Source organism: Lactuca virosa, chromosome 1 (assembly GCF_052849685.1).
Source record: "Lactuca virosa cultivar CGN04683 chromosome 1, Lactuca_virosa_CGN04683_v6, whole genome shotgun sequence".
In the NCBI taxonomy this organism is placed as follows: Eukaryota; Viridiplantae; Streptophyta; class Magnoliopsida; order Asterales; family Asteraceae; genus Lactuca; species Lactuca virosa.
Window position 1 is genome coordinate 27,313,643 of NC_136426.1, and position 72,089 is coordinate 27,385,731.

The following is a 72,089-nucleotide window of genomic DNA, read 5'->3' on the forward strand; positions in this document are numbered from 1 at the left end:
ACATAAGTGGATTTAGAAATAGTTAGGAGTAAAATAGATTTGATATTAAAAAATGACTTGTACCTAAAAAAAAAACTATCTAGCCACCCATAGTATGTCTTTGAAGTGGCATTTTTACCCATTTCTATTCAAGAACCCCCCCCCCCCCCCCCCCTGGAATGACGTAAGCAATGACATATGGATTTAGAAATAGTTAGGAGTAAAATAGATTTGATATTAAAAAAATGACTTGTACCTAAAAAAAATACTATCTAGCCACCCATAGTATGTCTTTGAAGTGGCATTTTTACCCATTTCTATTCAAGAACCCCCCCCCCCCCCTGGAATGACGTAAGCAATGACATAAAAAGCCATTATTATTAAAGACACATTATTGAAGACATGTGGCCTTTCAATATGGAAAAGATTTGTTATTGTTTATATAATAAAAGTGTCGGTAAGAAGTTTAGATAGAATAATTATTGAGTGTGTATTATATTATTTGATGTAACATAAGGTGTGTAAGTCCCTCAATAGTCTAGGGGGCTATAATGTAAATAGGTTTGTCATATTGCAATCAAACGATTGCAATTCAATTATGTACTCGGCTCCTTTGAGCCTATAAATAGGGCCTTTGCCCATATGAAAAAAATAAGCTAAATTTGAGTGTTTAAGACTTGAGTTGATCTCAATCTTCTTCTGTTGAAATAGTTTTCTATTTCTGAATAGCAGAGCCCTATCCAAACATATTCATATAATCATAAACAATCCATCATCAATCTATTCCGACGCAACATTCAGGTACAATTATATCCTAATTATATTAATTCCGTCATGTCTTTAAATTTGGTATCAGAGCTAAGTAACGTTCTTATTATTATTTTGAATATTCAATCTTTCGTTCATAAGAATATATGCATATGCAACATCATAAACATGATAATGAATATTCATCATTTTACATAATTACTCATATTCAAAAAATCATCGCTATTAAAAATCAATTCACCAACAATTGAAATAATTGTCGTAAGAAGGTTTTAATATAATTATAGATGTTATTATATCATTTATCATACTCGTCTTTATTTATCATGCATCATCATAAATATTATTATGAGTATAAATATTCATCGTTATGACTTATCATCATAATCATCAATAGTCACAATAAACTCTACTATCACTATCATTTTTAAAAGCTATAAATTTTAATCGTAATTTTAATCCAAAACAAAATTAAACTATTATTATTATAAAGTTATAATCATGAGTTTTTCAAGTCTAGATAAAAATAAACAAGAATTACAATTTTTTCGTAAAACATTGAAACAATCTAAAAAATTTCTTTTAGATTTAAAAATAGATTCTAATATATCAATAATTAATTGTATATCCAGTATTGAAGCAATACATATAATAAATAATAATATAAATTGGAAACAAGAACAAATAAAAAACTTTGAAGATAAGATAACAAAATTAATTTGTTAAATATGTTTCAAAAAATAGAAAAATCGTTAATAATAACTATTTCACTAGTAAAAAGAAACTAAAGATTACATTTACAAAATACACACAATTTATATGGAAACTTTACAAGAAAAAGTAGAAACACTAACTAAATTATTTGCAACATTAGAAATTCCATCTGAAACTCAAGAAAATAATATAGAAATAGAAAATAATTTAGATAATAATGACGCAGAAGTAATATATGATTTTTCTTCAGATGACGAAAATCCTTATTCAAATCCATATAGAAATTCACAAAACAATTTTGGATTAAAACGAAAACAATCATACGTTGAAAATGATTATCAAAGTCAATATATTTATGGACCACCTTCATTAGAAGAAAATTTTTTATATAGACAAGAAAATATTCATGTACAATTCTATCCTAATTATATTAATTCCGTCATGTCTTTAAATTCAAATTTAAGGACATGACGGAATTAATATAATTAGGATAGAATTGTACCTTTATGTTGCGTCGGAATGGATTGATGATGGATTGTTTATGATTATATGAATATGTTTGGATAGGGCTCTGCTATTCAGAAATAGAAAACTATTTCAACAGAAGAAGATTGAGATCAACTCAAGTCTTAAACACTCAAATTTAGCTTATTTTTTTCATATGGGCAAAGGCCCTATTTATAGGCTCAAAGGAGCCGAGTACATAATTGAATTGCAATCGTTTGATTGCAATATGACAAACCTATTTACATTATAGCCCCCTAGACTATTGAGGGACTTACACACTTTATGTTACATCAAATAATATAATACACACTCAATAATTATTCTATCTAAACTTCTTACCGACACTTTTATTATATAAAAAATAACAAATCCTTTCCATATTGAAAGGCCACATGTCTTCAATAATGTGTCTTTAATAATAATGGCTTTTTATGTCATTGCTTACGTCATTCCTCCCGCCTCCGAAAAGACATATTTTTGAATAATGTTTGCTTGTGTCATGGCTGACGTTAATCTTCCATGAATGGTGTCTCTTCTGTATTTTCTGAACAATGACTGCAACTGTGTCTTGGTGCATGCATAATATGTTTACAAAGTTGTTTTTTGATATCAGCAGGTAATTCAGCCAATTGATGAGAAAAATTTTCGAAAGGTTGTTCGAATGTTTCAATTGCTTTTACTGCTTCCGGAGTGATTTCACTGTCTGTTAAAGAATAGATGATGAAGGTTTTACTTACATAATTCACTCTGATTCTTGACTTTTGATCTTTACCGTTGCCTATGCGTGATGATGATAAATAAACACCGGCGAGTGCAAAAATTAGATGATCCTGTGTTGGTGCTTCATGGAGTAGATCATCTTTTGTTGGTTTCGAGCCGTTGCTTATTCCCATGTTTGCAAAAGTAATGCTTGGGACAATTAGTTGAGAGTCTTCATCAAAAATTGGGTAACAAAAATGCATTTTAATGGATAATCCTCTCTCTTGTTTTTTGCAAAGCGTATTTTATAATTTCTGATGACAGTTTGCACAGCAGATGGGAATTCGCTGATGCAGTGTAAATTGGTGCCTTCTAGATAGATGGTGTCGATAAATCCGTGAATAAAATAATCCCATAAAGTCATAGGATCTGATAAGTCGGCTAGGAAGACTGCCTTAGGGCCTGGGCGCCTGGCTACTGGGTAAAAGCCCATCAAAGAATGGACTTCGGTGTATGAAATGATGTTGTCCCATAATTTAGCAAATTTTTTAGCAGATGGTTTTTTCATAGCTTCTTTTTCTTTAGTTGATGGAATGGCTTCAAGGGCAATTTTTGCGTTTAACTGGTTAAGAGATTTTGGGATGGATACAGGTTTTTGTGGAGTAAAGCTGGATATAGGTTTTTGTGGGGTAAAGCTGGATATAGGTTTTTGTGGTGTAAGGAGAACTGTTTTTGAACATTCGACGTTATCTTTTATGACTGCTTTGTATGCTTCGTTGTATGCGGCTTCTGCTTCATTTTTTGTTTTGTAACTTTTGTGAATGACATTTTTTCCAAGAATATATGAGTTGGCAATTCTCCAATCATCATAGATTCCTTTGTTTTCTCCGTTGAAAATCACGTACCATTTCTTTATATTTTTATGATCTGCTTGAAGTGGTGGATATTCTTCTGGATTTTGTTTTTCTGACTTGAGTACTGTTTGCGGCTGACTATCATCGGATGATATTTCTTGAATTTCTTCTTTTGGTTGCTTCGTTGTTGAACTGTTAGCTGCTTCTTCTTTAGGTACTGAATGAGATGATAAATTTTGTATTGTTTGTTGTACTTGTTCTTTTTCACGTCTGACTACTTCAAGTTGTCTGACTAATGATGCTTCTTGTTCCTCTTTTTGTTTGAACTGGTGTTTGATTTGCTTCATGATTGCTTCCATTTCAATATATCCGTGGATTGAATATTTGCGTCTCTTGGATACCTTTTTGTTGCGTCGGAATGGATTGATGATGGATTGTTTATGATTATATGAATATGTTTGGATAGGGCTCTGCTATTCAGAAATAGAAAACTATTTCAACAGAAGAAGATTGAGATCAACTCAAGTCTTAAACAATCAAATTTAGCTTATTTTTTTCATATGGGCAAAGGCCCTATTTATAGGCTCAAAGGAGCCGAGTACATAATTGAATTGCAATCGTTTGATTGCAATATGACAAACCTATTTACATTATAGCCCCCTAGACTATTGAGGGACTTACACACTTTATGTTACATCAAATAATATAATACACACTCAATAATTATTCTATCTAAACTTCTTACCGACACTTTTATTATATAAACAATAACAAATCCTTTCCATATTGAAAGTCCACATGTCTTCAATAATGTGTCTTTAATAATAATGGCTTTTTATGTCATTGCTTACGTCATTCCTCCCGCCTCCGAAAAGACATATTTATGAATAATGTTTGCTTGTGTCATGGCTGGCGTTAATCTTCCATGAATGGTGTCTCTTCTGCATTTTCTGAACAATGACTGCAACTGTGTCTTGGTGCATGCATAATATGTTTACAAAGTTGTTTTTTGATATCAGTAGGTAATTCAGCCAATTGATGAGAAAATATTTCGAAAGGTTGTTCGAATGTTTCAATTGCTTCTACTGCTTCCGGAGTGATTTCACTGTCTGTTAAAGAATAGATGATGAAGGTTTTACTTGCATAATTCACTCTGATTCTTGACTTTTGATCTTTACCGTTGCCTATGCGTGATGATGCTAAATAAACACCGGCGAGTGCAAAAATTAGATGATCCTGTGTTGGTGCTTCATGGAGTAGATCATCTTTTGTTGGTTTCGAGCCGTTGCTTATTCCCATGTTTGCAAAAGTAATGTTTGGGACAATTAGTTGAGAGTCTTCATCAAAAATTGGGTAACTAGAATGCATTTTAATGAATAATCCTCCCCCCCCCCCCCCCCCCCCAATCTCTTCACGTTTTAGTAGGTTACATAAACCTAAACACAAAAACGAACACAGTAGAAGTTTTGAAGCTTTCTACAATATTTTGCATGTTAATTTATTAGGTGCCATTACATTTTAGGTTAATGCACGAACACAGTAGAAGTTTAGAAGCTTTCTACAATATTTTGCATGTTAATTTATTAGGTGCCATTACATTTTAGGTTAATGACTACTATCTAAGACAATATAACAAATTTAAAGTATATAATAACACCCTCCTAAAATAAATTATACAGGAAACATGCTTGCATGTCCTTATTTTACAAGTCGAATCAACTTATAAGTGATCAAGTTGCACCCTGATCATATGTTTATACCATACACCAACAAACATTGTTGGAATGCCTACATACATACACAAATGTTCAAGTGGCATTGATAATCTTGTAGAAACCACCCACTAAAGCTTTCGGGTGGCTGCTTCTAGCTCTCAAGTTAGTTATACATACAAAATCTACCATTTCACACAATGAAGGTGATAAGTCCACTACAAGGATCGAGCCCTATGCAGACGACAATTATGGACTCTGTCCAGACGACTTATTGTCTGTAAAGCTTATACCGACGACATGTGGTCTGTAAAAAGTCGTCGGTATAGGTCCGTCGGTAAAAGTCGAAAATGTCGTCGGGACAGGAGTCGTCGGTATAGCATAGCCAGTCCAGACGACATGTCGTCTACAAAGGATCGTCTGGATTGATTTTCGAGGAAATAAGAAAAAGTTTTATTCGGACCCTATACCGACGACTTGTCGTCGGTAAAAGTGTGACCCTATAGAGACGACTTATCGTCTGGAAAAGTTGATCAATACAGACGACATGTCGTCTGGAATGAGAAAACCGTTTTTACAGATATAAAGCTATACAGACGACATGTCGTCTCTATAGCCCTTTTTTCTAATATTTTCCATAGGTTTTGTTATATATACCATTTAAAACAAATCCAAAAGGGATATTTGCAGAATAATATAAACATAACATGTCGTCTTAGTATGCTTGCAGTAGCGGTAAAGATGTAAGAATATCCATAGGTAAACTATATCAGTTGTTCACCATTAAACCACACTGAAACAAAACTGCTATGAGAAGAACATATATGGGTTTATTTGTTAGCTTCGCTTTTGATGTTCCACCCTCTCAAGCTGTGATGAGAACTGGAGCAAATCAAATCCTCAGAGTTCATGCATTTTGACCCTTTGAACATCCCATCAATTGCAAACTTGACTGAACTACCCTCAAACCTGACCAAGGGGTTCATATTATCCTGATGCAAATGTCGAGGAAACCAGTCTGGGTGTGATTGTGAATTTGATGTTTGAGTTCGTGAGGAATGACAAGAGATGGTAGTCTGAGATTGAGATGACAGAAGAGAGTGAGCACTCCCAGAACTCGAAGCTATTCCTGATAACCCGGTAGAAACAGAAGTTGAAGCCCTTATGTATCCATCTGATCTAGGGTTTCTTTTGAGGTTACAAGAGCAAAGAGATTTTGAATGTGTTTGTTCATCTGTAATGCAACTGATTGACTGAAGATCATGAGCTGTCCTATCATCAGGATTCATTTTACACCTCTCATTGGTCTTGTATTTCCGCTGATCGTTGGGGATTGGAAAAGACGATGTGGCCGCTGTAGATCCCTTAAACTCATTGCCTGCGCATTTGAAATCACTAAGGCATGAGATAGATACCACTCAGAGATTGAAGGAAAAAGTGATACCATGGTTATAGTGCTGTAGAAAAAAAAAAGACAAATCTGCAGAAATGGTCCCTGTGGTTTGCAGATTTCTATAAGTAACGTCCAAAAAATAGTTTACTAGCAAAAATGGTACTTTTTTTGTGTTTAACTTTGGTTTTGGTCCCTTGGTTAATTTTAACAGCTACACTTTTAAATTTTTTAGAATGACCACTATACCTTCAAACCATAGGAACCATTTCTGCAGTTGTCTTGTTACAACACACAAATTACAAGGACCATTTCTGCATCATTTTTTTTTGTGTTTTTTGCATTTTGTTTTCATTATTTTATATGTGCATTTTTTCATTTTTCTTTTCATTACTTTGAATTTTATGTGTATAGAAACTATTTTTTTCACGTACGATTAGCCTAGATAATGTGTCTAGGTATCTATCAAGGTGTTTTGAGAAAAAAAATAAAAGAATTGGTTCTCAAGTAGTCATGCAAATATTGGTTCCCAAAATAACTTTCATCGCACCTTCATAGACACATAGATATATTGTTTAGGCTAATCGTACATACAAAATACAAAATACAAAAATTGCAAATAGCACAAAAAATTATGTTTTTAATTAAATGTGCATATAAGCATATATACGCAAAAAATGATGTTTTTATACACACAATTCAAACCGATGAAAAAATTGCAAAAATGCACATACAAACTAATGAAAAAAAATGCCAAAAAATGACGTTTTATTTAAATGTGCATATGTGCACATATACGAAAAAAAAAAATGTTTCTGTACACACAAAATTCAAAATAATAGAAAAAATTACAAAAGCACACATAAATTAATGAAAACAAAATGCAAAATACACAATATATATATATATATATATATATATATATATATATATATATATATATATATATATATATATATATATATATATATATATCGTATAGTGGTCATTCTACAAAATGTAACAACTTAGTTGTTAAAGTTAACGAGCTAGGGACCAAAACCTTTTAAACCATAAAACTCCCATTTTTGGGAGTAAACCATTTTTTGGAACTTACCAAAAGAAATCTACAAAACATTTGACAATTTTTGTAGTTTTGTCAAAAAAAAAATACAATTGAAGATATTAAAGATGCCATATATGTCATCTTCTTACGTGCTTTTAAGTCTTAAGCATGTTTGATTTTAAAGATAATTTTCTTTTCCGAGTGACCTATATGTAGCGTTCTTTTGATTACCGAAGTTGAAATTACTTATTTTTCCATTGGAAATCACTGACGGTGTTTGCTTTGTGTTAGTTTTGGTCTACAAGATTTGCCTTTCTCGGAAACCGTATTTTAGTTAAATACTCTTTTACTAACGATCTACTTCTAAACAATGTATCTTATGAATCATCTTCAAATCCGTACACCACTGACATTCTTAGGCCTATAACGCAAAATCAGGGAATGATGTATTAGTCATATATATTTTATAGGCCCATTCATACTTATTGTGTTGTACGTATACCTCTTGTCTGCCCATGGCCCATTCTGTTTGTATCCCTTGTATATATATATTCTTTTAACGAGAATCTTAACGTTCTTGGGAAATTAGGTGTATTCATATGGTATATAATTGTGGTTCTCATCTCAAATCTCTCTCTCTCTCTCTCTCTCTCTCTCTCAATTCTTTCTCGATCTCGTCTGTCTTAATCTCCTTCTCGGTCGACCATTCCTTCCTCATGGCCTTAACCCTAATACATAAATGGCTAGACATCAAATGGAACAACCTTTAGTATAACTCAAATCATCCATACCATTAACCCTTGAGCTAGACAAACTAAACTACGATGTGTGGCGTGAGTTGTTTGAAACTCACTACAAAATTTTCGATGTCACCAGCCATTTCCTTTAAGCCAGTCACAGCTGCCACATCTACCCCCACATGGAAGAAACTGGATTCTTAGGTGAAACTTTGATCCAAGGTACTATTATCAAATGATACCAAAGAAAGTAGTTTGGACCAGCCTTAAATAAACTTGTTATGTGACAACAAGGTATTAGTGTATCTCTTTATCAAATGATACCAAAGAAAGTAGTTTGGACCAACCTTAAAGAAACTTGTTATGTGACAACAAGGTATTAGTGTATCTCACATTGGTGCACATTGGTGCGACACAGTCATTTATGTTTCTATATATGTTGGAGTCACCCTCTCTCCACAAAGGGCTATTTTGGAGAGACAATCTTAGGCTCCACATATATTTACATTGTATCAGAGTCATTATACGCAACTCCATGGCTTAACACATCCTTGTCTGATCTTATTGAGCCGCTATCTCTAAGGGGGGTATTAGAGTATCCCACATTGGTGCAACAAGATCCCTTATGTCTCTCTCTCTCTCTCTCTCTCTCTATATATATATATATTATATATATATATATATATATATATATATATATATATATATATATATATATATATATATATATATTAGAGTCACCCCTCTCTCCACAAGGGCTTTTTTGGAGAGTTAAATGGGACTCCACATATTTACACAAGGATGTTGTGGGATGCTTCTTGAAAGTAAGAACCGTAATCTTGTGATAGATGATATGTTAATCACAAATCACATACTACTATCATAAATTCAAGGTGATATCAGATCCTCTTGCTAACATCGATCAACTGGTACAAGAAAAACATCTAGTCTCCTATACGATGAACGAGCTAAACAAGAAATACGAGCACGTTGCTATAATAACACACCACCAAAACTCTCTTTCAACTTACCTTCAAGTTAGATCAATGTTGCGTCTTGAAGAAGGTAGTTGGCCCTCCGACCCCCTCTACCTTGGGCTCCTCCTGTCTCCAGTGTTATCGATAGCGATAGCGAGGTAATAGCAACAACCTACCTATATGCTATGTGGCGATAGCGATGAAATAGCGACGGCTATTTCATTTTAGCGAATGCCTATTAAAAAAATAATACTACTTTTACCTTCACCTAATTAGCAATTATAACTAATAAATAAGCTAAAAACCAAGACTATTAGTTCAATTAAGTTCTAAAACATGCATATTACAAAAAAAACAAGTGTTAATTTTAGATATTTGATGCTCTCTTTGACTTAGTCAACTAAAAACCCTAAAACAATTCTATTTATACTAGATTTAAAAAAAAAAATTAAAAAAAAAAAGTTAAATAGGTCGCTATGTCGCTATTCAGTCGCTATGAACCCCATAGTGACACTGCATCGCCTCGCCTCGCTATTCGCTATAGCGATCGCTATGGTCGCTATTGACAACACTGCCTGTCTCCTAGACACCATAGAATAACCCACATCAAAAGGCCCAACAACAGCCAGTTTGTTGGCCCAATAATCTACCCCACCCTTCTACCATGGATTGGCCCACGCACCTCAGGCAGGCTCGTGACTATCGGTAGACTTTCCACTCCTTGGCTCCAAATAGCAGCCAACGATGGGGTACTTCTGACAAAATTCGGACAAAAGCACCTTCCTTTCTAGAGTTTTTCATACATGGAAGCTTCAAGACCTATGCAATGATTGTTGGTTCATGGATAGTCGTTTAATAATGGTTGGTTCATGGATACTAGAGCCTCTGCTCACCTCAAGTCGAGGAAAGGTAATCTAACATCTACTTGTAATAAGAGTGTTATACCTTCTATTCTCATTCTCATTGGTGACGCTTCTTCCATAATCGTCACCAATTAAGGAAAAAGCATAGTGCTAACACCTAGAGCTGTAAACGAACCGAACGAACACGAACAAAGGCTTGTTCATGTTCGTTCGTTTAAGTTAACCGAATAATCGAACGAACACGAACGGATAACGAACGGAGTTTTCTTGTTCATGTTCGTTCGTTTAACAAATTGCATTGTTCATGTTCGTTCGTTTATGTTCGTGAACATGCTAAACGAACGAACATAAGCGAACCAAGATAAACAAACACAATTGAACATATATGAACATAAACGAACTATAATATAGTAAGGTAATAAAAAAACAATTGAAAATATATGAATATAAAAAAATTTAAACGAACGAACATAAACGAACGCAAACGAACAACATAAACGAATGTTCACGAACGTAAATGAACGAACGAGACCATTGTTCATGTTCGTTCGTTTAACTAAACGAACGAGAATTTTTGTTCATGTTCGTTCATTTATTAAATAAACGAACTTCCCGCCGAACAGTTCACGAGCGGTTCGCCGAACGTTCAGTTCGTTTACAGCCCTACTAACACCTCATCGTACTTTACACCTTCACTAAGTCTTTGTCACTCCTAGTATAATAAAAAATATAACTTATGTTTGTCAATTCACATGTGATAATAAATGTACAATAGAATTTGATGAATTTTGTTTCTCTATGAAGGATTTCAGGACCCAACACATCATTTGCCGATCTATCTCGTCACCTCCACCAAGTCTTCTCTAGTTGCTTTCCTTTCATTGAATCAAATAACATGACACCAAAGACTCGGATATCCCAAGAACGAAGTGCTATGTTTTTTAGTTCGTGTTATTCTATTTCATGTAAAAAGTTGTCTTTGAAAACTTGTGTCATGCTTTTCAACTTGGCAAAAATGTATGTCTTTGTTTTTATAATTCTAGTAAAGTTAGCTCTCCATCTGATTTAGTTCACTCAGACTTCTAACATCACCAATTACAAGCAATAACTGATTAAAGTACTAAATCATTTTGCGTGAACATTACTCCCAAAACTTATTGGTATATCCACTACATCACAAATCCAATACATTATCAAAATTCACTCAATTTCATGCTCTTGTAAACACTCAATTCAATAAAGAAAATAAAAAATTTCAATGTGACCATGGCGGAGAATTTGATAACTATGTCTTCCACAACATTATTAAAACTAACATGTTTTATATTCGGTTCTTGTATTCCAAAACATCTCAAAAAACAGAAAGACATAAAATCAAAACGAATGATTCAATCAATCAATAATTTTGTCTGAACTCTCATTTTCCAGTCTTATCTACTACTCACATATTAGGTTGAGGCACTAAACATGGATACACATCTCCTTAATATCCTTTCAGCCAAGTTTATAAACAATGGCATCCCATTCACCAAACTCTTTCACAAAGATCCCTCTTATAATCACTTTCGCGTCTTCGGGTACTTATGTTACCCTCATCCTAATAGACCTCTATTAGATAGATTACTATAGTATAAGGATTAGAGTGTAAATATATTTATTATATATTCCTGTTGTATTTCACGTTAATGGCAATTATCACAATTACAACTTTGATTTGGTATCAGAGCCAAGATCGGCTCCTCTAGGGTTACAACCCGAGCCGCCAAAAAAAAATACCCTATGCGCTTTCTTCTTCTTTTCTTCATCTTCATCTGATCGATCAACAATCTCTGATCGATCAACAATCTGAACATCACCATGACAACCATTGCTGTCTTCTCCACAATTGAGAAAACATCACACAACTCCCACAAGTTTCCGTTTACTCTCTCATCCACCAACTATGGCTTTTGGAAAATTATGATCCAACCGTTTCTTGTTACCAACAACCACTTTGGCTATATTTATGGATCAATGATTCAATTCCTTATCCTAACCCTACCCTACCGCCGGCAGAAAAAGCAACCACCGTTGAACCCCAACCAAACCCTCCTATGCTGCCTGGTTAGCCAATGATGCCCATGTACGTATGCTCCTGCTGTCCACCATCTCCGAATCAACCTATCCCCATGCACAAGATACAACTTCAAAAGATCTTTGGCTGTCTCTACAACGAGCATATGCCCCTCAGTCGTTCAATGTATCGAATAGTCCATCAATTGCTAGTATGGTATATTCTATTGGAAACTCGTTCAATGTATCGAATAGTCCATCAATTGCTAGTATGGTATATTCTATTGGAAACTTTGGACGGGGATTGAAACCCCCTTGCATGAGTTAAGAACTTGGATCCTTCAAGAAGAAGTCAAGACAACCAAAATGGTGGATGAGATCAAAGCAACTTGGAAGACAACCGGGGTGTCATTGTTATCAGTCGACATTAGAAACCGAGGTCTGATCAACTTTTTGGTCAACAATCAATATGGAACTGCATTTTTAAAAACTGTTGATGCATCAGATTGTATAAAAAATGCTCAAAAAAATTTCGAGTTGCTTGATGAAGTTGTTGAAGAGATCGGGGAAGATATTGTCGTTCATGTAGTGACCGAAAATGCTAGTGCATACAAAGTTGTCGGAGCATTCTTAATGGATAAGAGAAAAAAACATGTATTGACCCGTGTTCAGCTCACTGCATCGATTTGGATATGATGCTTGAAAAAAATCACGGATTTGACTCAACATAAAAATGCTTTGCTTAAAGCAAAAAGGTTAGCAATTTCATCTACAACCATCAGTGGGTGTTAAGTTTATCCCGGAAGATTCTAAAGAAATATCTATTTCGACCGGCCGCCATAAAATTCGCCACGACTTTTCTGACTTACAAAGCATTTACGAATCGAAACAACAATTACAACAAATGTTTGCTTCAAACAAATGGGGGGCATCTTCTTGGGCTAGAGAAACCTAATGGTAGAGAGATAAATAAAGTAGTTATGGATGAAAGAAATTTTTAGCCTAGTGTGTTTTATTCCATGAAAACTACAATGCCACTTGTTGAAGTTTTAAGGCTTGTTGATGGGGAGCAAACACCGACAATGGGATTTATTTATGGGGCGATGGACGAGTGCAAAGAAAAAATAGCAAAGAACTTGGATAACAACCTCGCTTCTTATAAAGAGATTTGGAACATCATCGATAAAAAAATGGGAGTTCCAAATGCATCATGATTTGCATGTATGTGGCTGCCGACTACTTAAATCCACAATATCGATGGAGTCCCAATGTTTCCGAGCATCCAGAGATTAAGAGAAGATTGTATGATGTCATGGAAAGGCTCATGAAGGATACACCAATTTATTTGAAGATTGAAGATCAACTCGTTGCTTACAAAGAAAAAAGAGGATTATTCGGATACAAAGGTTCTTTATCGATATATAAGACACGTCTACTAGGTATATTATTTTCTACTTTTGTTATTATAGTTATAGTTTTTTATTTTTTATATATTAAATTATTTATTAACTTTTTTACAAACATATATAGTTACATGGTTTGGGGGGGGGGGGGGGGCGATGCTCAGAACTCAAGTCCTTTGCAATAAAGGTTTTGGGTCTTACGTGTTCCGCTTCAATCTATGAACATAATTGGAATACATTTAATCAAGTCCATAAAAGAGACGAAACCGGTTAAACACCGAAAGAATGAACAACTTGGTTTACATCATGTACAATAAAAAGTTGAAGAAAAAGTTTGTGAAGAGGGCTAATTTAAAGATGACCCCTTAGTTATTGAACATGTATTGTTGGATGATGAGTGAATATCCTCCCCAAGTGATGGTGAGGAAGATAACATAGAAGGTGGCAGGGAATTAAGGGAGGAAGATGGCGGGGAAATTGGAAGACCTCTAGGTGGCGGGACAATTTAAAGACCTAGAGGCGGCGGGACAACTGGGGAAGGAAGTGGAACTAGAAAAAGAAAAAATGTTCAAGTGAATTTGAATTTGATTAACGAGGATGGCGGGGTTAAAGTGAATTGGGATAAAGAAGATGAGGGTGGCCCATTTGAAAGTGATGCGAATGATGCTGATTATTTTATTTGAACTTGATTACTAACTTGTGCGTTTTTGATGTTTTTCGTGTGTTTCCTATGTAGTTGTGCCTTTTGAAGTTTTAGACTTTGATGTTTTAGACTTTTTTATGTGATTTTTAGACGTTTTTATGTTTTTGAATGTCTTTTGTATGACTAACGGATTTTATGGTGAAATTAGCTAAAAAGATATGCTTAGTATTTTTTTTATAAAATATATAATTTTATATATATGTTTTTTATTCCGCTTCGGGCTTACGCCTCACTCCTCTTCAAGGCTTACGCCTTGTGAAGCGGAGGGAAAACGCTTCGAGGCGCGATTCCATACTTCAAAACCTTGATCATCAATGATAAATGTGGTTTAATAACATTTATGTCAAGAAGATGAGGGTGACCCATTTGAAAGTGATGTGAATGATGCTAATTATTTTATTTGAACTTGATTACTAACTTGTGCGTTTTTTATGTTTTTCGTGTGTTTCCGATGTAGTCGTGTCTTTTGAAGTTTTAGACTTTGATGTTTTAGACTTTTTTATGTGATGTTTTAGACGTTTTTATGCTTTTGAATGTCTTTTGTATGACTAATGGATTTGATGGTGAAATTAGCTTAAAAAGATATGCTTAGTATTTTTTTTTTAATATATAATTTTATATATATGTTTTTTATTCCGCTTCGGGCTTACGCCTCACTCCTCTTCAAGGCTTACGCCTTGTGAAGCGGAGGGAAAACGCTTCGAGGAGCGATTCCATACTTCAAAACCTTGATCATCAATGATAAATGTGGTTTAATAACATTTATGCAGCTTACAGACTTTAAAAAATAAACATGTTTCTTTTTGCATATTACAGACGTTTAGTCCACATCTTCTTTTACAGATGAGGTTTGCAGAATACATATATTTTCCTCTTCAAAAACATACAACACGTTAGTTGGTCAATTAAGTCTAAAGAATTTGTTTCCCTCTTCCAAATATGTTATGTGGAATTATATTACACGTATTTTGTCAATACTAGACGCCTCATGTGCGTAATGCAAGCGTATTATGCATCACGCACATCATAACTGGGCTTCCGGTGTCGTCTCTAAACGCTATAACGCATCAGCGTGGATATATAAACATAAATTTAACATGGATGAATCCCTTAGCCGCTGCAAAGCTTGACTTGTTGCAAATTGTCGTAGACTTGAAGTCAACAATTGGACATAAATTGTGCATAAACTTTAGACTAGCTGTCAAACCAACCACAATATGTATTGAGCCTTGTTATTTCTTGTGACCGGCTAGTTCACCAACTTGGTGTGAAAAACGCATTCCTCCATGGTCATTTCTCTGAGACGTTTTACATACACCAACCGCTTGGTTTCCATGACCAAAACAAATGTGACTATGTTTTCGCACTACATAAGTCTTTATATAGCCTCGAGTAGACTTCTCGGGCTTGGTTTCAACGGTTTGCTAGTCAATCATGTTGTGACACTCGGTTTTCAGCACAATAAAACAAACACCTCTCCCTTTATATTAAAACATGGCTCACGTCTCAAACGTTTACTATTATACGTCGATGATATAATCCTTACTGCCTCCACTTCAGCTCTTCTCACACATATAATCTGGTCTCTCCGCAAATAATTTTCGATGATTAATCTAGGAGCTCTAAATACTTTTCGGCATATTTATCACTTTTTCATCAAAAGGCATGTTTCTCTCTAAACGAAAATGTCACTTAGATCTTAGACTGGGCAAACATGTCCAACTGCAATCCAGTTAAGACCCCAATTGAGATAGACATCAAGCTTACGGATGACAGTCCTATGTTACAATGGAATATTTTCAATTGTTAACATTTGATAATACAATGGAATATTTTCTCTCAAAGTTGGAAAATTACCCTGTTCAATAGGTAATTTCCCATCTCACATCTTGCGTGTTGACACACATTTTGTTCCTTAACAAAATGTTGTTATTGAAATGAAAAATAAACATTTTTTCGAGGTAACTTGCTCTTTACTGTAATCTAGTTTTGTCTCAAACTACTTCTAAGGAGAAGCAGTGTTAAACGTAGCATACCTTATCAATAGAATGCCTTCTCGGGTAGTGGACTTCAAAACTCCATGCCAATCACTACAATCTTCCTTTCCTCACATCCAAATATTGTCCTAAGTCCAACCTAAAATATTTTGTTACACCATATTTGTTCATAATCATCAACCCAATCGTAGCAAACTAGATCTGGGTTGTGTTTTTCTGGGATATTCCTCAAACTAGCATGTTTACAAGTGTTATTTTCCCTTCACCAGAAAATTCTACCATTCCATGGATGTCACATTATTTCCAGAAAAACCTTAGGGTGCGTTTAGTTGCGGAAAAATGGACCGTTTTCCGGAAAAATTTTCCAAGAAAAATGAGAATTTTGAAAACGCGTTTAGTTCTATTTTTCTAAATTTTTCACGGAAAATGAAAATTTTCCGTTTTCTAAAATTACAAAGAAGTTGAAAATTTTTAGAAAACCAATAATTATTGTTTTCCACATTTTTCTAATTCCAAAATATTTCTAAAATATGAACACACACTTACTCCCACCTCTACCTAACCCCACCTTAACACCCCCATCCCATCACACCCCTACCTACCCACAACCACCCACTCCCAAGCCCCCCCCCCCCCCACACACACACACACCCACAAACACACACCTACCCCCCCCCCCAACACACACACACACATAACCACAAACACACACACCCACACCCACCCACACACACACAAAGAGACACCCACCCACACCCACATACACACACACACACACACCCACACCCACACCCACCCCCATAACACACACACACATCCAACACCACTACCACAATCACCGAGCTACCATCACCAGCATCACCACCACCACTACTGCCTGTCGTCATCACCACCACCGCCACCACCACCACCACCACCGCCGTCGCCATCATCGACACCACCACTGCCCCCCGCAGCTGCCCCCACCCCCACCCTACCACCGCTACCGTTTTCTAAAAGTGAAAACCGATAGAAATATACACATCTAAACGCGTTTTCTAATTTTTTAAAATTGAAAATGAAAAATGAATAAGTTTTAACTAAACGCGCTTTCTAAATTTTCTAATGAAAACTGAAAAATGGAAAACAAAAACTGAAAAGGGAAAACGAAAAACGGAAAATGAAAATTGTTTTTCCGTAACTAAACGCAACCTTACTATTCCAAAACTGATATTCATGGGAGCACTGTGTGAAATATCAATTTTTGGGTTACCCAGATTTACAGTTCCCCGAGATAAGTCAACATGTGGAAGTTCCCAACCCGATGCCGATATCAAACAAAGTTAATATTGACAGTCCAAACATGAGTGTTCTTAACTCTAGTCCAACATCTTCAACCGATGGAGCAATAAACAAAGAGACTTAAAACTACTACATTGTCTACACTCGACGCCCGAGACAACAAAATGGTGTGGTTGAGCAATTGCCTACTAAAGCACACAATCATAAATCCCTTCCAAACTCACAAGTTAATTCTCCTACTGAAGCACACAATCATGACCCTAAACCCTAAACCTCTTTCGAACACACAAGGTAATACTTCTCTAATATTTCCCCTGATGTGTCGGATTATTTGAATGTTCCAATTTCATTACGGAAAGCGAAGAGGAGTTGTACTATGCATCTAGTTAGTAACTTTGTTTCATATGAAAAACTATCACCAAATACAAAGTTTTTTCTATTTAGTCTCTAAAACAATAGTTCCTAATAATTTTCAAGAAGAGGTTTATAAAAAGGAATGGAAGGTGCGGTGGTTGAAGAAATCAATGCTCTTCAGAAAATAAAAAACATGGAAATACATAACTCTTCCACCCGGAAAGAAGATTGTAAGGTGTAAATGGGTGTTCTTGGTGAAACATAATTGTGTATGTATCAACTAATATAAAGCAAGGTTGATTCCTAAAGGCTTTACACAATCATATGAAGTTGATTACGCTATAAAATTGCTCCAATGGAGAAATTAAATTTCATCCACATATTGCTCTCCTTCACTGCCAATCTTGATTGGCCTTTGCATCAACTCGATGTGAAAAACGCATTCTTAAATTGGGAACTACATGAAAACGTTTATATAGACATCCCACTAGGAATCGAATCACATGATAACAAATGAGTGGTGTGCAGACTGAGAAAATCCTTATATGGACCGGAGTAGTCGCCATTTGAATGGCTAATATAAGTATCTTAAAGTTATGATTTTATCCAGGGTCAAACTGATCATACTATATTCACTAAACACTTTGGTTGGTGTGGATGGATGGTTAACCACAGGTAATTGCACATTTGTGTGGGGTAATCTGGTTCTGGTCACTTGGCATAGTAAGAAGTAGTATGCAGTGTTGAGGCTAAAAGTAGAGCTATATGTCAAGGAATTTGGTTGTAAAGGATGCTGAAGGAACTAAAATTTTCAAGCAGCCACAAAATGGCTTTGTTTAGTGAAAATAAGGCATCCATTGAAATTGCTAGAATTCATGTTCACAATGATCGGACTAAACATGTGGAGATTGATCCTCACTTCATTAACGAAAAGCTAAAACTTAGAATTCTGGAATTGTCATATGTCCCATCAAACATTTATATGGCTCATATCCTCACCAAGACTCTTCCAAGAATAAATTCGAAAGCATGACGAGCAAGTTGGATATGATTGATATATATTAGACAAAATTGCAAAAATGGTCCCTGTGGGATGTATTTTTTTGGGGTTTTAGTCCAAACCACGACTTTTTTGGATTGGTGGTCCTTTTGAGCTAGTTTCCTTGCACTTTTGGTCCCTGTCCAAACTAAAAAGACTATTATACCCTTAATGAATTTAATTTTCATTTTTCTTTCACATTTTAAAATTATTATTATTATTAAATATAAAATTGGGCCCACATGTCCACCCTCTCTCTCTCTCTCTCTTTCCTAAAATCAATTACCCCTCCATTGTCGTTGCTGTATGGTGGCCACCAAACACCGCCAAGGACCACCGCACAACCGCTGTTTCATCAACCAAACCCACCCAAACCTCCTTCATTCTCCGTCTGTTACTACCTTTTCCCCTCTTCCTCGTCGTGTGCTACTAGACAGAAGAAAAACAAAGAAACTAAAGCTGTCACTTCTATCGCCAGCCACCCATCGCCGCTAAACGCCACCGCTGTGGAGCCACAGACCATCGCAAGCAGACCACTGTCACCACCGGGTTGCTGTTGTTTTTTATCACCACCGCCCCCCTCCCTCCTCTCCCTCTCATTCGTTACCGGCAGAAGAGAAACCAGACAGCAAGGTTGCCACCCCACTACTGCCGTTGGGGCTCTTTCCTCCACAAAAAAATGTCGTCGTCACCGTTACTTTTTCCTTCCGCCGTACCCATCTTTGTTCGCCTCCATCCTCATCGGACTCGTCGGAACAAGAAATGGAAGCAGCGAAGCTCCCAACACCGCCCACTGTCGCTGCTACTGTGGAGCTCCGACACCACAACTGTTGTTGTGAATTCAGAACTCCACAACCACCACTCTTGCCGGAACTCTGCCTTCCTTGCTTTCATTCGTTTGTAGCTGCCGAAAACCATCACCACCGTGAGGGTGGTGTTGCTATTGTGACCACCGAGAAACCCTCACCACCACCTAGAACACCCCCAGTCACCCTTAATGCAGGAGGTATTGATCAACCACCACTTTTTTTGTTGATTGCTTCCCTTGTTCTTATATCAGCCGCGATCGAAGGAAATGGGTCTCGTATCCCATAATCGTGACTTGTAAAAGAGAGAGAGGTGGGCCCCATAATTTTTATTAATAAAAGTTTAAATTAAATAGCAAAAACCATTAAAAAAATGTATCAGAAGGACATTTTCAGTTTTCTAGGGGACCAAAAATGCAAGGAAACTAGCTCAAAAGGACCATCAATCCAAAAAAGTTGTGGTTTGGACTAAAACCCAAAAAAATGCATACCTCAGGGATCATTTTTGCAATTTTGTCTATATATTATTTCCAAAGATGAGGGGAAGTGAAGATTTCTGATATCTTTTTTTTATATTATCTCATTATTTATTACGTAATATTGGCTTGAGATGTCTAGGGCCGGCCCTACTCTTTTTTGTATAAATATTATATGTGTTGTATGTATAGCTCTTGTCGGCATATAGCCCATTCTATTAGGCTGGAGGGAGTGGGTCGATATGGACGCTCGCCTCCAGCTCGCCATGGACTCGCTACACCACACCCTCACCTTCGCTACAGGAGTCGCCAAAGATGGGTCGCTACACCCTTAGCGAGATGAGAGAGAAAGCAAGAGAAAGCTGTGATTGGTGGTTGGGCTTTTGTACAAAAATCGAATAATCCTAGATCAAAATAATAAGAAAGATGATGAACCTGTGGGTGATCTTGAGCCTTCAATGGACCATAGTCGAAGGTGATCTTGAGCCTTCAATGGACCATAGTCGAAGTTTCAATTTTTTGTTAGCGTTCTTTTAACCAGGAAAATTGGGGAAGAAACTTCGATAACAAACAATTAAGAGGAAGATGAACAAGTTACACATTTTGCCCCTAAAGTTTCAGCAACTTAGTATATTTTATCCAAAAATAAAAACTTTTTTATTTAATATTAATTTTGTGTTGTATAAAAATATAGTCTATTTAATATGAAATATATGTGTATTAAAAAATATAATATATTTAATTTTGATAAAAAAAAATCAATGAGTGTTAGGGGTGTTACCACTCCCTATAAAATGTTAAGGAAAAGATGTTAATGAGGTGGCAAGCCAAAAAATGACATGGTAGCAAAAAAATATGATGTGGCAGGGTGCTAGGAGTGTTACCACTCCCTTTAGCCTTAGTATCCCTCGTATATATATATATTCCTTTAATGAGGATCTCAACATTCATGGGAAATTTGGCGTATTCACATGATGTATACAGAAATGACAAATGAACTTCCCTCTCACAACAATTAGAAAGTTACATGCGAGATATAAGTATAACCACAAATATTCAATTAAAGCAACCTGATAACAAGATTCATCTAATCTGAAATAAAGTAGCAGGATTACCTTCAAATTTGATGTTATACGAAGGAAACAATCTCCCATGTTGTTCAGAGAGGACACCTGTGTGTGGTTTCCTTCGACGCTCATTGTGGCCAGCAAGACGTTTGCAACAGCTCCTCTTGCCATCATCAAATTCGCACAGCACATGGAACCTGGGTCCAACAAAAATTTAGAACACTAAATGGTTAATGGTGGTCGTTTCAGAAAACATGCTAAAAATCAACTGAACTTTTTCAAGAATTTAGCAACTATTCAAGTTCATCTTCAATGGTTACTGAAATAACCAAAATAGGCTACAACGAAGTGTTTGTTTATACGCCAAAGATATTGAAAATCAACCTGCTGCATTGCTGACAAAATCTTTGTTCAATGCCATTCACAATGACTTTAGAAGTCTTTGAGTGAACCTCACAAACTTTATGCCTTTTGTGGTATTCTTTACAATTGCTGAGGTTTTTATTGCAACCATGAACTTTGCAAAATGATGTAGAAGAACTGAAACCCATATCTCGTGGTCGCTTTGATGGCGTAGAAACTTCTGATGTACTCAAATTGTGGGAAACCATCTGAGCCTCTCTTTGATCAGGAAGCCTACCTAACTTAAGATCAAAAAGTTCAAACTCTCTAGAGTTAGATTGAAGCTTGGAACTAGACACGTTACCCTCAGAAAATGCATTCTGAGAGGTAGCCATAGCTGGATTGAACAACGAATTCCTCATCAATGGAGGAAAACCGATGTCCCCAAACAGTTGATTCTTAATGTTAATTTCGTTTGGGAACAACATGGTGTTGTTCCCATAGATAAATGGGGGTTTAACATCCCATCCGATTGATCCAGTTTCATCTTTCTCAAATGCATCAGCAGTTGAAAGAGATTCATCATCTACGAAAGCCTTAACCACAGAATTAAAGCTCCAAGAATCCATTTTAGCACATAAATGTAAAGATTGCAGTTGACTCAGAAAGAACTAACAAGCGATGTCATGTGCAGGTCAAAAATCTTGATCTCTTGAAGTATTCAAAATCCCATCTCAAATTGAACCCCAGAAGGACAAGAAACTATGAAGGTAAAGAGCTTTGAAAGGAAATTGCAATCAAGAAACAATGATGAAGTAGATAAGCTGAAGCATATGCTTCAATAGTGGGAACACAAACGCAAATAAGACGGGAAAAGAGCACTTAGTGAAAAGGACGTACGAAGGAGATAATAAGCGAATGAGGGTTGGTGGTTTTACTGATCAGATTCTGCGATCTAAACTCCACAGAAGACTTTTGTGGTTGATTTTCAGAGAGGAGAAGGTGTAGTGGGTTCGTTCTAATGATGGTGAAGTTGATGGGTGTGACATGTTGAAGTGATGTAGTTTGCGTGTTCTCTGCTACACCATGGACTATATTTATAGTGATTCTGAGGGGGGTGGCGTTTCACACTAGTAAGCCACTTGTTATTGGGGGGACAAATACAAAAATAAAAATAAAAACCAACTTGGTGGGATGTCATCTTTTTAACTCTCTTGCATCCTTAACCATTTCTATCTATTATGTTATAGACATTTGTTGTTCATTTCGTCCTTGAACCATATTTCATGCATTAAAAGCTCATCGTTCACCCCTTTTTAGACTCTCATCCTACAATGTTTTTTAAACAAAACATTTAAAATAATTAAATAAAAGAGTTGAAGTCTACTAAATTTTGTAATTGTTTCACCAAAGTTACAAAAATAATGTGTTTGACAAAAAATAGTTGGTACATGAAAGTTAGGATATGTAAAATAGGGGTTGTAACTTTTATTTGTGCAAAAATGTTCGAAAAAAATAGTCATAAGATAGATTACATAAAAGCTAATAGCCAAAAATTTATAAAATCTAAAAGCTTCTAAATAAGGTAAACCGCATCATCTAAACGGCCTACATTAAATCATCATCAGGCCCATATGGGAGATAAATCGTTAGACTCGATAAATATTATGGATTTGATAGAATTTGAACCATGTAACTCTTGTCTGGAATTTTGTACGCCAACCACTAGGTTTTTCTTATGGATGCTAAAAGTTAAAAACTCATAAAAACTATTTAAAGTAACTTTTGGATGAATAGTTTTTTATTTAATACATTCATCAGTTGTATTTAGGAATAGGTTGCCTAGTTTGCCATTTCAAAAAAATTAATATAAAAGATTTAAGCCCATATTTACATACAAATCATTTTATTAATCGATCTTTTTCTTGAAAATTAGAAGTTAATTACTTATAAAAACGCCTCAACTTTAACATATCCAAAATATTTTAACAAGTTTTAACTTTTTTCCAAAAAAATTGAAACGCTGGAGGAAAAAAAAGCATTATTTAACACTATATATGTATACTTTTCTATTTTTAATATTACTATTTTGTCTTTAAAAGACTGAAAAATCATATTCTATTTGGTTGTGTTCAGTGTGAGGATTCTGGTAGCAGCAGCGCGTGTGTTTTGGTTATTTCGGATTGAGGTGGGTCTCCTCTCTAGAACTATGGGTCGAAAGCACCAATGTCGGCTCATTACTTGTTGTGTAGAATGTTAGTTGTCTTTGTGGTACTTGCATGAAAGTCCAAGATCTTGCCCGTGACATTTGTATGAAAGACCAGGATCTAGCCCTGGTAATTATATGGAAGACCAAGATCTGGCCCCTGGCACTTGTATGTAAGACCGGGATTTGGCCATTGGCACTGCATGGAAAGACCATGGTTTGGCCCATGGCAGAAAATGAATATAAGACTATGATTTGGCCCATAGCATTTATTTTCTTTTGTTTTGGTATGTGGTACTTTGGGGAACTCACTAAACTTTGTGCTTGCAGTTTTATGGTTATGCTTTCAGGTACTTCCGGTTCAAAAGGGAAGGGTTCTGCTTGATCGCAGCGCACCCACCCATGTTTACGTGACTATATGATTTTGGGATTGTACTCTGATAACTATTTTTATTCTGAAATACTTTTGAATGATTGGAAAGAAGATAAATGATGTTTCTAGTTGAATTAAAAATGAAATTTTTACCTTATAATTTTTGGGATGTTTCAATAGCATGGTCTTTTTGGGTTGACCTCATGACCCAAATAACAATATCGAAATGGAGATAAATAAGTTATTAACTAAGTAAGAAATAAATAAACTAATTTAAATTATTTTGGAATTAACTAAACTATTTCAATTAATTAAAGAGGTTGAATATTAATTAACCCAAGAGATTAATTGGAATATTTCAAAAGCTCATGGAGACCCTATGGTGGATGGCTTTGGCTAGTCCCTAATAGAGATAAGGCATGTTTTTGATATGGTAAGGATTAATCCTAAGAGTTTGTATCCTTTAGTGTTATCGGCAACCTATAAATAGACTGTTATGGATCAAACCCAAAGACCTGAATCTTCTCATAAAATCCATCAAACCTCCTCTCTCTCTCTCTCTCTCCATATACAGAATTATAACCTCTCTCTTAGGATTAGAAATTTCAAATAAACCCTAGACTAGGGTTTTGCCTTTTTGTTTTTGGTGTTTGTGGGTCTGACTACATTAGAGGGGTTCTACTTTACATCATTCATCTATTAAAAGCACCGGCACATACGAGATCCTAATAGAGCAATCATGAGGTTAGTATGTTTCTTTCTAGTTGATTTTTAAAGTTTGTTGTTATAACTATTAAAACCTAGATATATGGAGCATGTACACTTACGTAAATCTTTTGATTGATTCCGCTACCTTTAAATACTATATTGATGCTAATAAAACCCCAAATATGTATATATATATATATATATATATATATATATATATATATATGGGTCCACATATCATTTTGATTTTTTAATGTTTAACAATTATAAAATTTTAAATAAGAAGAATATTAAGGATCATAATATTTTTCATTCATACTTTCTTTTTTAATCATATTATTTTTAGATCATAAAATTTTGAATCATAGTATTTTAAATCATAACGATATTATGCATCATACATTTTTAGATCATATTAATTTGGATCATAATATATCGAATTAAATAAAGTTTTTGTTCAATACAATATTTGGATCATTAAAATTTTTGAATCATTTAATTTTGAATTATAAAAAATATAATAATTAAGGATCATTAAATATTTGAATCAAAATATCTTTAGATCATAACAAGTTAAGGATCATAAACATATTGAATCATAATATTTTTTTAATCATAAATATTTTGATTCATCTCTATTTGGATCATATTATGTTCAACATTTTTTTTAAAACTTTTAATCTTTTAAAATCAAGTTTAGCATCTAAAATACCTTATTTTTTAAAAAATTCTTTTTAAAAAGTCATTAGAATAATGAGTAGAAGTATTCCTTAAACTTTTATAATTTTTAGAGAATTTTTTTTCTGGGCTTTTTTATAAAATATAAAAAATTAAAAATATTTTTTTTTCAAATTTTTATGATTATGCTAATTTTGAAGAGAATTAAATTTTAATTACTTTGATTTTTCAGATTTTTTTTTCAAAAAAAAAAAGTTATGGCCAAAAAACAAAATAGTTGGAAAAAAACCTAGCCAATGATGAGCTGACACTTGGCATGAGAGTGGGGGAGAGTAGGTTTGGGAGTGTGTAAGCGCGTGTGTGTTCCAAAAATCAATTTTTTTTTTTTTGCTTTTTGCTTTTCCTTTTTAACCCTCAAAACATTTAATCTTTACCGAAAATTGTCATTATCTCGCATATAATTACCAAATCATCATACCATTTTGTGAGATTTTGATGATAAATAAAATCAAATCTCTACTTTTTTTTTCAATCTTAAGGCTAAGATTTGTCCTCGCGGTTTTTACCAATTTTTGAGTTTCTACATGATCCTACTTTTATATATATATATATATATATATATATATATATATATATATATATATATATATATATATATATATATCAAAGGCTAAAATGTCCGTAAATTGCATTTTAAATAAAAAGATCAACTATAGTAATAGAAAATAAAACTTATATTTTCGGATTTCAGATATCCAAAGTATCCAAAAATTTAGAATATCATTATCCAAATTTGAATCCAAAATGTTGGAAATCTGAATTTCAGATATACGAAAATCTGGATGTCCGAAATTTTGGGCCGGATGTTGAATATTTCAGATCTGATTATTGGATTCATCTATTTTTAAACACCCTTAGTTAGTACATATAAAACCTTTCAATGACATCGGAATCTTAGTTCATAGTTATTTGCACTACTTTATCTAAATTGATTTGACTTAATTCTTGTTTGCATTAGGTATATTTAACAAAAGTTTTAAATCGTTTTAAAAGGGTTTTGTTTGATCTGAATATTTCGGGTAGGGTTTCTCAAATTTGAAATATATATGCGGCGTGTAGGTTACTCTACGCGGTGTGTAGGCCGTCAAAATCTGAAAAACATACTTTTTGTGAAGCCCTGGCTTGCTTAACAAGTTTTCTAACTTGTTTTGCAGAAACCAAATGTGAACAGTTTTTTAAATTTTGGATATACCTTTTTTATTTAAATATTGTTTATAATATCGATTATAAATTTGAATATTAAATTTTATATTAAGTATTAACATTACGTCATCGCATGTTTAATTTGAATTAATAAACACTTAAATTTAGATGGTTTAAATTTACCTATATATGTTAGAAGATTTTATATATATATATATATATATATATATATATATATATATATATATATATATATATATATATATATATATATATATATATATATATATATATATATATATATATATATATATATATATCATACATACTTATAAAGCTAGCATTTTTTCTTGAATCTCATGCATTTGAAACCCCCTTTTTTAACTTCCTCAAACCACATTCATTTGAAACCCCTTTTTTTAACCAATGCAACTCAAAAGTTTTTTTAATTATGATTTAACACTCAAAAGTTTTATAACTTATATTATATTTAATTAGCATTTAGTGAAAAGTTTACTATAAAAAGGTCAATCTTTTGGAAAGATATGCATACAAATCATATACAAATTTCTGAAAGAAAACAAACTTAAAGGTTTTTGTGTTGGGTTGAGGTCTTATGACCACTTTTGGAGATATGCTGTTATATTAGAGCTTTTAATTTGTAAGTTTGTTATACTAATTCGTTTTTATATTTTCTTCGTTTTTGGATTATTGTAATACAGTCGTTGTATATTGTGGTTTAATCGTTAATATATTGATCATATGTTATATAATGTGATGTCGAAAATATTTAATTAAATATTTTAAATATGTTTTTTTTTGTAATTGTACCGTTTCAAAATGATATTTAATTAAAACTAATATGTATGTTATACTTTCCATCTCTCTCTCTCTCTCTCTCTCTCTCTCTCTCTATATATATATATATATATATATATATATATATATATATATATATATATATATATATATATATATATATATAATATAGGTCAAAACACTTCAACCAAAATTCATTTAAAATCTAATATTTCAACTGCTTTTTAATAATAAATGTAAAAATATCAACATGTGTTACTTAATTGATTGATTAATAAAAGTATTAATGTTTTGAAACTCCTAACTCTTAAACTTATATTTAATTTGTTAGTTAACTAAAATATTTTTCCTACATAAAAATAACATTTTTATGTTTGGTTACTCATATTTGTTTATGTAATTAGAAAACAATGTGTACATAGAATGACTACTTCAATTTCACATAGGAATCAATATCACTAAAGAGGTATGTTGTCTTTAACCGGTGGTAGGAGATCCAAATACCCTTTTTAATTGTTTATATTAATGCTTAGTAATATCTATTTTATATTCTTATTCACCTTAATTTTTTAAGTACAAATTAAGGAGGAGGATTCTCGGCGCACCAACATAAAGTCAAACGTACGCCTTGCAATATATGTAATTAAAATTAAATATCATATTTACTAATCGACTTATTTTAAAACTCTTGATGACAATTATGTATAATGATATATTTTGTATGACTTCATTCTTAATTTCAATGTTTAATATTTGAAAGTTCATATATGAAACCTTGGATGTTTTGGTGTAATATAAATAGTGTAATACAAAGTTTATTAGTTCAATATTGTTTATTAATAGCTCATTCAAAACAACTTATTTCTTATTTTATCCAAAAAGTATTATCGGACATAAGAAAAGTAGATTATATTAATGTTATACAAAAACTTATAATATATATTGGATATTATAAAGTAAAAGTAAAGTTTATAAGGTATGGACTATATTAGATAGTATCAAAATATAAGTTGATGAATTTTTATGTTATTTGATAATTCGGTTAATGCCCAAAACATGACTAAAAACGTAAATTTCAACATATTTCTATTTTTTCCCATAATTATTTTAACCACTTAAATGCATTCTTGCGCAACGCGCGAGGTTACGCCTAGTATATCTTATAATAGAGGCATTTTTCTAAGCACTAAATTGATTTGAAACTTATGTCTTTTCATATTTCTTTGTAATAATGATTTTTAATTACCATTTAAGAGTTTTATACTTAATGGTACTTATGACACTAATTGATTAATCTTGGTATATATATAGTTCACATTGGTAGATTATATTGGTAGGACTTATAATTTTTTGGGTGATTGTATGGTAGATTGGAAGCTTCAAACAAAATGATTTATGTGAAGAAAACAATTTTTTTTTTCAAGGTCTATTTCTATATTATGCATGTTCGTCTTTCAAACAAAAACATTGATTTGATTTATTTAACGTTTTAACATGATTTTTCTTTTACAGGTAATATTGTCTTATATATGAAAAAAGTAAGCGGAAGATGATTTTCTTCATTGTATGACAATTAACCAATGATAAACAAATCCGAGCACAATAATTGAATAATATTTCATTATGTTTGGAAAATAACTTAAGATGAATTTCTTTCTCTTTTCCAAAAAGATCAAGACAAGAAACAAAATAGGTAAGGAAGACTTCGTGAAGATGGGTTATCTAAGTCATTGGTGACTAAAATGTTTGTGTGTTTGTGTGTATAAACACATTTGTAACATCACATTTATAGCATATTTTTATTATTATTTTGAGCTATTATATGTATATAAAGATTAGACTTATGCATGTTATTATTTAAATATTTACACATTCAAGAGTTTTTAACATATGGTTATTAATATGTAATGTATTTTTATTTTCCTCTTATCTATACACATTATAACTATATTAGTAGTATACAAGTAAGTTGTGATAGAAAAAATCATGTGTTTGAAGAGATTTGTGATTTTAAATATGAAGTGTCGAAAAAATGAGTTTTATCGCATCAATGGTTTTTACAACACGATTTGTTTTAGGGATAATAATGTTTATGTATACCAAATGTATGTTGATTTCTATATATTTTTGTATGATTTATAAGGGTTTAATAAGTTTTGTTGATATAAATGTTATAATAGATGTTGTAGAGGTTTTATATAATTAAAAGTTGTAGTTTTTTCCATACTATTTGTTATTCGTTATATTAGATATTAGCATGCATTTTTATACAAGCTACACAACTTAATACGTTTGATATAAAATTTACACAACTTAAAACGATTTTATAAAATTATCAATTTATAGTAGAAATAACCAATGACATAAAACCATGGTTGTTCATAATACGAACAGGGTAACTATATGTTTTGTTTTGCCACTAACATTGGGTTTTCATATATAAATAATAAATTAAAGTTTGTTAAAAGTTATTATTTTAATTAAATAATTAAATGCTCGCGCAACGCGCGAGGATTCGCCTAGTATCTTATAAAGCTAGCATTTTTCCTTGAACCTCATGCATTTGAAACTCCCAAGACCATTTTTTCTTGAACCTCATGCATTTGAAACTCCCAAGACTATTCAACTTATACAAATTAGCTTATGATTAATTGAAATATTATGATTTTTAACTCTTAAAACTCTTCAAATCATGTTATTTAATTGATGAGTTAAATGAAATATTTAGCCTATATAAGAAATTTGTAGATTCTATATCTACCTACCTATCTATCTATCTATCTATATCTATATCTATATCTATATATCTTATAAAGCTAGCATTTTTTCTTCAACCTCATGCATTTGAAACTCCCAATACCATTTTTTCTTGAACCTCATGCATTTGAAACTCCCAAGACTATTCAACTTATACAAATTAATTTATGATTAATTGAAATATTATGATTTGTAACTCTTAAAATTCTTCAAATCATGCTATTTAATTGATGAGTTAAATGAAATATTTAGCCTATATAAGAAATTTGTAGATTACATATTGCATGTATGTCAACACAAAATGATAGATTATATTTGTAGGGTTTGAAGAGTTATATGAGTGGTTCCATGGATGTAAGAAAGCAATTACAATTTTTCTAAATATAAATTCATGTAAACTCAAATTGGATGCATGTAAAGTTTTAGATATTAACCAATGTTCAAATTTAGGTATGTTTGTAAAGGTATACTTGAGATCATTTTTTAAGTTTATGTGTTTTGCATCTTTCTATAATCACAGGATGATGAAGTGAGATTGATAATTACTTCTCATGAGCTTTTGGTAAATCAACCATCAAGCTATTTATAAGTTAGAGCAATTAAATTTATTAACAAGTATGTATCTTTATGTTGTCTCTCTCTTTTTTATGTTAAAAAATATATTTTATGTACAAGAGAACATTATTCAACATGTATTTTATGGTATGTATATACTATGTTAGTTTCTATCGCTTATTTTGTAAATAACATTGATGAAGTTTTTTATAATTAATTTTGATGAAAGGAGTTTACAATTATTATTCCAAAATGTTGGTGATAATGACGAATTAGAACGAATGATTTTTAATATGATATGACTTTATTGTTAAAAACCAATAATTATGTGTGTTATAAAAGTGTATTCTTTATGTTCTACCAAAACTGATATGGATATACCCAATTTTAAATGTTTTATAGTAATAAAAATAAATTATCTTATTATATTTGTCAATTTCTTTTTTTCATATTCATTCTTTATCGTAAAGGAAAAGTAAAATAAATAAAATATTAATATTTTCATAAGAAAATATAAGTTATCAAAATATACGTCAAGTATAACACTCCAACTCCCCTAACCCACTCTTAAAATTGGTCGCACTACATAACAATTATTATAGTTTTGAAATTCAAATTACCATTTTATTTGAACCGTTCATTCTTTTCCAATATTTCATGGCTTTAAGGAAAAAAATGAAAGTACAATAAAAAAGTATGATAGTTTTTTTTTAAATATAATAATGAAAAATTTCAAATAAGTAGTTTTTAATTAGTAAAAAGTAATAATTGTCTAAAATAACGTAAAACTAAAAAATAGACTATATTATATTAATAAATTATTGTTATTTATAATAATTATAATAATAATAATAATAATAATAATAATAATATAGGAAATAAAAATTATTCAAATAAATTATTTATAAATTAGTTAAAAATAAGTATAGTTTAAAATAATTTGAAATCAAAAACTTAATTCAATTTGATTCAAATACAATTTTTTATATCTTTTTTTATCGTATACTTGAAATTATTATAATATTAGTTACAACTTAGTATAAAAATTATTATTTCAATGATAAATACTTATAATATTGTTTTTATAACATATAATTGTTAATATTTATATTACATTATTGGGAACAAATCAAGAGTTTAAAACTCCCACTACAACTCAAAAGTTTATTTTTTATTTAAATGTAATAATGATTTCAAATTTAATGTAATTTGCCTTTATATTTTCCACTACATTTAAAAGTTTTTTAAACTTATGGTTATTAATGTACACTGTTTTTTTATTTTCCACTTATTTATTATACACATTGTCGCTATATTAGTAGTATATAAGTAAGTTTTGATTAAAAAATCATATGTTTGAAAAGATTTGTGATTCAAAATGAAAGAGTTGAACATAATTTTTTTATAACAATGTTTCTATATATCAAATGTATGTTGATTTCTAAATATTCATTTTAAATGATTTATAAATGTTTAATAAGTTTTGTTTGATGTAAATGTTATAATGTTGTGGTTTTTTTATTTTATTAAAAGCTATAGTGTTTTTCATACTATTTGTTGTTTGTTTTGTATGCAAACCGGCATACGTTTTATATATAATTTTCACAACCTAAAACGTTCTATAAAATCATCAAAAGTTGTAGCATTTATTTTTTCATACTACTTTGTTTTTTTATACATAGTAATCAATATATGTTTGATATATAAGTTACACAACATAAAACTGTCTATAAAATCAAGAATTAATAGAGGAAATATTTAATGATACAAATTTATTAAAATTCATAAAACTAATATATTAGTTATAGATTTTGTTTTGCTATTGACATTGGTTTTACATGTGTAAATATTAAATCAGAATTTGTTAAATATTATTATTTTAAATAAATAATTATATTCACGCGCAACCCGCGGGGATTCGACTAGTATACTTATAAAGGAATCATTTTTCTTTTCACCACATTCATTTGAAACTCCCATGTATTTTTTCTTTCACCACATTCATTTGAAACTCCCATGACTTTTCAATTTCTTTTTAATAATGATTATAAGTTTGTTAATAAGGTTAAATAAATTTCAAATCTAAAGTGTAATCATATATAAACTAAATTTCAATATTAAAAAAATATCTTTACTTCTACTAATAAAGTTATGTTTTTTAATTTTTAACATATTATACTTAACTTATTAGTTTTAATATACTGTTGGATGTAAACCATTATCATTTTAAAACTACAACTTTTGAACAATTTATATAAAATACTTAAGTTATTAATTTAAATATAACATTATAGGGTCAACTTAAATATAAATTTTAGTTTAACTTAAATAACCCAAAGAATATTTTGTAAATAGTTAAAAGTGATAAATTGTAGTGTCTTTCTAATTATGATTATAAGTTGGTTAATAAGGTTAAATAAATATCAAATCTAAATGTAACCATAAATAAACTAAATTTCAATATTAAAGTAATATATTTATTTCTACTTATAAAGTTATGTCTTTAACTTTTAACATATTATACTTAATTTATTAGATTTAAATAATATGTTGTTGTATGTAAATCATTATCAGTTTAAAGCTACAACTTTTGAACAGTTTTGACAAAATACTTAAATTGTTAATTTAAATATAACATTACAGTGTCAACTTAAATATAAATTTCAGTTCCACTTAAAAAAACCCAAAGAATAATTTGTGAATAGTTAAAAGTGATAAATTGTAGTGCTAAATATAAAAACTAAATTGTAATCTCAATATAACTAAAATATTTACTAAAGATATTTTTATAATCATTAAAAGTTTTCAAATAAGTAGCTTAAAATAACGTACAATAACAATAGTTAAAAATAACTCTATATAAATGATTATATTGTTACATTTAAAATCAAAAAACAATGTTTGATGTTTTAAATAATTATAATGATAGAAATTAAAATGTTAAGCAAGTAAATTTTAAAAAAATTAATTAACAATAACAACAACTATAAATAACATTAAACCTTATATTATATTCAATTTTATTCATGAGTAACTGTCGAGTAGAAGTCATTCAAACGATTGATATTATGCACTTATAATAGATGTATATATTATCATATAATTCAAAATAATCAAATATATTATATCAATTTAGTATACGGATTATTATATCAAATTTAACAACAACGTTATTATTATATTTAAAAAACATATATTTGTAAATATTTCAACTATATAGGCATTTCTGCGCAACACGCGGGCATTCGCCTAGTATACTTATAAAAGAAACATTTTTCCTTTCACCACATTCATTTGAAACTCCCATGACTTTTCAATTTCTTTCTAATAATAATTATAACTTGGCTAATAAGGTTAAATAAATATCAAACCTAAAGTATAATCACATATAAACTAAATTTCAATATTAAAAGAATATATTTACTTTACTTATAAAGTTATGTTTTTTAACTTTTAACATATTATACTTAATTTATTAGTTTTAATATATTGTTGGATGTAAACTATTGTCATTCTAAATTTACAACTTTTGAACAATTTGTATAAAATACTTAAATTATTAATTTAAATATAACATTATAGGGTTAACTTAAATGTAATTTTTAGTTGAAATTAAACAACCCAAAGACTATTTTGTAAATAGTTAAAAGTGATAAATTGTAGAGTCTTTCTAATAATGATTATAAGTTGGTTAATAAGGTTAAATATATATCAAACCTAAAGTGTAATCATAAATAAACTAATTTTCAATATTAAAATAATATATTTACTTCTATTTATAAAGTTATGCCTTTAACTTTTAACATATTATAATTAATTTATTACATTTAATATGTTGTTGTATGTAAATCATTATCAGTTTAAAGCTACAACTTTTGAACAGTTTGGACAACATACTTAAATTGTTAGTTTAAATATAATATTACAGTCTCAACTTAAATATAAATTTCATTCTACTTAAAAAACCCAAAGAATATAATGTGAATAGTTAAAAGTGATAAATTGTAGTACTAAATGCAAAAACTAAATTGTAACCTCAATTTTACTAAAATATTTCCTAAAGATATTTTATAATCATTAAAAGTTTTCAAATAAGTAGCTTAAAATAACGTACAATAACAATAGTTATAAATAACTCTATATAAATGATTATATTGTTACCTTTAAAATCAAAAAACAATATTTGGTGTCTTAAATAATTATAATGATAGAAATTAAAACATTAAGCAAATAAATTTAAAAAATTAATTAGCAATAACAACTACTATAAATAACATTAAACCATATTTTATATTTAATTTTCATGACTAACTCACGGGTAGAAGTCATTCAAACGATTGAGATTATGCAGTTATAATAGATGTATATATATTATCATATAATTCAATATAATCAATATATTCTATCAATTTAGCATACAAATTATTATATCAAATTTAACAACGCTATTATTTTATTTAAAAAAACATATATTTGTAAAGATTTCAACTATATAGGTGTTTCTACGCAACGCGCGGACATTCTTCTAGTGTGTGTGTGTGTATATATATATATATATATATATATATATATATATATATATATATATATATATATATATCATAGTATATTATAAAGGAAACATTTTACCTTTCACCACATTCATTTGAAACTCCCATGTATTTTTCCTTTCACCACATTCGTTTGAAACTCCCATGACTTTTCAATTTCTTTCTAATAATGATTATAACTTGGTTAATAAGATTAAATAAATATCAAACCTAAAGTGTAATCATATATAAACTAAATTTCAGTATTAAAAGAATATTTTCACTTCTACTTATAAAGTTATGTTTTTCAACTTTTTACATATTATACTTAATTTATTAGTTTTAATATTGTTCGATGTAAACCATTATCATTTTAAAGCTACAACTTTTAAACAATTTGTATAAAATACTTAAATTATAAATTTAAATATAACATTACAAGATCAACTTAAATATAAATTTTAGTTTAACTTAAACAATCCAAAGAATATTTTGTAAATAGTTAAAATTAGTAAATTGTAGTGTATTTCTAATAATGATTATAAGTTGGTTAATAAGGTTAAATAAATATCAAACCTAAAGTTTAATCATAAATAAACTAAATTTCAATATTAAAATAATATATTTAGTTCTACTTATAAAGTTATGTCTTTATCTTTTAACATATTATACTTAATTTATTAGATTTAATATGTTGTTGTATATAAATCATTATCAATTTAAAGCTACAAAAGGTTTGACAAAATACTTAAATTGTTAATTTAAATATAACATTACAGTGTCAACTTAAATATAAATTTCAGTTCCACTTAAAGAACCCAATGAATATTTTGTGAACAGTTAAAAGTGATAAATTATAGTGTTAAATGAAAATACTAAATTATAATCTCAATTTAACTAAAATATTTCCTAAAGATATTTGTATAATCGTTAAAAGTTTTCAAATAAGAAGCTTAAAGTAACTTATAATAACAATAGTTAAAAATAACTCTATATAAAGGATTATATTGTTACCTTTAAAATCAAAAAACAATGTTTGATGTTTTAAATAATTATAATAATAGAAATTAAAACGTTAAACAAATAAATTTTAAAAAATTAATTAACAATAACAACAACTATAAATAACATTAAACCATACAATATATTTTATTTTATTCATTAGTAACTCGCAGATAGAAGTCATTCAAACGGTTGAGATTATGCAGTTATAATAAATGTATATATATATATATATATATATATATATATATATATATATATATATATATATATATATATATATATTATCATATAATTCAAAATAATCAATATATTATATCAATTTAGTATACGAATTATTATATCAAATTTAACAACAACGTTATTGTTATATTTAAAAAAGCATATATTTGTAAAGATTTCAACTATATAGGTATTGTTGCGCAACGCGCGGGCATTCGCCTAGTGTATATATATATATATATATATATATATATATATATATATATATATATATATATATATATATATATATATATATATATATTGTTGACAAGAGTGTTCAATGTCATTAACTATTGATAATATTTGTAACAATAAATGGTCTTTTGGGTTGCACTCATGACCCAATTGAGAAAAAAGGAAAATAACAGAAAATATATTTAGAAAATATATTTATTAATTTATTATAGTTTAATAAATTAATTGGAAATTATTTTGGAATTAATTAAATAGTTTTAATTAATTAAAATGGTTGAATATTGATTAGTTAAATGTTAACTAATTGTAATATTCTAGAATTCTTAAAAGATATGGGATTTTCAAATTTTAGATGTATCCTACTTCGCTCTGGTGATGTTAATATGGTATGGATCTAAATCAAGTAAATAGGGTAGTAGGGATCTCACAATCCCTTATACTCTGGCTTAAAATTTCTCCAGCCTTCTTCCTCCTTTCTTAGTGGATGATGTCTAACCCTCCTAGGGTTTGTGAAATTGACACTCCTCTTAGTTTTCTTTGTTTCTGCTCTTGGAGTCTTGAGTATGAAACAAAAGAGGGATTCTTACTTCCACCCAAAGCAAAGGTGGTTATAACCAGATCTCAATCAAGGAATCTTTCAGAAGATCAAGAAGATTAAGAGGTTAGTAATTCTTTTACTGTTTTTCATAAGTAGGTTGCTATAATAGAATAAACCTAGATCCTTTAGGGTGTATATACACATAGAGTTTTATATTGCTTCTACTGTCATAACTAGTGTGTATAGGATGCTAGAAATACCATTATGTGTGTGTTTATATATATATATATATATATATATATATATATATATATATATCCAGTAAGAAGAAAATATTCGGTAGGACCGGTAAGAAATGCATCATTTGCATGAATTTTGATGAATTAACAAAATGAATAATTAAGTAATACAAAAATAAAATAATTCACAATTTTTTTGAAAAAAACACATTGATGATTCATTTTTGCGATGATTTACTAAAATTGTTTGAAAAATGAATCAAAATTTACTTCAGTAAAAAGGTGAATCATTGATGTTTTTTCTGGATTTTTTTTCAAATCATGTTATTTTTATATCACTCAATGATTCATTTCATTGATTTGGAAAAAAGCACGAAAATGATGTATTGTTACCTTCCTACCAAATATTTCTTTCTTATTTAATATTGATTTATATATATATATATATATATATATATATATATATATATATATATATATATATATATATATATATATATATATATATATATATATATAGGCCTAGGTTATTCTATTCAAAGTAATTATTGTGTTATTGTATGCATAAATATGGGCCAATCATTTTACTTATTTTAAGAAATTGATTAATACATATTATTGAATTAAAAATAATCGAAAAATACCATCTAATTTAACTAGAAGGGTATTTTAGTCAATTAATATAGATTTAATAAAGGAAATTTGCATATTTTAAGGGATCATAGATTCTATTAATTTTAAAAATCCGATTTTACGAATTATAAGGTTTTTAATTCGGACATTCTGAGAGAATATGTTTGAGTATGTTCAAAAAAAAATATTCTAGAACCATAAAATAATAAAAATATTCTTGAACATATTTCTTGTAGAATAACAAATTCTCGAATCAGCAATTGAAGAATTAAAACAAAAATTATATTAATTCTTATAGAATACATGTAACAATTGCTAAGAATTACATTTGTTGTTAAAGAATAACACTAAAAAACTGTAAAATCGGGAAAAAAAAATGTAACACCCAAAAATTTCGAACAAATTTAAACTTTCAAAACATGTCAAGTTCATCAAAACATTACAACTTTGTTGTCAAAATACATTCTATCAGAGTATTCCCAGAAACATAAACATAACAGGAGGAGCTGTACGATCATGCCTTCGCCTTGCCACGATCCCCTGATGTACCTGAAACAATAAACTGAAACTGTAAGCCCGAAAGCTTAGTGAGTTACCCCCAAAATACCGATACACATACAGTCCACATAACCATGTCAGCAATAACATATCATAGCAAAACTGAACAGAACAGCACATAACGGGTCCACAGCCCTACAAACTGTAATACCCCCGAGCCCACAATACGAGTCTCCCTCAGCCCGTAACTGGAATGCTCCCGAGCCCACAGTACGAGTCTCCCTTAGCCCGTAACTGGAATGCTCCCGAGCCCACAGTACGAGTCTCCCTTAGCCCGTAACTGGAATGCTCCCGAGCCCACAGTACGAGTCTCCCTAGCCCGTAACTGGAATGCTCCCAGGGTTTGTTGGCTACCGCACGAAGCAGTACAACCTCAACCCATCCCATATAACAATCACATAACATAACATAACCACTGAGCATGTAATAATCATATAACATCACAGGTAGTCCTACAGATCTACCTAACTGGCATAACCACTAGCATGCAACACTAACTCATACCCAACATCTAACACTGCTAGGATAACATATCCAATGGGCCGGCCTTGGTGCCTTTGACCCCTTAGTATAGTGAGGATAACTCACCTCGCAAATGTCGACCCGGAAGATAAAACCCAACTCTCGAATCACTTGGCACAGGCTCCACCACCTAATACCATAGCACAATATACTCATAAGTCCTTAACCTTATAAGGTACCCCATAACCCACTAGTCAACCCCTGGTCAAAGTCAAAGTCCTCAGTCAAGGTCAACAGTCCATGTTGACCTTACTCGCCGAGTACCCTCAGCTACTCGTCGAGTTCCTTGAAGCACTATCCCACTCGTCGAGTCATCGAGGTGACTCGTCGAGTTTCCCCGATTCTCGACCCACTCTAAGGCTACCCGTCTAGTTTTCCTTTTTGCACACGACGGACACACACACATTCATAACTTGGGGAAAACTCATCCGACTCGCCGAGTTTTATGGTAATCTTCATCGGACTCGCCGAGTTGTTCATCCAACTCGTCGAGTCCACGGCCATCTTCATGTGACTCGCCGAGTCAACCTTGCGACTCGCCGAGTCCATTCAGTCCTTTTTCCATACAGACTTGTTTTGAGCCATGCAACGGCTCCAAATCACAGATCCAAGCTTCTAGGGCATGCTTATCACGTAAAGTTGCAAACTTTACGTGCATGCATGGCTATAAAGGCTCTAAATGCCTATTTTAAGTTCTTAATGGAACTTCATGCTCAAGAGGGACCTTAATCATGACCAAAATTGAGACTTTATGCTTATAGAATCCAAGGAGGGTCCAGATCTGAAGTTACAACCTCAGATCTAGCCCATAGCTCATCTTTCCAACTTAATATCTCATCAAAAACCCTAAAACTCAACCAATAGAAGAGATTCACAAAGAAAAGACGATTTGGTTACCTCCAGAAGATGATAACTGAGATAAGAGTTGATTCCCACACTCTACTTGCTCCAATCTCCTTCTCCTCTAAGCTTTCCCCATCCAAGGATCCTCTCTTCAAGCTTCAAACACACAATGGGCACACACACACGTATTAGGGTTTTCTGAGCTCTCAAATGACTGCAAAGAGGCCAAAGGAGGCTTATCATTCCTTAAATAGGGTGCAAAACCCCGGGATTTAGGGTTTCATCTGCCAGCTCCTACTCGTCGAGTCAACCTTAGTGGACTCGTCGAGTAGGACATTAAACCAATTAACCTTTTATTTAAATCCATACCTGGAATCGGGGCGTTACAAAAAAACATCAAAATCTAACAAATACACTAATTTATTCTAAAAGAATAATGTTGCTAAGAGGCGTCGTTCAAATTTCGTGGTCCGTTCTTCAAGCATCAGCTTCTGTGGAAAATTATCCAATAAATAAATTAGTGAGAAAATATCCATATTCCATTCCAGCATGAATGGAATTCGTGATTCCATTATGATAGAATTGGAATTCATTTACCAATAATTATATTAATTCGGGGCATTCTAACAGAATATGTTCATGATTATCATAAAAAACTTTCTTTTCTGATAGAATATTATAAACGAAGAAATACCATTCAGTTGAAACATTTTACCGAGCGCTTGGTGTGCATCAAAAAAACTTTCAATTTCCTGTAAAAATTAGACAATCAGAACAAATTCCCAAAAAACCTAAACACATCGAGTCTATCAATGTCATCATTCAAGACTGTATTTTTGAATCATCCAATAGAAGATTCCTAATTTCGTACATTTTTATTGGGGATTTCGTTTGGGATGGTTCAAATAACGAAAACTAGGGCTTTTCTGCCAATTCGAACTCAAAGAACACCTGATCGATCGGCCTACATGTCTATGAAATACTAAATGCTAACAGATTATACAAACTGAGCATTCGTCACTGCAAATAAAACTGCTTATTGATATGACTAATATCTATTAACAGCCTCGATTAACTCAGAGAGCATAGCACAAAAGGGGTAAAACTTGAAATCAAAATCGACCTCCCGTGCGCAGAATTGACATCGAAGGTTCTCTGATGCCCGAAGGAATTTCCATGTGATCGATAATCTCAATTCCAGGAGGTGTTACCGGTACATCGCCATGGTTGATCAGCAAAAACTTCTTGATTACTGTCAAGCAATCGTATTTCGCAAAAGCCCTCTCTACTCTTCCTGATTCCTGTATTAATTTCCTAAACTTTATGAAACTCATCTCCATGTAAACAGAGTGAGAGAAAGAAGAAGAAGAAAGAGAAGAAGAAGAACCTGGAATTGAGAGATGTAGAAATCGTCTCCAAACGATTTGGTGAATAAGTGAGTTGGATTGATAGGGTATCTTGGAAAAAATGGAATACCGAGAGAAACGATTCCTTTGACTCTATCTGGACGGAAAAGACTCAGATGCCAGACGGCGGTTGTGCCCCAATCGTGTCCCACCACAAACACCTGATATTCATACTTACACAAAATCAACCCTAACGTTGATTAAAGCTTCATCGCCATTAAAGCCACATACGACATACCTGTTGTTGATTGAAGTGATCTAGAAGGCCGATGAGATCACCGACTATGTGGAAGAAGGTGTAGGAAGAGGGAGAGGATGGGGAGTCGGAATCGCCATAGCCGCGGAGGTCAGGTGCGAGGACACGGTAACCATGGTTACTTAAGTGAGTGATCTGATGACGCCATGAAAACCAGAGCTCCGGGAAGCCATGGAGGAGGAGCACTACAGGTCCGTCGCCTTTTTCTGCAACATGCATCGATATTCCGTTGGTTTTGATTTTATGGTGAGCTATTTCACCCATCTTCTTCATCCATTCCATTTCCATGTCTGCCGGAGTCGATGAATATAAGAGAGGAGGGAAGAGGCGGACTAGAAATTGGGTTTTAAAACTGATATCCCTAAATTAAAGGGATATTAATTGATTTATATATTTACCATAATTAATTAAGTATAAGATTACATATTTACCCTTTTGAAATGATTAGCCTGTATTTACTCATACAATAACACAATAATTAGTTTAAACAAATGAACCTAGCTCTATATATATATATATATATATATATATATATATATATATATATATATATATATATATATATATACAAAGTAATATACCCTTAAAGATATAGAAGCTTAGGTACACAAACCCACTATAATACGTCGTTTTGTTTGATATATTCATTACTAGTTGTGAGACTCATGTATTACATGGGTTAATTTTAAAAATATATATATAGGTCAAAATATTTGAGAACTTTTAATTTATAAGAAAATAAGAAAAATAATGAATTATTATAATGAAAATGCTTTTTATCTTTTAAATTTAAACAAATATTTTAAATAAATAAAAAAAAAACTAATGAGCTTTAAATTTGGGAATTTTGAAATTAAAAGGTAAATTCATTAATGAAATTGATATCAATTTATTACTACAATTATCACATTAAAATATTATGTGGAATTTAATAAAATAGAAAAACTCATAAATTGACATGTGGAAAAAAATTAATTTCAAAATAACTACAAAATGACATTTGACAATTTGAATGAAAGTGTGACAAGTGGCAAAAAAAACTTTCATTTATTAGAGAGTATAATGTTCTTAAACTTTAACCCTAACTTGATTTATTTTCAAGATTTTTGAAATTTTACTATTATCTTCCTCTTACATCACATCTTTTTTGCCGAACACCCACTAGACTATAAAAATCTTGGAAATAAATCAATTTAGAAGTTCAATTATAAGAACATTGGACGATTACAATGTATATATGATACAAAACGATATAGTATGATAAGTTTAGTTACTTAAGCTTATATACCCTTAACGGATATATATATATATATATATATATATATATATATATATATATATAGGGAAAAGTTCAATAAAGAACCATAATTATTGGTTCTCCAAGTAACCAAATCTTTTTTTTTAAGTTATAGAGTTTATTATTTATCGAAAAAAAAAACTAAAAATATCTAAATTCATAACTTAACATTGTGAATGTTAAATATATTTTTCGGATTCACCGCGTGAATTTAGAGTCACATTGTGAATCTTCAAAGATTCACATTGTGAATTTGACGAAAAAAAAATAAATTTTTTTTATCGAATTTGATATCATTGGAAAAATGATAAAAAGTTATGAATTTCTGTATTTTTAGTTTTTGTTTTATAAAAAATAAGTTCTAAAAGTTGAAAAAAAGATTGGTTCTTTGGTTAATTATGGTTCTCTATTGAACCTCACAATATATATATATATATATATATATATATATATATATATATATATATATATATATATATAGCTAGGTTTATTTGTTTAAACTAAGTATTGTGTTATCGTATGCAAAAATGTGGGCCAATCAAAATTAAATAAAAAATTAAATAAATAAATAAGGGTAATTTAGTAATTTGTTTAATAACTTCCAAAAATAATTCCTATAATCATGGTATTGACTTTTATTAAATCTCGTTCCCCACTTTATATAAAAACCGATTTCTGAAAACCCTAAATTGATCCCCTCATTAAACCGTTCCAGTTCTCCAAAGGATGAGCCACTGTTCATCGCAGCTATAGACCGAGGGAAGAGGCATCTCCGGTGGCGAGGTGCGATTCGGTTCGGCGATCCCGGACCGAATCCCGATGAGGCAGATACGACGTTTTCTTTCAACATCCCCACCGGCAGGTTTTCTTTCAGGTATGCACATAATCATCTCCATCGCGATCCCAGAATCTTCGGATGCATCTCAGGTTTATACATATCTATCTTTCTAACTTTATTCAAATCTAAATTCTACGTTGCTGAAAATCGAAAATAAATGAAATGTCAGGTGAGATGCAGCAAGCGATGCTTGGCAGAAAACTGTTACTATAATGCTCTATCTGATTTTTTTTCCCCAACATTTTTAGAAGTTATTAGATTTAATTGACTTGGTTTGGGGTTTGTTGATTGACATTGCGATCAGCGATTGGGATTAGATACGGGAAGTACTGTGGCGTTGGATGGACTGGATGTCCAGGTGAAAGGCTGTGCGATGATCTTGATGCGTGTTGTCAGATTCATGATGAATGCGTCGAGAAAAGAGGTATTGTTTGAGAATTCGATAGAATTTATTGCCTGTTTGGTGTGCACTTTTATCCTCTAATCTCTTCTATCTCTACCATTCTTTGATAATTTAAGTTTTGATGATGATTTGGTGATATAAATATGATAGTTTGAAGTGAGCTTTGAGCCCTAACAAATATAGTTGACATGAGTGAGTAATCTGTGTATGGTAGGAATGACGAATGTGAAATGTCACGAGAAATTCAAGCGGTGCATAAAGAAAGTTCAAAAATCGGGAAAGGCTGGGTTTTCTAGAGATTGCCCTGTTGACATTGCAGTGCCTACAATGCAACAGGGTATGGACATGGCTATTTTATTTAGTCAGTTTGGTAACTCTAAGCTTGAACTCTAATTCACTAAGTGTAATTGCTTTGCTGCTTAAGATTAGACTTCAAATTTATATATAATTCATACAAATTCATTTTTTTTTGTAAGTTACCTCACATATTAAGATTTATATCTAACATTGACCTTCATCATTGTTAGTAGGGGAAAATGACTTGCTAAGGTAATTAACTTTTCGGTATGTTCCAATTCTATCAGAATGGAATCACGAATTCCAATTCTGTTGGAATGGAATATGGATATTTTCTCATTGATTTATGCATTGGATTTGTTTCCACAGAAGCAACTGATGCTTGAAGAATGGACCATGAAATTGAAAGTGACTCTTAGCAACATTATTATTCTTTTAGAATGTATTAGTGTCTTTGTTAGATTTTGATGTTTTTTTCCCGATTTAAAAGTTTTTTAGTTTTATTCTTTAATAATAAATGTAATTCTTAACAATTGTTACCCGTATTCTATAAGAATTAATGTAATTTTTGTTTTTATTCTTCAATTGATGGTTCAAGAATTTGTTATTCTACAAGAAGTTCTTAAAGTCATTATCAAGAAATAGGTTCAAGAATATTTTTATTATTTATTGTTTAAGAATATTTTTATTTTTGAGTAAATAATTAAATAAATAAACAAATTATGTCAGAATGTCCGAATTAAATAAATAAACATATTCTGTCAGAATGTCCGAATTATAAGAATTATAATTCGTAAAATCGAATTTTTAAAATTAGTAGAATTATGATTCCTTAAAAAATGCAAATTTCCTTTATTAAATCTATATTAATTGACAAAAAATACCCTTGCAATTAATTAAGATGATATTTTTCAATTATATTTAAATTAATAATATATATTAATCACTTTCTTAAAATAAGTAAATTTGATTGGCCCAAATTTATGCATACAATAACACAATAGATACTCTAAACAAAATAACCTAAGCCTATATATATATATATATATATATATATATATATATATATATATATATATATATATATATATATATATATATATATATATATATATATATATATATATATATATATATATATATATAAAGGGAGAAAAGTTCAATAGAGAACCATTATTAACCAATGAACCAATCCAAAGCGTCGTAATTTAAAACGATCAACGGCAAAAGGAAGAGTTGTAGACTTTTACAATAGACGCACATGCACCAGATTATAACAAAACTCACTTTCTTTTTTTCGTTTAACAATTTTTTTAGGCCATGTTTTTTATCGAAAAAAAAAACCGAGTATACCGTTGTTCACGATTTTTTGCCCTTTTTCCAAAGAGATCCATGATAATATATAAAAAACGATTTTTTTTTCGAAAAAACCCACTTCATTTTCTTTGTTGAAAAGTTAAGGTCTATTTTTTTATAGGAAAAAATTAATAAATATATCAAAATTCATGTTTTTTTGTACTTTTTATAATATATTAATATTCATGTAAAAAAACGATATTTCAGTTCTGATTCACATTGTGAACCTGTTCAGATTAATATTGTGAACCTTCTCAGATTCACAGTGTGCATAATAGTAAGTCAGATTCACAGTGTGAATCTAAACTGGTCGGAGCTTTTTCACATTGTGAATGTTAAAAATTGAAATATTTACAGTCTAGATTCACAGTGTGAATCTACACTGTTCGAGGTTTTTTTTTTTTTTTGTGAACTTTTTCAGATTCACAGTGTGCATAATAGTAAGTCAGATTCACAATGTGAATCTGAACTGTTCGAGCTTTTTCACATTGTGAATGTTAAAAATTGAAATATTTACAGTTTAGATTCACAGTGTGAATCTACACTGTTCGAGGTTTTTTTTTTTTTTGATCGGTGTTGATGTTTATTAATAGAGTATAAAAAATTAATATTTTTGGTATAATTAGTTTTTTTTTTATAAAAATAAACTTAAATATTGAAAATACTAACAAAATGAAGTGAGTTTTTTTCGAAAAAAAGTTCGTTTTTTATATATCAACATGGATCTCTATGGAAAAAGGACGAAAAATCGAGAACAACGGTATATCGGTTTTTTTTTTGATAAAAAATATGGCCTAAAAAAATTTTAAACGAAAAAAAGATGTGAGTTTTTTTTGGTAAGGAGGTGGATTTTTGGTATAATCCGGTGTGCGTCCAATGTAAAAATGTACATCTATTTCCTTGGTCGTTGATCATTATGATTTCCGATGCTCACGATTGGTTCATTGGTTCCTTGTTAATTATGGTTCTCTATTGAACATATATATATATATATATATATATATATATATATATATATATATATATATATATATATATAGGTTATTTTGAGAATATCAAAATGATTAGAGATACACGAGAACAAATTGCAGTTGTCTAAATTTTTGGATCTAAGGTTAATATTATTGTGTCGTTTATGTAAATTGTGAAACTTATTGAATCAATGTGTAATTTTTAAATGGATGATAAAGGGTAGCCCTGTCGAAAATACCCGATACCTGAATTACCCGCCCGATTTTTTCGGGTATCGGGTAAATCGGGTATCGAGTAAATTTTTTCGGATAATCGAGTAACCCGATTTTTTTTTCAGGTCGGGTAAAGGGTACGTTTGTTGGGTTTCGGGTATACCCGAATTACCCGAATTATTTAAAAATTTTTTTTTTCGCATAACTTGTACTCTGTAGCAGGTATTTGATCACGCTTAAACTAACTATCATTATTGTAAAACATGAATCTCTTTTATTATGACAATATGACACTAACAATATTAAAAGTAATTGTTCATATATCATCTTGTTCTTTAAAACTTAACTGTTTTCTAGATTATAGTTTTTATTACAACTAAAAACTCATTATTTCGACGAAACTTCAGAACATGGCAAAACTTATGGTTACAATTATCTTAACCATTTTAAACTTTTAAATTAAGATCTTTAAGTATTTGTTTTTTTAACATCTTATTAGATTAGATTAAGTTGTTAAAAGATTATTTGATATTTCAGGTATTATTGATTAAAAAATCTCAATGTTCAAAGCTTGAGTAACTTCGTTTATGCCTCGTTTGTTTATATAAACAAGACTAATAAAGCACGACGTATTTATTTCATTAAGGTACACGCCTTTTTAGGCTAATTGTTGAAGGTATGTCAAATAATAAACAATATATTTATAGATTTTCTTTAAAGATATAATTTCTTTTTCCTTGCAACATTAAACCATCTCGGGGTTTTTTTTTTAATTTTTTTTATTTAAGATATATCAAACAATATTTTTATAGATTTTTTTTTTGTAAGATATAACTTATTTTTCTATTTAAAATTATATCAAACTCATGTTTTAATAATGTTTACTAGCAATATATATATATATATATATATATATATATATATATATATATATATATATATCAAACTCATACGTTTTATTTATTTTTAACACTTAAATTGAATCTTTTAGTTAGAAACTTTATTTTATGCTTTTATTATATTAATATACTTAATTAAATAATAAGTAATCAAATTTATAAAAATCCTTAAGAAGTAGCAAGTCCGTAGATTGAGATAAAATTTTAATCAGTCTTGAAGGAGAGTATTCGGAGATGTGACATTTAATCCTTAATACGAAATACGGTTTCGCAAAACTTTTATTTGTAAATAATTACACGGCTTTGAGGTGATAATCTAACATCAACAACCATAATTACAACAAACTATATATAAGTCACATCTATATTTTGTAAAAAAAAAGATTTGTTTGGAATTTATTTTTCTAATGATATTATTTATATTTTATTTATTTAATGATATTAGGTTTATGGAAATGAAAAAAAAATAGTGGCTTTATGTCTAAAAAAAAGATGTTTGTGGTTTACTTCTAACAAAAAATAAAATGTATTGAATTTATGAAAATAGAAGAAAAAAATGTATTAAGTTTGTGGGTTTAAGTTTAAAAACTGGGTTAAAAATTTGATGAAAACAAGGTTAAAAATTTTGATGATTTTTTTTTTATAAAAACACTATTATTGTTATTTTTTTTATCTTATTAAAAAGTAAATTTAAAATTAATAAATTAATAAAATTAGTAATAAAAATATAATTATTAAATAATAAAGATAATAATGACTAGGTTATTATGAAATATATGTATAAAAGTTAATCTGATGATTATTGATGTGATTATTATAGGATAATGAAAAAAATAGGGGCCTAAAATAATGTAGGATAATAGACAGGTGTGTCTAAAGTATGACACAAACTGGTAACAGCGGCTGACCATCTCCTAGACTCGTACATCCCATAGATCTACAACAGTGCTCAACATAAAAAATAATAATAATAATAATAAAAACCTTAGAAATCGATAACCCCATCGCCGTTTATCATATATTTCTTTTGCAATTGACTAAATGCTTCCGGCAAGATGTACAATGAGGTGAGTTCTAATTGAAAGATTTTAATATTTGTATTTCTTTTTGCAAAGACGACGAGCCTTTTTTTCTACCTTGATATTCAATCTAAAGGATTTTGCAAGAATTCTAAAATTTAGTTTTCGGCCATCGAGGTGACTTCAAAATGCAAAAAAAAGTTTATAACAATTTAGTTGATTTTTATTTATCGATAATGTTTTTTGTTAAAAATTTTTATCGCGTCACCTGCTTTTTATTTTTTTAAATTGAACTTAGTCAATCTGTATTAATTTGGTTTCGATTAATATTGCAATTTTATATGATTCTACATTGTGTTATTATTGTTTATTTACAAATGTAAAGGCATAATGCAACCATATAATATTTTTAGATTAAAAAAAAAAGTAGATTTCAGGACATAAGAATCAACTATTTGCAATTGTATTTTTGTTGATTTACAAATAATTCCGAACATACTTTTGTGTTTGTTAATTATAATTATGATTGGATTTAGTAATTTTGTTTATTTATCCTAATTTCATATTGTGAAAAATTGATAACATGTGGGTTTACGTTAGATGTATGATTTTTGTATTCATGGTTGATTTTTTGAGGTTAAGCGTATCTCTTTGTTTGGGTAAAGACTGGGATGCAAATGCAATTTTGAATTTTGTTTCCAGATTAGAATTTGATGGCCCTATTATTGATTAATTGAAAAATAGAGAAATGTAAATGAAGACTTTATTATTTTGGAGGGTGTGCATATAGTAGGAGAAAAGTGGAGAGAAAGAAGGGACTACCTATTTTGCTCTCTAAAATTTAGTTCATTCATTTTGTCTAATATTAACTAATTGTGAGATCTATGTATAATATTATATGAGTTAATTTAAAAAAATAAAAAAAAACTTAAATATAAATGTCAAAATATTTGAGAACTTTGAACTTATAAAAAATAAGAAAAATAATGAATTATTATAATGAAAATGTTTTTTATTTTTTAAATTTAAACAAATAATTTAAATAAATAAACAAAATAAACCAATGAACTTTAATTTTAGGAATTTTGAAATTAAAAGGTAAGTTGATTAATAAAATTGATATCCATTTATTGCAATTATTACATTAAAATATTATGTGAAATTTAATAAAATAGAAAAAAACTCATAAAATGACATGTGGAAAAAAAAATTAATTCAAAATAACCACAAAATGACATTTGACAAATTGAATGAGAGTGTGACAAATGACAAAAAAAAAACCTTCATTTATTAGAGTAGATTTCTTTTTAATGTTTTTAGATATATTTTGTGTATTATGTAAACTTCTAGTTTAGAAATCAATGATTAAGTTGAACTTTTTGCTATCTATTTTTTTTTTACTGTTGTGTGTTTTATGGAGAAGTAAATGTTGGGGATTATATTGAATTTAATTAATATAAGTTTGATGGTAATGGTTTGATGTTGAAGTGGTTTAATTATTATTGAATATAATCATGTATAAATGTATGAACCCATTCTTGATATATTCATTATGATTATAACTCTATAAATGCATGAAACCGGTCTCCGGAAAATTCATTTATGATTACATGTTATTTATCGTTGCGATTTGATTCAAAGGAAATAATGAGGTAGCGATCAATTCAAGAAAATAATAACCGACTTGGGGTTGTATTTTGCAACTTTTTCTAGTACGAAATGATTTAATTATTATTGAATATAATCATGTTTAAATGTATGAACTTAGTCTTGACATATTCATTTATGATCATAACTGTATAAATGTATGAAACCAGTCTCCAACAAATTCATTTATGAATATAAATGATGTTTCATAATAAAAGCACAAAAACTTTTTTATTATTCATCAGTTGATATATTTAGGTATGATTACTAGTCTCTTATTTATTCATTTATAAATGAAAGTTTTTATCTTTAAGTATTCATTTACGATTATAACCATATTTTTTAGATTTATGTGCTTTATGCATATATGACTAAAAAGTATTTCGATGAAATGATAAACTAGAAAAAAAAACATAGATTTTTTCTAAAAAAACTTTCATTAATAAAATAAGAAACAAATTGGTTAACTCAATTATTTTAGATAAATGTAATCATTATCATTTAATTTTTTATAATTAAAATTAATAAACATTTATTAAAAAGTTGAAATAAATGATTATAATATTATAAAAAACTCATTTAACTATGTCGACTATTTCATTAATATAATGATAAAATTTCTATATTACCCTTTAGAAAATTATTGGTCCACAATCATTTTTAGGTTCTCAAACTTTTTATATTATGAATATAACATATCTCTCTCTCTCTCTCTCTCTAACACCTAATAAATAAAAATCATTTTGTCACATGTCATTTTCGTGTAATTTATGTTTTTTTCATATGCTCTCTATAAATGATACATGAGTTTCTTACACTTGTTATTTTCTTAGATTTTTTTTAAAATAATAAAACTGATAGGCATTTAATTAAGAATCATTTAACAGCTAATTAGAATCAATTAAAAACTAATCTTGCAGTTTTCAATATTTTCAATTCAAATTTTGAAATCAAAAAGTTTTGCCTACCCATTATCATATCTACTGTTCTTAACGTCTTTTGAAGAAATAGGGAAGTTGAGTGTAGGATTGAAAAACGATGATCGTTTCCTCCATGTGGTATGGTATTCAAAAGTAAGGGTAACCTTTTTGACGTCTTCTCTGGTATTCCATTTCTCCCACCTACTATCTCTCACAATTTCGTTTTCTTTATGGGATTGAAAGGGCACGATATGTTCAAATTCTCTCTTCTATCATTTGATCGCTCCTTTTTTTCTTTTCTTCTGTAGAAGCAAGGAGAGAGTAATATTGAGTATCATTCCTTGAATAGAATAAAGGGTACAACAGAATATATATATACACGTTACATTCATAAGGGCTAGTTGTACTAGGCTAATAATGAGTTGTACAAAACTATATGTGGGCTAAATGCAGAGATATACTAACATCCCCCGCAGTTTTATCGGGAGGTGAGTGACGGACGTTTAAACTGGATCGAAAATCAGAAAAGAGGCTGGTTGAAAGTCCTTTGGTGAAAATATTAGCATACTGAGCGGAAGATGGAACATGAAGAACTCGAATGTGTCCAAGAGCAACTTTGTCACGAACAAAGTGTATGTCAATCTCTATGTGCTTGGTTCTCTGATGTGGAACCGTATTACATGACATATAAACAGCATTGACGTTGTCGCAATAAACAATGGTAGCCTTTGGAGGAGGACAATGAAGTTCAAGTAACAGGTTGCGAAGCCATAAAGTTTCTGCAACAGCATTGGCAACGCCTCGATATTCTGCCTCTGCACTAGATCTGGAGATGGTGCCTTGTCGTTTGGATGACCAAGAGATGAGGTTTTCCCCTAAAAAGACGCAATATCCTGAGGTCGATCGCCGAGTAGCTGGGCCATCCCCCCAGTTAGCATCAGAGTAAGCAACTAAGGACATGGAGGGGGAGGCATGAAGGTGAAGCCCAAAAGCAAGGGTCCCTCGAATGTAGCGAAGAATCCTTTTGAGAGCATGAAGATGAGGTTCTCTTGGGTCGTGCATATATAGACATATATGTTGAACTGCAAATGCAATGTCGGGTCTGGTGAACGTGAGATATTGGAGAGTACCGACAAGACTTCGAAACAAGGTATGATCGGCAACTGGAGTTCCACCAGCATCCAGTTTGTGAATTGGTTCTGCTGGTGTACGACAAGGATTACAGTTTGCCATGTTTGCACGTTCCAGAATATCATATGCATATTTCGCCTGAGAAAGAAAGAGGCCGGTAGAAGATCGCACTGCAGAAATACCTAGAAAATAGTTAAAATGGACAAGGTCGGTCATGGCAAATTCGTGACCGAGTCTGGCTGTAATATGTTGCAATAAATTTGAAGATGAAGCTGTGAGAATGATATCATCAACATATAGTAAAAGATAAGCAGTAGCGGCTGGAGTGTACAGTATGAATAAGGAAGAGTCAGAGCGGCTATGCTGAAATCCGATAGTAAGGGCATGTTGAGCAAAGCGATGATATCATGCTCGGGGGGCCTGATTGAGGCCATATAGAGCTCTCTGTAAGTGACACACATGGTTGGGGTATCTGGAGTCCCGAAAACCAGGTGCTTAGTGCATGAATACAGTCTCCTGTAAGTGGCCATGAAGAAATGCATTATTCACGTCAAGTTGATGAATGGGCCATTGTCGGGAGATAGCTATGCTAAGAATAGTGCGTATGGTGGCCGATTTGACAACCGTACTGAATGTCTCATCACAGTCAATGCCTAGTTGCTGATTACGACCATTCGCAACAAGTCTGGCCTTATAGTGAGATAAAGTACCATCTGCATTAAATTTATGACGAAAAAGCCACATAGATCTAACAATATTGACCCCAGGGGTCGTGGCACAAGAGTCCAAGTCCCATTCGAGATAAGTGCATTATACTCATCGTGCATGGCCTGTCGCCAGTTAGGGTCCTCAATAGCCTGTAAGTGGGACCGAGGGATAGGAGATATGGATGACACATGAAGATTAAGTTTCTGAATGGGTTTGACTATCCCACTTCTTAGACGAGTGGTCATGGGGTGTACGGGAGGAGGGGTGGGAGATGTGGTGGTGGAATTTGTGGAATGGGAGTTGGATGGAGGGGTGTTTGGGATATGAGTGATGATGGGTGTATAGTTATTGGTTTGAGGAGAAATAGGAGAGGTGGAGGAGGTATCATTTATAGAGGAATGATGCATGTGAAAACGAAGAGGAGAGGGGGTGTCGTCAAGAAAGGAGTAGGATGGTGGCTCATTGGGAGTGACATTTTGGTACGGGAATGTGTTTTCATCAAAGGTAACGTGTCGGGAGATAATTATTTTGCATGTGGCTAGATCTAGGCATCGAAAACCTCGGTGATGTGATGGGTAGCCTAGGAAGACACATGGGGAAGAGCGGGGTGATAGTTTATGAGAGGTGGAGAGATGTGGGAAGCATAGACATCCAAATATGTGAAGGTGATCATATGAGGGAGGAGTTTTAAAGAGACGGAAGGTTGGCGTGTCATTTTGGATAGAAGTCGAGGGAAGGATGTTGAGAAGGTGTGCGACCATGTGAAGGGCTTCAACCCAAAAGGTGGGTGGTAGGTGGGCATGAAATAGAAGTGTTCGTATAATGTTGTTAATGGAACGTAACATGCGTTCGGATTTCCCATTTTGTTGGGATGTGTGAGGGCAAGAGAAACGGAATTGAATGCCATGAGTTGAGAAATAGTCATGAAATTGTTGGTTGTTGTATTCACCACCATTGTCACATTGGAAAGCTTTTATGGTTGTTTGGAATTGATTTTGTACATGAGTGAAAAACTCAACAAATTTAGGGAACACGTAAGATTTTTGTTTTAAAGGGTAAACCCAAAGATAATGAGTGTAGTGGTCAAGAAAGATGACATAGTATTTTAAACCACTAACACTAGTGATTGGTGAGGTCCAAACATCAGAGTGAAAAATATCAAACACATATGAAACAATAGAATCAGAAATACTAAAAGGAAGTTTAACATGTTTTCCCAATTGGCATGCTTGACATAAGACATCAGAAGCAATTTTATTACACATAATCAATTTATTAGAAACAAAAGACTGAAAAACATGACTGCCGGGATGACCAAGGCGTTGATGCCAAACCGATGAGCTAGCGGTGAGTAAGACTGAAGAAGATTGAGGAAGAACCGGGTATAGCGGACCATCACTATCACAGCGGATTAGAGGTTGTCGGGTCCTGTAATCCTTGACAGTAAAACCAAATTCATCAAATTCAATAGAGCATTTATTTTGACTTGTAAATTTGCGAACCGAAATAAAAATTTTTATAATGGATGGAGTAATAAAAACATTATTGAAATATAAAGGACGATGGTGAGTTTTGAGGGGGAAAGGGGCGTGTCCAGTCGCAATAACATGTATTTTGGACCCGTCTCCAACGAGAACATGACGAGAGACATTATCAAGATGGGATTGGAGGATACCTTGGTTTGCGTGCACATGATCCGTGGCCCCCGTGTCCATTACCCATTCGTTAGGTTGATCAAGAGACATGGTGTTGAATAGTTGCGGAAGAGCTGTGGGTTGTTGCCCAGACCCAAACCAGGTCCAAGGAGGGGTGACATTGGGCTGTCCAGAGACAGATGTTGTTGCAGTTGACTGTTGGGCTGCAAAGTTGTCACAACTAGCATTCTAGCTAGGAAATTTTGTACTCTTGTAAACATTATCTACTGTAAACTAGTAAACCCTAATTCATGATATGCTTGAAATTCAACCTATGGAAGCACATTCAAACTTAGATTCATCAAGTAAAGTTGAAAACCCTAGAAATCCCGGTTAAAGTCCATTATGGACTAGGATTTCCTTATTGGGCCTAATGGGCCAATAAACTTCCAATTTGACTATTTTGGGCTCAGAACTCTTAAATGGGCTCTCATTGGACCCACTTTCACGAGACTTAACCTTTTTGGGCTTTATAAGTCTAAAATGGACTAGTTTACCTTTAATGGGCTTATTGGGCCATAACAATCCAATAAGCCCTAAAGAGCCACAAATCCATTCTTTCATGCAAGATTGGGCCGTAATCCACTCCAAAGGCCCAATGGGCCGAAAACTATCAATTTGGGCTTCACATTTCGAAACTCAAACACTAAGGCCCAAATCTTTTCTTTCCCTTCTCTCTCTCTCGGCCCAAGTAAAAAAAAGAGATGTAATTAGGGAGGGTTGACTTTGATGCCACCTCCCTATTATTCAACATGTAACAATGCTATAATCTCTCATACTTCCATGCATGTCAACTCATTATATCTCTCTTCCCCTCTCTTTTTCGTCTTCGGCCGAGAGCACAAGGAAAACACCCACACACAACATCAAGCTTCTTCCAAACTCTCTCAAGTATCCTCCTCCTTCCCACTCCAAAATCTCGAAATTTTGCTTGTGTATCAAGAGGATTTCAAGAGAATATCATCACTTCTTGGTAAGTTGTACTTAGATCCATGGTTTAGTTTCTTGATTCTTTTATAAATCTCCTTCTAACTCATGAAAGTTCATGATCATGCTTCTTAGAACCTATTTAAGCCAAAGTCTTCTCAAGAAGCTTTCTAGGGCCGAAAATAACATCAAACTCTTCCATTCTTTCTTCAAATCGAAAACATCAAAGCAAGGTGAGTTCTGTTGGGTTATGAGCATTCTAACACTCCTAAGTGTACATGCAACCCTAAATACCTTGGATCTATGTTTTCTCTATTATACATACAATTATGAACATCCAAGGTATTATCCTAATCTAGCATACAAAATAATAAATATAACAAGATAGAATACATACCTCTTTGATGTAGAATGTCTTCATGAAGCTTGAGTGCCTAGTGCCCCAAGTGTGACACCTCAAATGGTTCACACAACACCAAATACACTTGGAATAACTTGAGAGAAACTTGAACACTCCTTGAAATCGTCTAGCCCTCACACTCACACATTAGTGCATGATTTCTTGAGCCATGGGATTCTTTTATATGGTGGCTATTAGGGTTACACCATGTAACTCATAACTTTACCCATTCCTTATGCTCCATGGATTTTAACCTCCATGGAGTATCCATGGGTCACCCCATGGACTTAGTCCAACATAAGGAATCTTGGATCACAAGCCCACATATATAAGAATGAATGATTTACACAATCAACCCATATATTTAATTAGTCTCCTTTTGATCACTTAATTAATTCCAAATTAATTCTTGATCAATACTAATTAAATAACCTTATTAATATATTAGAACTTATAATATATTAACCAACCTTAAGTGTTATTTCTCTCATTATAGTCTATCCAACCCCAAATGGACCATGCCGGGTCGGGTCAAGTCTTACCAATTATAGTTATGGACTTAGACATTAATCCAACAGTCTCCCACTTGGATAAGTCTAAAACTATTATTGCGTATGACTTCAGGAACCGATCAGCAATCGTAGCTCTCAAAAGCTTCTGTCGAACTCTGACCTTGTCGATGAACTCTGACCTTTGTCAATGACTTGTCCATTAGATAAGGGATCATATATTCCTCCATTCTAGATATCATATGGACTGAGACATGGATTATCAATCATTCTCTCTGTCCATTTGTTGTTTCCCGATTTCCGATTCATGATGACTGACTGATTGAACAAATCAAATCAGTCCTGGCTTGGCCAAGCACTCACATGTATCATCTTTAAATCATCGAGGGGCCCACAGATATCGCTTTTATCCCGAAGGTAAAAGGAATGGATAAACTTCGACTCATATGGCTTGTTCTACTACTTGTTGAATCATACACAAAGGCACGTTTTATAACATCGAGTTACCAATGCGTTTTCGTGCAATCAATGTATAACCAACTCATAGTAACAACTCATATCTCTAGGTTTGAAGAATATAAGATATTATCGTCTCATGATCACTCATGATAAAATCCATGAAGTGATTCAAATGAGCGCGGGTTGAATCCAATACTCAGAACTTATGAGCACTCATGAGTGTTGTAGCACCACTTTTGTCCACCAACTTGGACCTCTACAAACCAACCCATGACAGTCTTGATTCATATCTACTTCCAACATATGACCGACTGTGGATGGTTTGAAATCATTCAGGAAGAGCGACTTAGTTATTCTGGAAGTCAAAACATGCAAAGTGAAACACAAGAATAAATGAATCAAATATGGTATCAAACCCTATGAATATAAATAAACACTTTTATTTATCACCATATTGATTACTCATTATTCATTGTTTCGGTTTTATCAACTTTATACTTGAATTTAAAACCATAGTTGTCCCATGCTCCAAGCATGTACACTATGTTTTCTAAACACTAGTCATGCCATACACCAAGTATGCATACTATGTTTGTCTATGATCTTTACTTTGTAAAATAGATCAATTGAACATCACTCCAATGATCCTCTTTCCACAGTCCCAAATCCTTACTGCAAATGCAAGAATTCCAAATTCATGCCATTTACTGAAATCTGTTAGATTCTAAACTTATATGCATTGATCCTCTTAATGATTATGCACGAAGTCAGAAAGACTTGACAACAATCATTACAGAGCATTCCAAAGGAGATCAGCTCCTTGGAAACATCCTTCTTTCATTAAGTTTCCTAATCTTACACAGATTGAATAATTTCTAACTTTGAAACATTTCCATATTCCATTTTGACTATCACTTCTGAACAAGAGTTGCCTCCTTACAGATTATGTCAATATGGTCCTTCCAGAATTAACATTATACTTCCAACTTTCCTTGAGCAACCAATCTTTGGTAAACCTTAGATTGTCCTCGACAATTGCTTAATCATTTTAGTCATATCCAATTCTAGACCTTTTCCCTTCATAATGCCCCAGTCATTTGGAAAATTTTAGAAAGGATGAATATAGCACATGTAATCGATCCTATATCCGAAGCATATGGGACACGATTCATGATGTCTCACATAAAGACTAAACCAGTCTTTTGCTATAATATTTCCATTTCAATTTGCCAAGTTCTCAAAATTCAGATTATGAAAAGGGATGCCGTAATCATAATCGAATTTTAGAACGCAAATAATGGACCCATATATAGAATTTCCTTATGTTGAGCCATTCCAACATGAAATTCATATATATATCCTTGATTAAATACGATTAAAATCTCAATCTAAGCTTTTAGAATTGAAATGAAGTATAATTTCCTCTCCCTTAGTTATAGCAAAACAACTTTTTCAATCCCCGCAACCTCACGAATTGAAACTTTTGTTTTCTATAATTAACATTGCTAACTTGCAACCTTTGTCATAATTATCATGCTCCCACTAACGTGATGATTATTAGCATAACACTTATGCTCCCACTAGCTTTGACATGTACTCAGAAATCAGTTGACTTTCTTACCAAAGTTCAGATTTCTGATACTAGATTGTTTTGATAAAACTTTATCAAAATCATACACCTCTCTTAGATAGCTCACATGTGTGTCTAAACAATTTTAGAACTATGAAAAGGGATGCCGTAATCATAGTCTCAATTTTTTAGACCTTTGCCACTTCTCACAAGTCCATGTTAGTGTGCCGGTAAACCACACACGCTCCACTAACGACTTTGAGAATGCAAATATCACAATTGCTATCTTGCTAAAATCTACTTATTGAATGTTTCCTCACCATCATTTTCATGAATCGGAGAGAAACCTTATGACACTTAGATTTAATAGTGTATGTGTTCTTATCCATGTGAATTTGTCAAAACCATAATCACAAGACAAGGTTAGTGACAAATCCAAACTCATATTGATTAAACTTGTGCAATCTTAAATTCTTGTCATTTGGCAGCTCAGGTGCCTGCCATTGCTTCCAAGTAGTTGTGCAACCAATTGAGAACTCTCAGAACTCCTATGCAAAGCCAACTTGAATAAGCACAAAAATTTCAACACGATAGGTTATAAACCTCAAGTCGTGTGCTAGTGAAGGACTTTAGGTTTTATTCTTGATTAAGTCTTGAAACTTTCAAGAGCTTTAAGACTCCCACTGTCCTCTTGACATATATGACTCCCTTGTCAAATATTCAAGAGATAGTGCGGATTCTTTATCAAGACTAACACTTTACACAATTGGCCTAAGTTGGTCTCTGTTTTATCCAAAACATCACAACTTACCAATTTCAAATGTACAAGAGTAGATAACCTTTTACTCTTACATTTGACTAGTGTTAACAAACCCTCTTTAAGATATGTCACTCAAGTTACAATCTTGGAGTATGACTCTAAGAATTTTTTTGGAACGAAGTATGACTCATCTTTTTGATTTAACCATTTCAACAATTCATGACTCCTCTTCTTAGTCATAAGAACGCACTAAGATGACTTTAGAGGACCAATTGTGATATGGTATCTTAATCATTAAGATGATCATAAACATGATACTAAAGTACTCTCCCATCTTTTCATATTTGAGAAACTTTTATCTTTCTGCCATACTTTGATTCTTCTTATTCGTTCTGTCTCACATTGAAACTTCTCCAATGCTACAGACTTATACTTAAACTTATAAGTATAACCATATTTACTGAACTTAAGTAAATCATGACGAATAGTCTTCTTGATCTTTTGTGGTGGACTTGACCAGTGCACAAGAATGTGTACTCGATCCCTTAGTCCTTTCCTTATTCACATAAGGAATTAGTCTTAATTTTCCAAGCTGAAAGTTCTCATTCATCATACTATACAACTTGCATGATTCCAAGTTTCGGTCCAATTGAACCTTGGGTGATGAGAATCTTTCCTTATTTGGTAATATTAGACACTACCACAACCGAAAGAATCAAATCCATTTTTCCAATATTGCTATCAATGGAATCTTATAAGCAACAACTTTTCACAAATGTCATTGTAAGGATACTTAAAATAAATAATATCAAAACCTTTTTCTTTTATTTTAAAACTTTGCGGAAAAACTTATCCTTACAATCCATATGAAAACCTTGTTGTTATCTATTCCTAAGCAATATAAATATCATAACTCTTAAGTAATAGCCCAAAATTCTGATCACCGAACCATGCGATTGAAATCCATCTTCGCGATCAGAATCAGCATGTACTTAATAGAGTTAGACAATGGACTTTACCTGAAGTAGAGCCAAACTTATTGACTTTAACATCCTTAGGTAAATTTGGCAGCTTCGTAACCAATGCCCCTTCCTTTGGCAATAGTTACCTATGGACCCTTGATAATGGGACTATCTCAGACTTCGCCTCTCTCTTTACCATTGGGTCAACCGAGTTGACTATGGCCGATCCCTTTCCGTTGGGAAGAGAGAGCTTTACTGGATATCCAATGTCATCATTGTCAATGTCCATAACGTTTTAGGAAGTTGATCTTAGCAAATAGATAAGATCATTAAGGGTCTTGTCTTAGTCTGTTTCATAGGATTCCTAAAAGAACTCACTATGTGACTTAGAAAGTAGTTGAGCCACCAACTTTCTCAAGACTTTGACACCCAACTCTCCCGGCTTGTCAATATGTGACTACATCTCCAAGATGTGATCACACCTAGACCTTGCCTTGCCAATAGGGCTTGAGTGACCTTAAACTTTTTAGGAACTTGTGGGTTAGGGAGAATAATTGGAGGAGGTGAAAGAAGTATGATATCCATGGGACATCATCTTCATTTAGGAAAGCTTGTTTCAAGAGATTTGGGAAGATCATAAATGTCTAGACCAGACATCTTTTTTGGGAGATATTCAAGATAGTTGATTTAAAGTCCTTAATATGACACCCAATATGAAATATTAAGGCTAGGACCCAACAAACTATTTTATAACTTAGAATAGGGATGCCGTAATCCAAGCTATAAAATATTTGAAGGTAGGTGAATGACGATTCACCAATTTCCACCATGAAAAACGAAATAATTTATTAGGTTTTAATTGGATTTGAAAGTCCTAGATCTTTGAGATTCATTGAACTGTTCAAAGGCATGTTTCAATCTCGAGTGTGCCCTTCAGGTTTTGTGACTGGGATGCCGAGGATCACAAAACAAGGTGTGAATAACCATGCAAATATACTTGGTACCCTTAATATTTACCCCTTAATCAGTGTGCCGGTTAACCACACACGCTCCACCGATACTATGATAAATATTAAGTTACCCTTTGCCTACCTTGTTAAGTCCAGGTTAGTGTGCCGGTTAACCACACACGCTCCACTAACGACTTAAGCAAAGTGCAAAGTGTAATTTCATGGGTTAGCACCAAATTCACATTTTCCTAAGTAACTAAGATTGGGTATTAATAAGAGTTTAGTTACTTAGTATTTATCATTAATACTTTTAATGAAAGGAGAATTATAGTCCTTGTCCTACCCGTTCGGCTAACGACCCTCCACCAGTCAAGGAAGTGGTGGGTGAGAATGGACACCCATTAAACTGCCATTTTATAGGCAGTAACCTTATACCCCCCTTATAGACCGGCTTCGTGAATGAGGCCTACTAACGGTAAGACTGACTTTACTCTTATACATATATATAAATATTATTAACTTATAATATTATAAAGTATAAGGGTTGAATTTTAACTTTTAAAATTCTAAGGGCTAACTTGGAATTAAAGTATTCATAAGTAAAAACTTTTCAAATTCCAAAACTTGAGGGCAAGTTTTGAAACTATTCAAAACTAATTAATTCCATAACTTATGAGTTTAAAGTAGTTTTAATTAAAAAAAAAAACTCTTCAAGTTCCATAACTTGATGACAAGTTATGGAAGACTTTAAACTAATTAATAAAAAAAAATAACTTTTTTTTATTGTAACTTATGGAACTAATTAAGGTTACAATTTTTTTTTAATTTAATGAAGAGACTCTTGAACCTCCATAACTTGAGGACAAGTTATGGAGTCATAAAACCATTTAATTAGAACTAGACTCTTCATTTTGTAACCTTTGCCAACTTTTATGAGTTTTTATGATTCTTAAATGTGACTTTTCATATAACTTGAGGACAAGTTACAAAAACACACTTTGGAATCAACTCTTAGATTAAAATGGATTGAAAACAACTATTTCACACAACTTTTCTATTAATCTAAGAACCTCATAAGAACAAGATAATTCAAATCATCAATCTTCAAGAAATTAGCATGAACATACAAACTAATACAAATCTTGAAATTATGACAATTATCTTAGAAATTGGATTAGCATGAACATTACCACATCAAAAACAAGTTTATAAGTCCAAAAACATCTTAGGGTAATGTTCCTAGTCCAATTCCAGCCAAAACAATCGAATATATGCATCCAACTTGATTTTTCAGCTACTTTTGCAAGTATAACAAGAAAACAAGCCTAGTCTCTGATACCACTGTTGGGTTATGAGCATTCTAACACTCCTAAGTGTACATGCAACCCTAAATACCTTGGATCTATGTTTTCTCTATTATACATACAATTATGAACATCCAAGGTATTATCCTAATCTAGCATACAAAATAATAAATATAACAAGATGGAATACATACCTCTTTGATGTAGAATGTCTTCATGAAGCTTGAGTGCCTAGTGCCCCAAGTGTGACACCTCAAATGGTTCACACAACACCAAATACACTTGGAATAACTTGAGAGAAACTTGAACACTCCTTGAAATCGTCTAGCCCTCACACTCACACATTAGTGCACGATTTCTTGAGCCATGGGATTCTTTTATATGGTGGCTATTAGGGTTACACCATGTAACTCATAACTTTACCCATTCCTTATGCTCCATGGATTTTAACCTCCATGGAGTATCCATGGGTCACCCCATGGACTTAGTCCAACATAAGGAATCTTGGATCACAAGCCCACATATATAAGAATGAATGATTTACACAATCAACCCATATATTTAATTAGTCTCCTTTTGATCACTTAATTAATTCCAAATTAATTCTTGATCAATACTAATTAAATAACCTTATTAATATAATATATTAACCAACCTTAAGTGTTATTTCTCTCATTATAGTCTATCCAAATGCATGATGCCATGCAACCCAAATGGACCATGTCGGGTCGGGTCAAGTCTTACCAATTATAGTTATGGACTTAGACATTAATCCAACAAGTTCATACCCTTTTATTTTCGGTTTTCAAATGTTTTATGGGGGAGAATGCAAGTAAAATGTGAAGATCTATGTGTATTTGTATGATATGTGTGATTTCTTGTGTTTTTGTGGTATATATGTGCTAAAAATGAAAGATATTTCAAGATCTATAGTTCAAGAAGGAAAAATATGTGATCTAGGTCATATTTCACTTAACATGTCAAGATAAACTAATATACAAGCTTTAAAATAACACACTACAACATAAAACTCATTATTTAACTATTTTTATCAAATAAACAAAAGTTTGGGAAAAAGTTGTCATTTACAGTTTTTACAAGGTTCAAAATGTCAAAACAGTTAAAATGGAAGTTTCTATGAACATTATGTTTTTCAAAGGACTAAAAACGAAATTTGTGGCTTATTGGGCTAAATTTTGGGCTTTTCGGCCCATAGGCCCAAAGTTGCGAAAAATATGGTTTTAAGGGGCTGAAATGGTAAATTTCTCAAAACAGTGGGTAGAAAAGTAAATAAATCTATTTCTGGGGTTTAAAATGATCTTATTTGTTAAAAAGGATTTAAAATGCAAAGATTTTGGATTTTGGGTAAAAAGTGTAAAAATTGTGAAAAAGGTGGACTAAAATGCAAATCTTTTAACTAAAGGGTTGAAACTTTCTAAACTTTACTTTTGGGCTTAAAACATTATTTAAATAAGTGTTTGGGTCAAAGATGTCAAGAAAAATAGTTCAAGGACTTAATATGTCATTTTTTTCATAAAAAGGGCAAAAATTGCCAACTTTACAAAATAAGGGGCTGAATAGGTCAAACTAATGTTTTTGGTCAATTATGTTGATAATAATAATAATTGGGTCAAAATATACAAAACTTTATAACTTATGGGTTGTAAATAGAAAAATAACTATTTTTATAAATCTATAAATCGTTATAAAACAAATTCGTGATTTATATGACAGATCGATTAAACAACTCCCAACATTAATACTATACAAAACAAGTAAACGTTCAAAATGTTGGGCTTGAGAGATTCTAATCATGCTTAATTGGCCTTCGTGACTCATTAACATGGCTTTTGGGCCCAACATAAATAATACATGTTATTGGGCCTCCTATGACCCAATTACATGCTTAGGAGACCTTCAATGGTTTTTACATGCTATTGGGCCTCAGTGGCCCATTATCATTACTAGTAAGGTCCAAATTAATCATATGCGAAATGGGTATACTCGACAGCCTTAAATAACATACGAAATTAGTAGGGCCTAGTAGTCCTCTTCTCCTCGTCTGTTAGGCTTACCTTCTCTTCAAGTAAACTAAAATCAGATCATTAATCAAGGTTAATCAAATTCATGTGGATTGAGTGAGTAATAACGGGTGACACCAACAAGTGTCGGTCGTAGTGTGTAGTTGTAATCAAAGTCTCCTGGAGGGAGAGCGAGAGTGTGTGTATAGATCTATACGGGGGTGACTCCCCCACACCTAAGCTGTTCGCTACAGTTAGACTCGGCCAGTCTAGGGTGACAAAGTCTTAAGATCAAATTTCGGTGTTCAATAGAATGCCAAGATAGACGAACTAGTCATTATCATGCATGGTTATAACGACTCACGTAGAAATCCGACATCATTAATCAAGGGAAATCATATTCATTCGATGTAACGATACAATAATGCAAAACAATCATAACTTTTTATCGGGAAACATCGGGTTTTCCGAGGAAACCAATCTTGCTCATTTGTACTTTCAAAAACTATAATGCAAAACTTCTCCTTTATTCACGTCTTGAAATCATTCACGCATATACTTACAGGATCATCACCACATTTTCAAGAAAAGTTTTAATATAGAAAATATTGGATTTTTTGGGTTTTACGAATGACATAAACTACTTTACATCAAACACACTTATGAACTCACCAACATTATATATGTTGACCGTTTTCAAAATAACTTGTATTCTCAGGTAATCGTTAGACAAGGAAGCATCCAGTGTGTTGAAAGTTTCTTTTGTAGTTTCTAATCACCAAACACTTTATATTTTGGAAATCATGTAATGTAAACCTTGTACTTGATGTAAACAATGCCAGTTGTACTATGTAATGTTTGGTGATGAATGTGTTACGTTTCATGTATATTCATTGTGATGATATTTCAATTTAAGTCACGCGAGCCCTCGGACGTTTCCGCAGTCTGGTTCGGGGGTGTGACAGGTTGGTATCAGAGCTCTGTTTATAGTGAACTAGCATATCTAACCACACATTGATATGCAACTATAAACCCAAATAGGGACTAAATAACTCTGAACAAAACAAATAAAATATACTAATAAACACTCTTATTTGTGCGACTTAGAAAAATGAACATAATAACAAATCGAATAAAACGATTGGGAGAACCTGACATCTCGGTTAAGCCAGGACTGTTCACAGTTGTATTAGGGATGAATGTAGCCTAATCAACTACATTTCTTCGTAATACAACTATCACATGCCCTGGGACGATCGCGATGGTCAGTAAACCCAAGGCATACCCTATTGTTAATCAAGAAGAATGCATCAACCCAATTTTATAACAACTAAGAATATCTTAGGATTAATAATGATTTATTGATATACCCTCTCGCAGACAGTATGGCCGGCTTCCATCATCCTCGAGATCCGTATTTCCCTAACCAGGGGAATAACGGATGGCTGGAAGTGGAACCTGAAGAAGACCCCGAAGAGGAGTCTGAAGAGGAACCTGAAGCAGAAGTCGAGGGCGGACCTGATGAGCCAGTGGTAGGTTTGGAAGAAGAAGCCGAAGAAGACCCCGAAGGGGAGTCCGAGGAAGAACCCGGTGATGACGACGATGGTGATTCGGATGCAGAGTCCAAAGTCATCAACCCACCTTACCCGATTAGGGTGCCCGCTCATCGGATGGGCCCGAATGGCCCCACGCCTCCATGGGGCGTGGATATTTGGAGATGGAGCAGGCAGCAGGGGCAGCGACCCCCATATGGGATGGCCAGGGAATTTTATGATCTGAGAGACGGAGGGCCAGCCGACCGGGCACTCCCTGTCATGGTGAGGCGGTTACAGAACACCGGCGAACTAGCCCAGGACACGGCCGAGCAACTGAATCAGATGCGAGCCGCAGTGGCCAGAGCGGAACAAGAAACTCAAGAAGTAATCCATAACTTTCATGTACGTCAAGCGATTTGGGAAGATCGACTACGAGCCACAGAATGACAGGTGGCGCGTCTTCAGGGCGCATCCACATCATCAGCCCCACCACCCGACGCGTCTCAGAGCACTTCGGACCAGTAGACTTCCCTACTAGTGCTATGTTCTCTATGTCCGCTATATTATGTACTACCGACTCCATGTTTAAGTGATTACACTACTCATAGAGTTGTTATGCTGTCAAACTTTGTACCTCTATGTATGCTCTTTCGAGCAAATTTTCATGTATCAAAGTACAGATATTATTAGTGAAAAATATTATGTGTTTTATGGTGATGTTGTGACCTGCTATGTGTTCTATACTATTATTGTTTGGTGTGAATATATGGGAACAATTAGATACAAAAATCAATTCACGAAACAGCAAGATGCCTCAGAGACCAAACTGCGGAAATAACCAACCACCGACACCACCGGAAGTCAACTCAGCTGCGTTTCAAGCCGCTGTATCTGCTGCAGTCACAGCAGCCATGGCGCAAATCCACCAAGGGAACAATGGCGGAGGAAACGGGCAGGGAGCTGGAACTTCAAACAACGGAATAAATCAAGGACCTACCAAAACATGCTCTTACAAATACTTTACCAACGCCAAGCCACGAACCTTTAATGGAACGGGAGGTGTCATAGCCCTAAAGAGGTGGATTGAGAAAATTGAATCCGTCTTTGAAATTTGCGGGTGTCCAGATGGGTGCAAGGTCAAGTTCGCAGCATGTACCTTTGTTGATCAAGCTCTTTCATGGTGGAATGGTCACATTAAAGCCATGACCCTTCCAGTGGCAAACACGATGCCCTGGGAAGAACTGAAGGAAATGATGTTGGCAGAGTACTGCCCTAGAGGCGAGATACAAAAGATGGAACAAAAATTATGGAACTTGACAGTTCAGAACTCCAACATCGAAGCATACATATCCAGGTTTAGCGAGCTATCCCTTCTGTGTCCGGGTATGATCACCTCAGAAGGGAAAAAGATTGAGAGGTTCATCTGGGGATTGACTGCAGCTATCCAAGGGAATGTCATTGCGGCAAACCCTGAGACGTTTGATAGCGCCAAAAGATTGGCCAATAAACTGTATGATCATGGAAACAAGAAGAGTGTTAAGATCGTGGAAGCGGATGTTAAGAAGGAAGAAGAGAATAAGAAAGGGAAGAACAACAAGAGAAGAGGTAAACGGAACTCAGAACCATCTAAGAAGCAACAGACAGTGATTGTCCATGCAGCAACCCAAGCTACCACAGCACCACATGCTCCAGCCTCATCCACGCCGAATACTCCGAAACAATACACAGGGAATCTTCCCAAGTGTAACAAATGTAACTACCATCACCTCGGGGAATGCAGAGAGATGATGTGCACAAGATGCAACCGGAAGGGCCATACATCAAAATATTGTAGGACCCAGTTTCCACAAAACCAGATGCACAACAACAACAACAACAACAACAACAACACCAAGGATGGAGCCAGTTATACATGTTATGGGTGCGGGAAGACTGGACATTTCAGACGAAATTGTCCCAATGCGAATACCCAGGCGACAGGAGCAGCAGGAAGAGTGTTGACTATGGGGAAAGGAGAAGCGGTTCAGGATCCCGCTGTCGTCACCGGTACGTTTCTCCTTAACCACTCTTATGCATGCATCCTGTTTGATACCGGGGCAGAGCGAAGCTTTGTGAGTAACAACTTCAAACACTTGCTAAAACAACAACCCCAAAAGCTTAATGAAACCTTTACGGTGGAAATGGCTAATGGGAAAATAGAATCAGCCGGGGAAATCTATGTAGGATGTACCCTAACTTTAAATCAGCATACCTTTCAAATAAACTTGATGCCTGTAACTATTAGGAGTTTTGATGTGATTATCGGCATGGACCGGTTGAGCCCCCATCATGCCGAAATTTTGTGTCGCGAGAAGGCCGTTCGCCTTCATCTCCCTAATCACGAAACCCTAATTTTATACGGAGACAAACCCAGTATGAACCTTCGTCTTATCTCATGCATTAAGGCACAAAAGTGTCTACAAAAGAAGGACTTGGCGTTTCTGGCACACATAGTGGATAAGTCCAAGGAAGAGGTCAATATTCGAGACATCCCAGTGGCTTGCAACTTCCCGGACGTCTTTCCCGAAGACCTTCTGGGGATACCCCCAGAAAGACAAGTCGAGTTCCGAATTGACCTGGTACCGGGAGCTACGCCAATTGCCAAATCACCCTATAGGTTGGCTCCTGCGGAGATGCAAGAACTGACAAGCCAACTCAGCGAGCTCTTGAGTAAAGGATTCATCCGACCTAGCTTCTCACCCTGGGGAGCTCCGATCCTTTTTGTTAAGAAGAAGGACGGATCCTTTAGGATGTGTATCGATTATAGAGAGCTGAATAAGCTCACTATCAAAAATCGCTACCCACTTCCACGAATCGACGATCTGTTCGACCAGCTCCAGGGAGCAAATTACTTCTCTAAGATAGATCTACGGTCCGGCTACCACCAGCTCAAGGTCCGGGAAGAGGATATTCCCAAAACCGCTTTCCGAACCCGCTATGTGTTGGGTTATGAGCATTCTAACACTCCTAAGTGTACATGCAACCCTAAATACCTTGGATCTATGTTTTCTCTATTATACATGCAATTATGAACTTTCCAAGGTATTACCCTATCTAGCATACAATACTTGATACTTGGGTAATCAAATGGATAGAATACATACCTTTGTTTGATGTAGCTTGTCTCCATGAAGCTTGAGTGCCTAGTGCCCCAAGTGTGACACCTCAAATGGTTCACACAACACCAAATGCACATGGAATGACTTGAGAGAAATGGAACACTCCTTGAAATCGTCTAGCCCTCACACTCACACATTAGTGCACGATTTCTTGAGCCATGGGATTCTTTTATATGGTGGCTATTAGGGTTACACCATGTAACTCATAACTTTACCCATTCCTTATGCTCCATGGATTTTAACCTCCATGGAGTATCCATGGGTCACCCCATGGACTTAGTCCAACATAAGGAATCTTGGATCACAAGCCCACATATATAAGAATGACTGATTTACACAATCAACCCATATATTTAATTAGTCTCCTTTTGATCACTTAATTAATTCCAAATTAATTCTTGATCAATACTAATTAAATAACCTTATTAATATATTAGAACTTATAATATATTAAACAACCTTAAGTGTTATTTCTCTCATTATAGTCTATCCAAATGCATGATGCCATGCAACCCAAATGGACCATGCCGGGTCGGGTCAAGTCTTACCAATTATAGTTATGGACTTAGACATTAATCCAACAGTCTCCCACTTGGATAAGTCTAAAACTATTATTGCGTATGACTTCAGGAACCGATCAGCAATCGTAGCTCTCAAAAGCTTCTGTCGAACTCTGACCTTGTCGATGAACTCTGACCTTTGTCAATGACTTGTCCATTAGATAAGGGATCATATATTCCTCCATTCTAGATATCATATGGACTGAGACATGGATTATCAATCATTCTCTCTGTCCATTTGTTGTTTCCCGATTTCCGATTCATGATGACTGACTGATTGAACAAATCAATCAGTCCTGGCTTGGCCAAGCACTCACATGTATCATCTTTAAATCATCGAGGGGCCCACAGATATCGCTTTTATCCCGAAGGTAAAAGGAATGGATAAACTTCGACTCATATGGCTTGTTCTACTACTTGTTGAATCATACACAAAGGCACGTTTTATAACATCGAGTTACCAATGCGTTTTCGTGCAATCAATGTATAACCAACTCATAGTAACAACTCATATCTCTAGGTTTGAAGAATATAAGATATTATCGTCTCATGATCACTCGTGATAAAATCCATGAAGTGATTCAAATGAGCGCGGGTTGAATCCAATACTCAGAACTTATGAGCACTCATGAGTGTTGTAGCACCACTTTTGTCCACCAACTTGGACCTCTACAAACCAACCCATGACAGTCTTGATTCATATCTACTTCCAACATATGACCGACTGTGGATGGTTTGAAATCATTCAGGAAGAGCGACTTAGTTATTCTGGAAGTCAAAACATGCAAAGTGAAACACAAGAATAAATGAATCAAATATGGTATCAAACCCTATGAATATAAATAAACACTTTTATTTATCACCATACTGATTACTCATTATTCATTGTTTCGGTTTTATCAACTTTATACTTGAATTTAAAACCATAGTTGTCCCATGCTCCAAGCATGTACACTATGTTTTCTAAACACTAGTCATGCCATACACCAAGTATGCATACTATGTTTGTCTATGATCTTTACTTTGTAAAATAGATCAATTGAACATCACTCCAATGATCCTCTTTTCACAGTCCCAAATCCTTACTGCAAATGCAAGAATTCCAAATTCATGCCATTTACTGAAATCTGTTAGATTCTAAACTTATATGCATTGATCCTCTTAATGATTATGCACGAAGTCAGAAAGACTTGACAACAATCATTACAGAGCATTCCAAAGGAGATCAGCTCCTTGGAAACATCCTTCTTTCATTAAGTTTCCTAATCTTACACAGATTGAATAATTTCTAACTTTGAAACATTTCCATATTCCATTTTGACTATCACTTCTGAACAAGAGTTGCCTCCTTACAAATTATGTCAATATGGTCCTTCCAGAATTAACATTATACTTCCAACTGTCCTTGAGCAACCAATCTTTGGTAAACCTTAGATTGTCCTCGACAATTGCTTAATCATTTTAGTCATATCCAATTCTAGACCTTTTCCCTTCATAATGCCCCAGTCATTTGGAAAATTTTAGAAAGGATG

The 72,089-nt window shown here is 32.6% G+C and overlaps 2 protein-coding genes and 1 pseudogene across 2 annotated transcripts; 1 reads left to right on the forward strand and 2 right to left on the reverse strand.

The window, feature by feature from the left end:
• Window positions 1–5,948: 5,948 nt before the first annotated feature.
• On the reverse strand, window positions 5,949–22,815 carry LOC145104176 (squamosa promoter-binding-like protein 6). The gene is made up of 3 exons (XM_079041461.1): window positions 21,808–22,815; window positions 21,472–21,620; window positions 5,949–6,611 (listed from the first exon to the last, which is right to left on the reverse strand). The coding sequence occupies exons 1-3, from the start codon at window positions 22,392–22,394 to the stop codon at window positions 6,064–6,066; spliced, it is 1,284 nt and encodes a 427-aa protein (XP_078897587.1). The 5' UTR covers window positions 22,395–22,815; the 3' UTR covers window positions 5,949–6,063.
• An 18,684-nt stretch (window positions 22,816–41,499) lies between these two features.
• LOC145112266 (epoxide hydrolase 1 pseudogene) lies at window positions 41,500–42,331 on the reverse strand (annotated as a pseudogene).
• A 1,834-nt stretch (window positions 42,332–44,165) lies between these two features.
• LOC145112272 (putative phospholipase A2 homolog 1) lies at window positions 44,166–44,987 on the forward strand. The gene is made up of 4 exons (XM_079048457.1): window positions 44,166–44,273; window positions 44,354–44,389; window positions 44,485–44,608; window positions 44,802–44,987. Exons 1-4 carry the CDS (start codon window positions 44,166–44,168, stop codon window positions 44,978–44,980), a joined length of 447 nt encoding a protein of 148 aa, XP_078904583.1. The 3' UTR covers window positions 44,981–44,987.
• The last annotated feature ends 27,102 nt before the right edge of the window (window positions 44,988–72,089 follow it).

Coding starts and splice junctions, on each gene's coding strand:
- LOC145104176 (XM_079041461.1), bottom strand. CDS start 22,394: ATGGATTCTTGGAGCTTTAATTCTGTGGTTAAGGCTTTCGTAGATGAT. Junction 21,621..21,807: donor TTTTGTCAGCAATGCAGCAG/GTTGATTTTCAA, acceptor TGTTGGACCCAG/GTTCCATGTGCTGTGCGAAT. Junction 6,612..21,471: donor GTATAACATCAAATTTGAAG/GTAATCCTGCTA, acceptor TCAAATGCGCAG/GCAATGAGTTTAAGGGATCT.
- LOC145112272 (XM_079048457.1), top strand. CDS start 44,166: ATGAGGCAGATACGACGTTTTCTTTCAACATCCCCACCGGCAGGTTTT. Junction 44,274..44,353: donor AATCTTCGGATGCATCTCAG/GTTTATACATAT, acceptor ATGAAATGTCAG/GTGAGATGCAGCAAGCGATG. Junction 44,609..44,801: donor TGAATGCGTCGAGAAAAGAG/GTATTGTTTGAG, acceptor TGTGTATGGTAG/GAATGACGAATGTGAAATGT.